Raw genomic sequence first — 72,089 nt, 5'->3', positions numbered from 1 at the left:
AAAGAGCACAGGGTACAGAAGCTGCCTTTTGTTACCAAGACTGTATAAAGGAAGTGCTTTGTGGGGCTTGGCCCTGAGAGAGGAGCAGTGGCCTCCAATAAAGGTACAGAGGAGACCTCCCAGGATAGCAGCCTGGGAGATCCATGTCCTTGCTCTCATTCTGTCTTTGTCTTCACTGGTTTCCTCATACAGCTTCCCTTTGGCCTTAGTGCTCAGGAGCTGGATTGATGCTGTCCCTAAGGGTATGAGGATGTCCTAGAGAGGGTAACCCAAAGGTCAGCGGCATATCTCACACTAGCCCAGCTCACCTGGCAAGAACACAGTCAATCGAGTTAACCAAATAACCTCTTGCTTCTTTTATAATATTCTGCTGAGACTGACTGGGTTATAGGAATGAGCATTATAGGAATGAGGAAAGGACATTTCTAGAAGGTCAGGCTGGTTTTTGAGGATCAGGTGCAGTGAGAGTGCAGAGTAAGAAGTCAGAAGGACCTGAAATCCAGAGGGGGAGAATCTTTGTTTGGACAAGGAAAGGTTCAGTGGCAATGGAGGGCTCAGTGGTGATGTTCTGCACAGTGTAGCCAGGCAAAACACCAGGGCTTGTGCTCCAAACATCTGCATGCTAAAGACCAAGGCTCACAGTGGCCAAGGCTCACAGTGGCGACTGCTTAGCTTGCATACATGGCAAAGCTCAGATCTAATCCCTTTACCTTGTTGTCCTCTCTGTTTTTCTCTGTTTTTCAGCCAACATTGCTTACATTTTCCTATGGCCGCCCTTGACAGCAACCATTGTATACATCGGCCTCATTCTGAGTGTTATTTCCTATGCTCTGGGTAGAAAAATATGTGAAAGTCCACTTGGAAGCTGCTTAATGCTTGGATACTCTACCTCGCTGCCTAGCTAACTGCCCATCTATCCAGCTCTATGTGAAATATTTGTGTAGCTAATGACTGTTAGTGTCTGCTCTAGAGTGGTTTTAGCCAGTCGTACACTGTCTAATGTGTGGCATCGGTCTCTAACTTATCTGGGTTCTGTGGGGTCTCCCTTGGCTTAGTGTCTTAGTCAGGGTTCTATTGTTGCAAAGAGGCATCATGACCACAGCAACACTTATAAAGGAAAACAGTTTTAAATGTTTAGTTCATCGTCATCATGGTGGGGAGCATTGTGGCATGAAGGCTGCTATGGTGCTAGAGAAGGAACTAAGAGTTCTACATCTGGATTCCTGGGCAACAGGCCAAGAGAGACTCTCAGCTTGTAATGGACTTTTTGAAACCTCCAAGCCCATCCCCAGTGGCACACTTCCGCTAACATGGCCACACTTCCTAACCTTTTCAAATAATACCACTGCCTGGTAACCAAGTGTTCAAATCTACAAGCCTATGGGAGCTTTTACATATTTTAATTTAATTTTATTTTTCCTCATGGGAATACTTCCGTGACTCTTCCTTTTGCTTTTGTGGTTCTTCCTTCTCCTCCTTCTATTTCTCCTCTTCCCAACTTTCTTGCCCTTGTGATAAAAACCCAGGACTTGTCACATGCTAGGCAACAGGTGACACCATCTTCTTTATGCCCTGTGTTGCTCACCATTCTTCATTCTCTTTGTAATTTTGAATGTTGTTGTTTCTGTTCTATGGGTTCTTTAGAGGAGCATGGCATATAATCTCCAGTGTGTTGAGCTTACCTGCACAGATAAGGAAGGACCTGGAATGTTGGAGAACAGCCAATCCTCTGGGTGTCTGCTGTTCTTAGATGGCCACGGAAGCCCTAGGAACACTTGAAAGCAAAGGTCATGCTGGAAGGTCCTCTAATTGGCTGATTACTCATTGTGTACATTTTGTCGCTAAAGTCTTCCTTTGGAGCTGAAACGCCCCTTTAAAACTCGTCATGGCCACAGAGGGTCAGAAATCATGAACATTTATAAACAGAAACCAGAGGTGTTGGTAGGCATAGTCACAGAGAACCAAGACCCTCAGACAGAATTGTTGCATCAATTTGGTGAGGATGAAGTGGAAGTTCTGGGGTGTTCCATGCCCTAATAAGGTCTGGAAAAAAAACGAGGCAGTGTCTGGCATCCAGGCACCGAGTCACTCCTCATACAGAAGTTACTGAAAGAGTTATGAAGGCAGAGGTCGGGCCACGGGAGCATTATTTGAAAGCAAAGGTCATGCTGGAAGGTCCTCTAATTGGCTGATTACTCATTGTGTACACTTTCACTCCTCCATATTCCATTGCTTCTATTCCGTTGAAAAAACCTCCTGCTTGGTCCTCCATTCCGGCATTTCAGGACACACAGCAGCGACGTGGATTTTGAGATAGCTGATTGCAGTTTGCCCTGCGTTTTGCGAAAAGAATCGAGCTTCGTGAGGCTGAAATTTTTGCTGCACCTTTCCCCATCAAACCCCGCATCATTTTCTTTCAACATCGACAGAGTTTCAGCATACAACCTGAGTGGAGGCTGAAACGTACAGAGGGGTGCAGGGAATGGAAACAGCAGGACCAGCAGTACCCGCAGTACCCGCGGGGCCGCTGCCCTGAGTCAGTCAAGCTGGTACCTCATTCCCTTACCCTCTTCTCTGCTGCCAGATTCTCCAGGGGGTTTTCTTCCAGGAAGGAGGCTGTACTTGCCAAGCCATGAGCTGGCAAAGAAGATTATGAAGCTTCGCTGCTGTTTTAAGATGCAAGGCATGCTCCCTGTGCTCTAGTACCTGGTGGAGGAGCAGACTTTTTGTGCCCATAAAGTACAACTGGCATTAAAACTAATGGGCAGTGGAGGAGTTTGGGCTGTGTACTTGGATCATGCAGGTCAGCCGCCACACCTTTAGGCTGTGCCTTTGTTGATGGAGAGGCAGTGACCAGCTAAACGCTCCCTTGGGAAGGGACCATGATTACTACCCACTGGCTTCATCTAGGAGTCAAGGTATAAAGTGGGTGCTTAGGAGAGTCAGCAGGTCTGATTAATACCCTCTAGGCAGTAGTTAGGAGGCATTTTTTGGCCCATCAAATGGCTAATAATAAAAGTACAGTGGTGCAATTTGTATTTTTACTGCAGGCCAATTAAGAAGGGGGGAGGGAGTGGGCACTTAAAGTGACATGTCCTTGCGAAGCAGAGACAACAGTCACAGCAGCAGGAGGGGAGAGAAGATGCAGAAAGGAAATAGGCAGCCACTTAAAGCAGTTAAAAGGGTCAGGCATCTCGGGTCTTACAGCCCACCTCCTGCCAGCAGTTTCTCTTCTCCCGCTGGTTTGTAGGGCAGTGGAGAATTTGAAAACGGAATAATCTGTGTGGCAACATATGCTCTTCCAAACAGAGATTGGAGAACTGAAAACCAAAAGTCTTTTGCAAAAGTCGTGAGAAGAAGTGGAGTTGTTTGGTTACGTTCTCATCATGGGGTTTGATGCATCCCTCTGTTGGGCTTTTAGTCTTCCTTCCTTACTCTATTTAAAGACAGTGGCTGGGTGCCGGCTGGGTACTTTGGGGAAGCCCGGTACGATTATTATTATTTTCTCTCAGTCTTGGCTGAAAGCCAATGGGGCCTTATAAAAACTTGCTGGGTTTTTAATGTCGGGGCTTACTAATTATGCCATGAAATTCTCTTGGGAAGTCTAGTCTATATACTCTTCAGACTGTTTCTCAGCACGCTATGGTTCTCTCAGAGCACCCTGGATTGCTGGAGAACCGGGATAAAAAGGAAGCTGGAAAGGGGAGGGGCGAACAGCAGACAGGAAGTGATGGGGCGGGGAGGTGGGGCATCTAGGGAAATCAGTCAGGGCCTACTTTATGCGAACAGGGAAAGAACAGAAAGGGAAGGGAAAGGCAGATCCGGGAACCATAAAACACTTGAACAATCCAAAAGAACATCTCAGCACTCAAAACAAAGATGGGAAATAAACTCAATGGCGCTGTCTGCCTTAGGGGAAGAAGAAAACAACGTAATGTAGATATTTCAAAGTTTGTGCGTATCCACATGTTCAGCCTCCTGGATATGATGACGGATCCTCAGAGGACGGAGAAAAAAAGCAGGGCTCTAGGTATTTAGGTCTCAAATCGGATTAGAAAAGAAAACGTTTAAACAAAGGATGGAAACAGGAACAGGGATGGAATATCATTTTTAATTTCTGACTGTTTGGGAGGGGACACTCTAGATATTTTCTCACATAACACATCTGCCTCTCCACATTCGTTGTTCCCTCCACTTTCTGTAGTTTTGTTTTTGGTTTTTAAGAGACAGTTTTCTTAAGCTTTATGTTTTCTTCTTCTCGGTATAAAAATCCACCAATACCAGCCATTTCTTTTCCCACTTGTAGTATCCTTAACCTCAGCATACTTGGGGAAGTCTGGCTTCTCTCACTTCTACTTCTGACCCTCCCGCCCCGCCACTGTGCAGATGTTTGCCTGAATCTGGCACATACCTTAGGCTTGTCTGGAGACCATGCATCTTGGTCACTTTTCCTCCTGCTGTGATAAAATACTCTTGACAAAAGCAACGTAAGGGAGAAAGGGCTTGTTCTGGCTGGCAGTCCCCTCCATCCCAGCAGAGGCTCTGAAGCAGTTGATTCGTTTACAGTCAACAATGAGAGTTCGTTTACAGAGAACAATGAACCCTGTTGCTCAGCTCACCTCCCCCTTTCCTACAGTCTAGGATCAAGGTGCTTCCACCAGCTAGTGGGTGAACCTTCCCACCTCAATGAATCTTAGCAACTTAATACCCTGGAGCCATGCCCAGAGGCTTCAAAGCTGACAATAGCGATTTATCTCCCGGACACTAGAGAGATTTGAATGTTAGCTAAATCTTAGGATCTTCTTGATCTCCGGTACAAGGAAGACAGATCCATGGAACCGTTCTACAACCTGTGCACATGTTCAGCAGATGAACGGTCGGTCACCTAAGGAACAATCTGCTTTGCCTGTCTACATGTTCACCAGAGTCAGGTAATACTTTCTCCAAGACAAGGTTCAGTCCTTGCACTGTAGGCAAATCTTCCAGGTCAAAAATTTACCCCTTTACCTTGCACAGCCAGAAATAGGTAAATGGATTCAAACTGTGGCCAGATGGTAAGAATGGAGGTTTCTGGAAAAACCCTCACATTACAGGCCTCAGGCCCCTCCAAATGGTTTCTGCTGTGATCATGTGAGAGAACAAAGTGTCCCTAGAACATTTTAGTGGATTCTCTGCTCTTGAATGTCACAAATTTCACCAACAACTGCCCATTTTGAATATCCACTATGCTCATTAGCACCCCATTAGTTTCCCCTATGAAAACCCATTTCTGAAATTCAGTATGCTAATTAGCAGAACCTTTCTTGTTGATTAGAGATGTGAATTACAGAAGGGCTTTTAGTAATTGCCTCTGGAGTACAGCCTTCATAATAAAATGCTAGCTGACCACCCCAGGGAGCAGCCTCATCATTACTGCAATTGTCCCCTCCTGGGGCACAGCCTAAACTTAAGGACAACAACACAAATGCAGGGTACACATTAGGCTGTTTTTACTGGGCCATTGGGTAGATTATAGATTCCACAGCTCATGTGCATACAAATCTTTATACTGCAAATTTTACGGCTGTATAATAGTAACTCTACACATGTCATTGTAATTCCCTTTCACATTTAGTTCACATGTAGCTTTTCAGTATAATAATCGGCTACTCTTATTGAACTATTGGATTCTGTTATTAAGACAAATTCCTAGGCATGGAATTGCTGGCTCCCAGGCACACATCTTTACATTTGATGTCCAGAGTTAACCGTTTTCCATAGGGCTTCTTATCCTTAGAGGGAGGCATATAAACATGTGCACCAATTAATACTTGGTATTGTCAATGTTCTTAATCCTTGTCAGGCTCTAAGCAATCTCAGAACCTCAGATCCCAGCCCTGTGCTCTTTCCCAGAAGTATGCCTCCAGCTCAGAGTCGAAAGAGAGCTGAGGACCTTATTTGACAGCCTGGCTTGGATTTCTAGGATGGACCAACATGCCTGACACTAAAGCCTTCAATCTTTCTCTCACTGCTGACTCCCTCACTCCAACTCTGCTTTACTTGATGGTTGATCTTCCCAGTCAATGGCTACTCCATCCTTTTGTGTGGCTAGGTTCAAGACTTCGGTCTTAACTCTCTCAGCTGTTACTCCCAATGCCTGGCTACTTCGTGGCTCAAGTCACTATTGTTTCTTGCTGTCCTATTTCTAGAAGTCCATTTCAGCAGGGAAAACAGAAACTAGTATCATTAAAAATAGCACCATTCTATGCTGAAACATTCTCTCAAGCTGCCTGTGCCGGTCTGTCTCCTGACATCTCTCAGGAGCTATCCGAGACAGCCAACCTTAAAGAGAAAAGGTTCCTTTAGTGTTGGAGGGCCTAGCGCATGATTAGTTGGCTCTGTTGCTGGGGAGCTTGTAGAGAGGCAGCACGGGGTAGACCATGTGGAAAGAATAAAGCTACTGCCCTCATGTCTAGGAAGAGCGAGAGAGAAGAGAGGAGAGAGAGAGAGAGAGAGAGAGAGAGAGAGAGAGAGAGAGAGAGAGAGAGAGAGAGGTGAAGAAGGAAGGATAGAGGGAGAGAGATGGAAGGAAGGATGCGTGGGAACATGGAGGGGAAGGAGAAGGGAGAAGCGTGGGGGGGGGGGAATAAACTCATGTTAGGCCCCAGGTCTTAAAGGTTCTACTACCTTGGGAACTAATCCTTTGACACATCCATGGGTGTTATTTTACTTAAGAATAAAAGCCTGTGTTCTTACAATAGACCACAAGGCCCATGGTGATAGGTCCTAAACCTCCCGTCTGCTCGTCTCACTACTTCCACTCTTATAGCCAAAAGCCCCGCCTGGACCACCTTTTCCTGGGTGCCAGCACAGCTCCCTGCAGTGCATTCCTTGGTCATGCCTTCGAATGGTCAGCTGCTCCTCTATCACACGTCCTGTCCCCCTTTCCAGCTCCCCCTTATCCCACGGTGCCTACTATTTTGCATAGTAAGCACTTTACTTACTCATCATATTTGTGCCTCTCTTGACTCAACACAATAGAGACGTTCCCCATGCAGCACTTTCATTTGTATTTTCCTGCCTTTTCTTCCCATGCTCATCACACAGAGGGCATTTGACGAGTTTGTTGAAGAAATGACCGAGTGGATCGGATAGGCGCAAAATTAAATATCCCCTTTATTTGCATTTTTAATTGCTAGCGGGTGGAATTCTAATGACCGGGGAGGGCAGGATCTTAAGAATGAATTCTCAAAGCATAAAGAAAAAAAAATGGATAGGTCTGATTAGACTCAAATTTAAAACTTCTACTCAGAAAAAATAAATGTCTAGCACCAGTAAAGCAAATATGGAGCTTGAGGGGGAGAGAGTTAATCGCCCTAAGACACAGACAGTGCTTACAAACCAACAGAAAAGACAGAAACTATTCAGGAAAACAAAAGCCACTGGGCCAATCCCCAAGCATCGCTTTTTAAAAGCATGCTTTAAAAATATATATATAAATCAGCGAGCGCTATTTATTTCCTTGTGCTTTCAATTTCATCTTCCCTGAATTTAATTTCCAAGAAACTTTCTTATTTTCTATAACATCCACAGTGAATTTCCAGCTGTTTCTCCTTCAGCAGGGAGAGCGAGCTGCCCATCCGGTCTCACCCTGTTGTGCATTTGTTCCTCCCTCTGCCTCTCTGATACTCTTATTATCGTGAGCAAAACTCCACGGAGTTATATTGCTGGGCTGGCTACCCCACCACTGTAGAGAGAGGATTGCGACGTGGGGTCTGATGTCACACTTACATATTTAGTAGCAGCTTTATTACAAATATCTGGAACTGCACAGAAACTGTAGATTTGCTGTCTCAACAACGGTAAAGACCCGCTTGACTTGCATAGCATCTAACGACGCAGGCGTGCCAGGAATGCTGATTGACAATACTTGGCGGCAGAGCTTTCCAAACTTGTTTTGCAAAAAAAGTTTGTAAACTCATGCTCTGAAATTATTTTTCTTCTTTGCTTGCCGAGGGCAGAGCGACTCTTCTCCTTCAGAAGCGAACATTGAATCTTCTCCGGAACTGTGTGTCTGTGAAGACGAAGGAAAGATGAAATAGGAGAGGACCATTAGTCAGGAAACGTGGAGTAGAAAAAAGAAGCAGGAAGGAAGAGCAAGAAGGCTGAAGCCAAAGATGTTTCTGAGGCTCCAGTTAGAGAGAGAGAGTCCTCTGGCTGACACATGCCCTCTGATTGGGTCCCTCAACATTCCTAGAAGAGTCAGGTGAGCAGATAAGTGCACCACATTCCCCAGATGTGTCTGCACCGAGTCCGGAGAGCTGGAGGATGTGTTTTTCTATGCGGCAAAAAGAATTTTGCAGATGAGATTACAGTCAAGATCTTCAGATGGGAGAGGTTATCCCGGGTTATCCTGGTGAGCCCAACACAGTTTAATTACAATGGATCTAATGAATGTAAGATGGTCATAAGAGAGCTGGGACCCTAGGAGCAGAGGGCCAACAATACCATTGCTGGTTGGGACTCCAGGCTACAAGGGGGCTTCCAGAAGCGGAAGCTAGAAAAAGACAAGGAGATGCATGGTGGGGAAGAGCCTTTTAGACCCCTGAAAAGGGACACATCTCACTAACCACCTTGGTTTTAATTCCCTGAAATGATTTCAGGTTCTGACCTCCAGAGAAACAAGATCACGAATCAGAGTTCTTTGTTAGTAACTGGGTTTGTGGCAGCGTGTACTGCAGAAGGAGAAAATTGCTACAAGAATGAGTTAGCTCAGTGCTATTGCTCATGTCACTCATGGGCTTGATTCTCTGACACATAGGACAGGACGAATGGGGAGCTAGCCCCTCCCACATACACTCGGAATTCTTGGGGGTGGGAGTCTTGGGCCTGCCTAGCAGAAACAAACATGGAACTCAGCCTATACTCACTACATTCTGTCACCCAGAGTTAAGGGTGAATATTTTATTCTTACATTCCAGAGTGGAGTTAGGAAACAAGGTCCCCGGAAGGAAGCTGTAACTGCGGTGCCCCAAACTGTTAGACAGTTGTGGCAGGAACCTGCCTGCTGCCCCCCCCCCCCCATCTCTTTTGGGCTTCCTGTTTGTATTAACAGACACTTTGGACTAACTAGTGATGGGCCTTTACATGGAAGCAAGTCCAGAAAACATCCCAAGAGTAATCGGGTTCAAGACCTGGTCTCTGTTGCCATTGACAGATTCAAGGTCCCCTTTAGAGTTTATTTCTCTGCTATGGCATTCTGTTTCTGCTGTGTGTGGTTCATTTCTTCCCTCTGTCTAGTTACCTTTTCCCTTTCAAATGCAAAGCAACGAGCTAAAAGATAAAGTGTGTGTTTAAGAATATCACTTTGAGAGCGAATCCCAATTACTGGTACTCTGAAGGAAGTCAGGGCCCTCCTCAGAGCTGTCAGCACTTAGGCACAGACCAGGAAAGGCATGCACAACACACAGAAAGGAATGATCACGCAGGCTGGCTGCACATGCAGCTTTCTGGAGAGTTCTAGTTAACAAATGAGTTACAAGAAGAAAAGGGGATGGGGTGGGGACTGAACTTAAGGCTGCTGATACTCAGCCCTCACTGGTAGGATGCTGAGCTCAGGGTGCACCTGGTGATGTCCTGTGACTTCCAGAAGCACACGAGAAGCCCCATTTTCTAGGGGAAATACAGACAGGCAGAGTTGAGCAGCACAAGTGATGGACAGGACTCCTGCAGCAGAAAGGGGGTGCGACTCAGGGTCATGGCTAGTTACAGTACTTGGAAGAAGCCACATAGGACTAATGGTGTTGTAAAGTTGACCCAGCCAGTAGATATCATTAAAAGAAGTTTGGAAGTCATGTGCTAGGAAGTTTACAGTGAAAACTCCCAACTTCAGAATCCTTGGATTCAGGAAAAGGCCAACCAAAACTCTTCTCTTACATATACACCCCACTTTGGCATCTTCTCCTAGGTCTGCACCCTTCTTTTGCCTTACGATGTGGTTTTTCAATTCATATTCAGTACTTAATTCCTGAACAGTTCTTTGAAGAATGGGGAAGATAGGATTCTTTTGGAAGCTCCCCAGACACATTACTCATCAAGGTGGATAAATGTGTCGTTAACATTTTCTTCTTGGAAGAAAACATTTTTTTTTTTAATTTGCAGGAGAGAAGGGCAAATTTGTTGGTTGATGACTCAGTTGCCATGGAAACACTGGAATTAAATATGAAAAGGATGTTTTAATACATTAATTCTTTAGATCTCCTCACCCTACCTGCCTTTTCCTTTCAGGTGTGACAAGACAGAATGAGAAATATCCTTGACCCTGGTCGTCCTTTGAACCAGCAAAATCACCAGAGGCAGGCTAGAACATTCCTTTTTCTCTCTCGGCTGTATAGATGGATGGGATACACATTTTATGTTTAGTTTCTTTTCAGGGTCTGGAGACAGAACTCAGGGTCTTCTGCGTGCTAGGCTAACATTGTAGCCCAGCTCCATTCCCAGGTCTAGCTGTGCACTTTAAATTTGTGCTTTAGGTGTGAATAGATTGCCTTAGGTACCTGTGGGAAAGTCTGCAGGCTCTGTGTGTGCTTTACAAGCATAGTGCATGGACCATGGGCTAGATAGAAGTGAGAAGATGGGTCATTTGGTATGGCCTTAGAGGCCTGACTATATTATAGTCTCTGTGTTTACTTAGTTTGGTAACTATAACAAAATGCCTTAGACCATGTAATCTATAATCGGGAAAAATTATTTTTTTTTTGTAATTCTGGAGCTCTGAAGTCCACAGTCAAGATCTTGGCATATTTGGTCTCTGGCAAGGTGCCAGGAGAGGCAAAGAAGTTCTTTTGGGGCATTTTACAAGGGCTCTATTCCCATTCATGAACTTTCCAAAGGCCCCACCTCATATTCCTACTGCCTCAATGGTAAATTTCAATATCTGAATCTTGTAGGGTGTAAAGGTTAAGTTTCATGAACTGGAGACAAACTAGAGACGACTTCTTCTCCTTCTCCTTCTCCTTCTCCTTGTTCTCTTCCTCTTCCTCCTCCTCTTCCTCCTCCTCCTCCTCATCTGGGAAGAGAAACTGTGACTTAAGAATTATTTCTATCCGATTGGCTTATGGTAAGACTATGGGAACATTCTTTGTTGTTGATTGATACAGGGGAGGGGGCACAGCCCATCATAGGTGGTACTACCTGTGGGCAAGTAGTCCTGGGTTGTAGGAAGGCAGGCTGAACAAGGCACGGAGAACAAGTCAATAAACAATTTCCCTTCATGGTCTCTGTTTCATTCTTGCTTCCAATTCCTGCTTTGAGCTCCTGGCTTGGCTTCTTTTGATGATGCACCATGATGTGGAAGTGGAAGTCACATTAGTTCTTTCCTCCCCATGTTGGTTTGGGTCAGGGTATTTATTTTTTCTTTCTGATCACAGCAACAGAGACACAAGGTAGGACACAGGGGTGCAAACACTGAAAACATGGCCGTTGAGATTTGTGAATGTACGCCTCATTCAGCCAGTGAGATATTATAACTACATTGCTTTTTCTTTTTGTGTGCTGTGTGTGAGCTGGGTTGGCAGTAAGCTATTTAAAAGCCTGCCTATAGTAACATTGACTTCGGATTGCTGTGCCCAAGTGTTGCATTAAATCTATGTGTTTCTGGGACCTCAGTCTGTTGGTAAGAGAATGCTCACCAGGGAGTTCAGTTTGAGCACAGTCATAACTTAAGCTGGGATAGGTGTTTGAGTTTCTTTGAGTCTTAATGCTATTATATGAAAAGTGGGCATAATTCTTACATTTTAGTCATTCCGTGGAGATTTAATGAAATGATTTTTTTTTTATTTCACATACCAAGCCCCTGTTGGACTCTGTGAGTCCTTGGTATAGTGTAGTCGCTTTGACTATAATCAGTAATGGCCACTCTGCATGTGTCAGTCACCTAACTCTTTGAAGGGAAGAGAGGACCCTTCTGCCGCTGAAGCAGTTCTCTCTCTCTCTCTCTCTCTCTCTCTCTCTCTCTATATATATATATATATATATATATATATATATATATATGTGTGTATATATATATGTGTGTGTGTGTGTGTGTGTGTATCGATCTATCTATATCTGTATTTATATGATAATATATATATGAATATGATAAGGAGGGCTCCTATACTCCTCCGAGATACCCCATTCCCACCCTTTCCTTTGAAGCTCCGTAGGATGCCTCCGAAACCCCTTGCACATTTCAACTTTACGCCGGTGCGGACTTGAACACAGTTCACAGGATTTTCTATTTTATTTATTCGGCACATTCTTATTTTCTTGAGCACTATGTGCTAGCCTGGGACTAGGTACTGGGAGATAAAACAATGAACCAGATAGAAATGGCTTCTGTTGCCACAGACCGTTACAGTGTGGTTTGAAAATACAAACAAACAAGCAAAAAACATCCAAAACTAACAGGTATTTATAAGATTTTTAGCTCAGTGCTGTGGTAGGGGTACACGTTAGAGGAACATCTTGCTGGGGTATCTGAACCAGTTTGAGGCAGTCTGTCTGTTGAGGATGAATAGTTCTTGGAGCCATCTCAAGACTTGAGGTCTGTTCAGAGAGTCTTCACATTGTTTTTGTGTTGCCCTGAGGTGCAAAACTTCATCAGTCCACCATTTATCTATCTATCTATCTATCTATCTATCTATCTATCTATCTATCTATCTATCTATCTATCATCTATCTATCTAGTGTCTGCTGCTCCTCAGGCTCTGTGCTGTGCTCCAGGAGAACCTTGGAGAAAGGCAGAGAGCTATGAATGAGATCCACTAGCAGAAAGGTTTGGTTCATTCTGCTCGGCCTGGGGTCTAAGAAGCATTTCTGGTAAAGAGACATCTGGGTGCAGGTCTGCCGGAGAGTAGGAGCCGTGAAGCAGAAGGATGTCAGAGTGTTTGGGGGCAGAGAGGAGTATATGGCTGCAGTGTTGGGGGATGGTCAACAAAGCTTTGGATATAGAAGGAGCCTAGACTTGGCTATAGCTTGTAGCCCTGGTGTAGCCCTGGCTGGAGAATGGCAGATTTAGCCTGCCTTGCTCTCCCCATAATCAGCCTTTTTCTATTTTGTGATTTGGAAAGGATTAAGTTTGCTTCAAGAGGGCAGAAGTACATGGTGATGGAATCATAGATGCCTTGGAAGATTGTCATCTGCCCTCCAGAAGGGGATGACTCCTCTAGCTGCCTTTCCACGGAGACCCAGAGCCAGCAACATCTCAGTGGACAGAGACTGAAACAGTTCACCCACCTTGGGTGACAATTCTAGATGGCAGGACATCTAGTTCCTAAGCTCCTTAGTAGGCTGGCTAAGATTTGGTTGACCCTGCCTTGCTTCCCCTATTCCTTCCTCTCCATTCTCCGTGGCAGTTCTAAACTCATTCCTTACCAAATACCTATCTCAAAGCTTGTTTCCTCAGGAATCCTACCTGGAAGATTCCTAAACTTGAGACCCTTCACCATCAAAGCGCAGAGAGCTGTGGATCAGTAACAACATAGTGAGCTCTAGACAAGCAAGAACAACTTTTTTCTAACAAGGAGAAGTGTGGTTCAAACAAAGGCATAGAGAGTGAAGGGACTTAGAAATCTGCCCTCTAATAGTGTAGTTTAAGGGAGAGAAAGCCCCAGACAATTGGATTCAGGTCTAAGTCACAAGACCATCACTCTCGTGGAAGCAGATTTGTGGTTGTGCTGCCCCTAGGAGCCATTAACCCACATCACACATATATTCTGATTTGTCCCTCAACGTTGCCCTTCAGGTGCCATGCTGGCCTCTGTAAGACCAGCCTTGGGAAACACTGAGGAGGACAGTACTTTGCTATGGACCGTTTGGCAGACCTAATTTTCACGGGAGGTGAATACCTCAGGATTGTGGGTTTGTTCACCAATGTTATTTCTCTCCTGACCCTGAGATGAAGTTGGGTTCGTTTTGACATGGTGAAGAAATTAGATCTCTCGGCTGGAAGAATGTGTATGCATTCTTTGAAGACAGGATACAGACTGGTCTCGGTGGGGAAACACATTGACATCCTTGTGCTCTGAACAGACAATTAATTCTTCTTTCAAGAGCATGCAGCCATATTTCATGGATGTTTGGACAAATCCATCTTTTTGTGTTATAGGCTTAGAACTCACCTAGCTGGCTTTTTATTAAACCCATAAATTAAGGTATTTAAAGCATAGTTAATGTTCTGGGAATATGATTGTCATGATCTAATGGATCTCTCTCTCTCTCTCTCTCTCTCTCTCTCTCTCTCTCTCTCTCTCTCTCTTTCTCTCTCCCCTCCCTGCCTCCCTCTGTCCGTCTGTCTGTCTTAGATTATTAGTGTAAAGCAAGTAGCATATCAGATGGATCATGGCTGTAGGTCAGCCAGTGTCAGCCAGCTGTGTGCCTTGGGGCTCACTCTGCTCCAATCTGCTCATCAGGTGAAGTATGATGTTATATGCTCACAACAATGCTACACACATAGGAAACGCCTAGGAAGGAAACACTTATCCTAGGAAGGAGAAGGGGGAGGAGGAGGAGGAGGGGGAGGAGGAGGAGAAGAGGAAGAAGAAGAGGAAGAAGAAGAAGGAGGAGGAGGAGGAGGGGGAGGAGGAGGAGGAGGAGGAGGAGGAGGAGGAGGAGGAGGAGAAGAAGAAGAAGAAGAAGAAGAAGAAGAAGAAGAAGAAGAAGAAGAAGAAGAAGAAGAAGAAGAAGAAGAAGAAGAAGAAGAAGAAGAAGAAGAAGGCGGCGGCGGCACATAGTGATCATTAGCATGGTGGCCATTTCTACTGTGCCCCAAAATCTTCACATCAGGTGACTTATATGCTTTTTTAAGTGTTAAAATAAATAAAACCTTTATGCCCCCATTGTGGATAGATTTTCAATTTCTCCCATTACAGCAGGCAGTAAAACAGATTTCTTAATCTGTCTCCATGTCAGAAAGGTAGGTCTAACCAAGGAATGGACACATTAGCAGCCATAAGATTCGTCAGTCACAGCAGCTGGGTGAACTCTCTAGTGGATGTGTGAAAGTGATGAGATTTTATCACGTCACACTGCTTTCCCTCGCCATCTCGCTCCCTGGTTACATCTTTAAAAATAATGCAGTTAATTTTCATGAGCATCTCCAGCCGGAATTAGATATTGTATTATAAATACCTCAGAAGTTGAGGAGGATCTGGTTAACAAAAGCAGATTACTAACCTCCCACGAAACAAAATCCAAACTTAGATACCCATAAAAATCCATCCTGTTCTGTTTCCCTAGGATTAAAGCATGGTGTTGCTGGAGATTTTAGCCGCCTACAGATCTGTGGCTATGGTATCTAATTGCAGCTGGATTTAAACCTTGAGCAGGTCAATGGAAGCACGATGATCTCAGGATAATTTGTCTTTTATGTATTTCTATGGCATGATATATAATCCCTCGCTGGAAGGGTCCTTGTGGGTGTCAGCCTCTGCTCCTGCCTGTAATAGAATAAAGAGTGGCAAATAGGTGATCCTTTATATAAATCTCTTTTTTCCCTGCATAATGTGGGTCAAGGGATGGGTCCACCTTTGTTAAAGCAGGCACAAGGGCATTCAGCACAGAAGCCATTCTGGATTTGCTTCAGTAGTGTACGCACACGCTTTTGAAATCTCGCCTTGCTGTTGTGGCGGTCTGGAGAGCCAGAGAGGTGTGCTCCTCTTTGCATCTTAAGTCCTGCTTTCTCTGTTCCCTCTTCGGCAGCTGGAGCCCCTCAGATTGGGTGGGGGTAAAGAACTTTGAAGAGGTAATTGTGTTACACGGAGCCAGGGAGGAAGCAGAACTGAGTTTTATCTGTGTCTGAACCCATGAGACTCTCTCTGCTTAAGTGCTGCTGACCAGGCACCCGACAGGGGTTTATGGGAGAACATAGAGTGGGTTATAGAGTGAAAGCTTTTCTCTCAGCGTCCCAAGGCATGCCTAAGTAACGGACAGGTAGATAGCTCAGTTGGTAAAGTATAGGCCCAATTGGCAAAGTGCATGCAACCGTAGGACCCAAGTCCAACCCCCAGAACGTATGTTAAAAAAATGTCGGGTGTGTATAATCCTAGCTTCACTGGGGAGGTAGACAGGTTCATTCCTGGGTCTCCTGGGTCAGCCAGCATAGCCTAGTTAGTGTGCTCCAGGTCAGTGAGACCTCGACTTAAAGTTAGTGGAAGGTTCTTGGAACCCAAGGCTGTTCTGTAACTTCCATATGCACTGGCACATGTGCTTGTATGTACACACACACACACACACACACACACACACACACACACACATGCACACGCACTGACAGAGTCACACACACATATATTTAGTCACACACACATGGAGACACACACATATATATAGTCACATATACATACCACACACACACATACACACACACACACATGCACTCACAGAGTCACACACATATATATACAGTCACACACACAGAGTCACACACATATATATAGTCGCATATACATACCACACATACAACACACACATGCACACACATGCATACAGAGTCACACATATATATGTACAGACACACATACACCACACACAAGTACCACACACACACACATGCACTCACAGAGTCACACACATATATACAGTCACATATACATACCACACACACAACACACACATGCACACACACAGAGTCACACACACACAGAGTCACACACACATACACCACACACAAATATCACACACACACTTGTACATACACAGAGTCACACACATATATACAGTCACACACACACAGAGTTACACACATATATATAGTCACACACACAGAGTCACACATACACACACATAGACACACTTGCACACACACAGTCACACACATATGTATCGTTACACACACAGAGTCACACACATATATACGGTCACACACACACACACACACAGACACACACGCATGCACGCACACACGCACACTACTTTCTCTGAAGCAGACAGTCCTCATCTTGTAGCCCCTTCTTTCTCCAGCCGCTTTTGGATGGGCAGCACTGAAGGCTCAGGATGCTGTAAGGAGAACAGGTGGGAGTGCGTTTGGTCTGCTTCCCCCAGGCTTGATGCAGCACAGGGGATGGCTCTCCTGCAGCCAGGCATTTCTGCCAGCTTCTGCTCAGCATCCACAGCAGGGTCCCCATGGGGTGGTCTGCAGCAACATCCTAGGAGCAGCAGGACTGAGCCGGCTGAGCCTCTACTCCGGAGCCTGCACAACCACCTCCTTTCTCTCCAGAGGCAAGATGCATGCTCTCTCTGGACCTTGCTGGTTTGATTCCAGATTAGTCTGCTGCTCCTCTCTCAAGGTGGTGCTGCACACACATTCCTCTCTACCTCCTTTCAGCTGAATTTTCCTTCTGTATAAGGAAATGGAAGATTGTACGCATATAAACTATTGTGGAAGCCAGCCCAAGGACCCGTGGAAAAGGTCAGCAACAGTGAAGGAAATATCAAAGATAGGATAGACAACTTTTTAGATGAAGTAGAAGCAAGGATACTTAAGGGTAGCTGAGTCCAAGAGGTTTGAGCTCCTAGCTACACAGCTGCATGACCTTGGGAAACCATTACATCTCTCAGGGAAACTTAGGTTTCTCATCTATAAGACGGAATCATCACCCTTGACTACCGTGGTCTTCACAATGATTGCAGTCAATCAACTAGGTAATTAATTTGATGGAACATGGCTGAAGGGTTGGGCCCTGTGGTAGATGCTGGAATGAACCATGTCTGCTCCCTTGCAGGAGACAAAAGACAATGGAGTTTATGTAACACACGGCATGAGTGACTGGGATCTGAATGAGGGGCCAGAGAAGGGTCCCCAAGAACTGTGCATCTGTGATAATGTCCCAGGGCTGGTCCATGGTAAACAAGGTATTCAGGTTTCTCTCACTCCATGGGCACTTTGCCCAAGGTCAGATGAGAAGGCAATGTCTGTGGCCTCCTGTCTTTTTAATGCAGCAAGTTCATATTGAAGCACCAGGAGGAGGGATTTGCTTTGCAGTTTGCTGGCTTATTAGTTACCCTTGGCAGAGACACCCTGTCTACCCCCTTTGCCTCTGTCCATCATTGTGAGCAGGTGGCTAGGGGCTGGCAAAACACCTCAAGCCCTAGAAAGAATGCAGCCATCGGGTGGAAATCTTAATATCATGGCTGCTGGGTTTGAATTCACAGAGAATTTTCTCTGAAGTGCTCCGAGGATTGGCAGTAAATTGGGTTTGGCATGATTCCCCCTCAAGAATGAAGGAGAACACAAAACATTGGTGGCATTTGCTGGACGCACTGGGGATAGGGCAGGAAAGTGGAAACTCACCTCCTGGTCATGTCTGTGCTCCCAGGCCTCACAGTTTAGGGGATGCTTGGACCCTGTCCTTACCAGGCTCCTCCCCCCATCTTCTCCCCCTCAGCAAACCTGGAGCTAGCTTCTGTGGGGGCTTATGTAAGCTCCCCACTGCAGATTGTGGGCTGTGCCTGCTACAGTTAGAGGACTGGCCGAAGCAAAATGCAAATGTGCTTCTTTTTTTTTTTTTTGCAGATGCAGCATCTCTTTCACAAAATTAATTTCCTATGCGAAGATCAGAAGTCAAACATTTTAAAAGATTCCTATTAGACTCATCCCAGGCCATCTGTAAAGAGCAGAGGGGAAGGTGGTATCTTTGGGGAAAGTTTAGGGATCCCGGATAGGGAAGGTCCTGTGGAGTTTTGCTTGGACCATGAATGTGGTGGGTTAATTTTGGGGTCAACAGCGGACATGGGGAAATATGCACACACCAGTAGGAGTTTGCTTCCTGGTCTCAGGTGAAGGGTCAGCAGGTAGAGCGAAGGCTTCTTGAGAGATTATCATTATTTTTACATTCAGTTAAGAATTGACAAACTAATTGCCAAGCCCATTGTCAGGAAGCTGACAGCCCATTAGAGATGATTGCGAGCGATTTCTCCCTATTACTGCTGAGAGAGGGACTCAGCCTCATCTGCGCTCACTACTGGGGAGAATGCTGGACTCTTGGTTTCTGCAACTTGGAGCCACAGTTCTTGCTGCCCCAAAGGGCTCTGTGCTGTGTGGGATCCTGGTTTATTATCACTCCTAGCCCGGAAGGTGGAGGCCTTGTTTATCTGACTGCCTGGGTGAGGCTCTTCCTGTCTCTTCCTTTTCTACCTTCTTTCCCTTCCAAACACTCTTACTGCCTCTGGCTGGCTCTCAGGACACAGTCAATGGAAAACATAAGAAAACAAAACAAAGAGAGAGAGAGAGAGAGAGAGAGAGAGAGAGAGAGAGAGAGAGAGAGAGAGAGAGAGAGAGGAGAGAGGGAGAGAGAAACAACACCAACACCTGTAGTCTTTTGGGAGAGAGAGGAAATCTTTTTTTTTTTTTCCTTTTTTTTTTTTTATTAACTTGAGTATTTCTTATATACATTTCAAGTGTTATTCCCTTTCCCGGTTTCCGGACAAACATCACCCTCCCCCCTCCCCTTCCTTATGGGTGTTCCCCTCCCAAACCTCCCCCCATTGCCACCCTCCCCGCATAGTCTAGTTCACTGGGGGTTCAGTCTTAGCAGGACCCAGGGCTTCCCCTTCCACTGGTGCTCTTACTAGGATATTCATTGCTACCTATGGGGACAGAGTCCAGGGTCAGTCCATGTATAGTCTTTAGGTAGTGGCTTAGTCCCTGGAAGCTCTGGTTGCTTGACATTGTTGTACTTTTGGGGTCTCGAGCACCTTCAAGCTCTTCCAGTTCTTTCTCTGATTCCTTCAACGGGGGACCTATTCTCAGTTCAGTGGTTTGCTGCTGGCATTCGCCTCTGTATTTACTGTATTCTGGCTGTGTCTCTCAGGAGCGATCTACATCCGGCTCCTGTCTGCCTGCACTTCTTTGCTTCATCCATCTTGTCTAATTGGGTGGCTGTATATGTATGGGCCACCTGTGGGGCAGGCTCTGAATGGGTGTTCCTTCAGTCTCTGTTTTAATCTTTGCCTCTCCCTTCCCTGCCAAGGGTATTCTTTTTCCTCATTTAAAGAAGGAGTGAAGCATTCACATTTTGATCATCCGTCTTGAGTTTCCTTTGTTCTAGGGATCTAGGGTAATTCAAGCATTTGGGCTAATAGCCACTTATCAATGAGTGCATACCATGTATGTCTTTCTGTGAGTGGGTTAGCTCACTCAGGATGATATTTTCCAGTTCCAACCATTTGCCTACGAATTTCATAAACTCGTTGTTTTTGATAGCTGAGTAATATTCCATTGTGTAGATGTACCACATTTTCTGTATCCATTCCTCTGTTGAAGGGCATCTGGGTTCTTTCCAGTTTCTGGCTATTATAAATAAGGCTGCGATGAACATAGTGGAGCACGTGTCTCTTTTATATGTTGAGGCATCTTTTGGGTATATGCCCAAGAGAGGTATGGCTGGATCCTCAGGCAGTTCAATGTCCAATTTTCTGAGAAACCTCCAGACTGATTTCCAGAATGGTTTTACCAGTCTGCAATCCCACCAACAATGGAGGAGTGTTCCTCTTTCTCCACATCCTCGCCAGCATCTGCTGTCACCTGAGTTTTTGATCTTAGCCATTCTCACTGGTGTGAGGTGAAATCTCAGGGTTGTTTTGATTTGCATTTCCCTTATGACTAAAGATGTTGAACATTTCTTTAGGTGTTTCTCAGCCATTCGGCATTCCTCAGCTGTGAATTCTTTGTTTAGCTCTGAACCCCATTTTTTAATAGGGTTATTTGTTTCCCTGCGGTCTAACTTCTTGAGTTCTTTGTATATTTTGGATATAAGGCCTCTATCTGTTATAGGATTGGTAAAGATCTTTTCCCAATCTGTTGGTTGCCGTTTTGTCCTAACCACAGTGTCCTTTGCCTTACAGAAGCTTTGCAGTTTTATGAGATCCCATTTGTCGATTCTTGATCTTAGAGCATAAGCCATTGGTGTTTTGTTCAGGAAATTTTTTCCAGTGCCCATGTGTTCCAGATGCTTCCCTAGTTTTTCTTCTATTAGTTTGAGTGTGTCTGGTTTGATGTGGAGGTCCTTGATCCACTTGGACTTAAACTTTGTACAGGGTGAAAAGCATGGATTGATCTGCATTCTTCTACATGTTGCCCTCCAGTTGAACCAGCACCATTTGCTGAAAATGCTATCTTTTTTCCATTGGATGGTTTTGGCTCCTTTGTCAAAAATCAAGTGACCATAGGTGTGTGGCTTCATTTCTGGGTCTTCAATTCTATTCCATTGGTCTATCTGTCTGTCTCTGTACCAATACCATGCAGTTTTTATCACTATTGCTCTGTAATACTGCTTGAGTTCAGGGATAGTGATTCCCCCTGAAGTGAGAGGAAATCTTAAACAGAGAAAGAAAACCTCCGAGATTTTGGTTTTCAGTGGGGTTTAGAAAAAAAGCCAAAATTTTCTTTAAAAACAAAACAAAACAAAACAAAACAAAACGAAACAGAAAACCATTTACTGGAGGTGTCCCAGCAAGTGAGAGAGTTTGTACCACAAGCATAAGGACCTCAGTTTAAATCCCATGAACCCACATAAACAAATCAAGTATTTATGGGAGCTAGCGTGGGGGTTGGCAGGAGGCTCAGGGGCTTGCTAACTGCCACCCTTGCCCCAGGCTTAGTGAGAAACTCTGTCTCAAGTGATTAAAGGTGGTAAGTGACTGTCCTGATGCTTGTTCTGTTGTCAAGGCTGGCCCTGAACCCAGAGGTCAGCCACCTCTGCCTCCCAAGTGCCAGGACTAACGGCCTGACCCACTGCACCCAGCTTACTTTGCACTTATAAATATCAAAATAAAGACTGGACATCAGTGGAATGTCCAATGCCTTCATTCTAAAAGAGAACAATCCTCCATGCCCCTTCGGTTGCTGGGGTTCCACTGTAGTCTTTTGACAGAGCCAGCCCGGAAGAGACAGTGCTCAGAGGTCAGTTCAAAGGCACGATTTCCTGTTGCAAGTCGTACTCTGCTCGGCTTATCCTCTTAGGGGAGAGAAGTCGGGGTTATGAAGGCTTTTCCACTGCATTATATGGCCTTCTGTGTTAGACATCTCTCTCTATATGTGTATACACACATACCATATCTCCCATATATGTGTGTGTATGAACACACCATGTCCCCCATAGATAAGTGTGTATGCACACACCGTGTCCCCTTTATATTTGTGTACTCACACGTACATATATGCATATAAGCAAAGAGGTTCTGGTCCATCTGGAAGATATGCAGGTCACGAAGTCCATTTTAGTGGAGCAATCTCTCATTTTCAAGCCTATTTCTGTGCCAATTGTCTGTGATTTGTTAAATCACGATGATCCAAAGAAATTAGAAGCAATTAAAATCATTGCCAGTCACCTTCCACACTGTAGTTCATCATTCTGGGATCGTTTGTGATAAATCCTTAATAACATCTCCTCTAGGGAGACACATTCCGGGCCCTTTGTTCTTTTACTGGTGGTCAGCACTTGTAGCCATAAAGTTTGTTGCATTCTTTTCTTACCCCAAAACTTCACTGACTTGGTGTCTGGTCATTATATATTGTCACTTCTTCAACCCCAATTCTCTTCAGAAATGATGTGGAGACTGTATGCGTTTCTCATGGGCTGTTGGATCACATCCCCCTGCTCACCCCCGACCCCCACCTCAGTGACTTAGAAAGCTCCAATCCAGTGTAGTTCTCCTCTGCAGCCTGAGGTCCAAAGTGGCTCTTGGAGAGCTGGGAGGCTGGCTCAGGAGTTATGAGACCCTGTGCAGAGACCCGAGTTTGGTTCACAGCACCCACATGCCAGCACACAACAGCCCATCACTCCAGCTGCGGAGGACTGAGACTCCCCTGGCTTCTGAAGGCATTGCAGTCATGTGCACATGCCCCTCCATTCACAGAAACGTAATTAAAGACAAAACATTTAAGAAACCTGAAACCATCACTGTCGCCTTCTAGAAGACTATGAGCACACTAGAGGTTGGTCACGTCCAACCTTTCCCAGTTCCTAGAAGACGCCCATGTCCCTTGGATGGACATTCTCCCATCTTGCAGTCGGTTCCTCTTCAGAGTCTCCTGCCTCTGTCTTAGAAGCATCTGGCATTAACAGACCTCATGGCCTATCTCTTCAGGTTTTCCAGGACATGGTACCATATCAGTCTATAACAGTTGCAGAAGTCTCTTCACTGGGTTGCAGAGCCTATTCCCAGGTTCTAAGGATTAGGGCAGAGACATCCTGGGGTGGGTGGGTGGGGAGCAGGAACAATTATTTTGCTCACCATAGGAATAAAAGGGAAAGACTTCTTGTAAATAAGCAATACCAACACACATTGGGTGCTCCCTTCCTTGCAGATTTTTTTTTTTGTCCCATGTAGGCTTAAAAATGAATGTCCGTTCAGCTGTAATCCTTACGATTTATCTCGTGTGTATTGGAAATACACGGACGAGGTTGGATAGGATGAAGTGTTTACCCTTTAACCACCCTTTAAAGGTCACGTGGAGAACAGAACTGATTTTAAATGAGTTTCCCACACAGAGCAATGAAGATGAGAGAGAAAGTGGGTTTCAAGATGACAGGAGCCAGACACAACTGGAAGAGAGCTGGCCAAGATATTAGCTGATTCAGGAAAGTTCTAATCCTACCTTTGAGAGGACACTTGGTTTGATTTATATTTATGTAGTTCACTAATACAAAACAAAACACAACAAAACAAAAGTCCCCCAAACCCACCAGTCTTCCAAACCATTTTGTCACTAAGTTTGCAATTTGTGTCTCTTTGCGGTAGGCAGGTCCTCAAAGCCAAGAGCCGGTGTCTCCCAGGTAAATTCCCTTTCCCGGACTCTTTGCTGTCAGTGGGTGGTGGTGACTAAGAGCCCACTTTCAGAGATATATTGAAATTCTATATCAAGCTAAAGGATGCCCTGTGATATTCAATTTCTCTTCCAGAACAAACAGACTTGACATGGTTCAAGTATCTGTCCCCTGAATAAAACAAAAAGCCCTTCAGCTAGAGTCACCCATGCTTCTAGGCCTTCCCTGCAGTGGTTCTTAGATTTTCTTGATGGCTGGGCAGGTTTTCATTTCCATGGTAGTCTGTTATTAAGTCAAGGATGCGGGGTGGGGAGGTTCCAGGGATCCCAGCTTGGAGAAGCAGGGCACCACCTTTCTGTGTACAGGTATGAAACTTTTCCACGGCTGTTTCTCTCTTTCGCTTTTTGGCACATCCCGCTGGTGAGTGCTGGCAGAGTGGATGGGTAGCACAGAAACAGACCCTCTGTCAACATTGTGCAGTTTCCTTCAGGCAAAACACAACCTTTTCCATCTCCTGCAAAGGAAGTAGAACCTGCTGGGCCTGGCACGGCTTAACCATGCTAGCCCGGGTACGGACAGTCGCACTGCAGCTGGGCTTGGCAAGGCCAGAGGACACTCCATATCCACCATGGCCTGGAACAGGACCCAGCGACAAGTGGTTGTAGATGAACGGTAGAGGCAGACAATGGCTGCCTAAGAAAGGGAGGGAGCAGGAGGAGTGGCTGAGACCAGCAGGTAGTTCTGGGAACAACAAAAGGGAGTATCAGTCAGTTTGAATTTTCTCCTCTCCTTCCCCCTTCTCTTCCCTGGTTCCCTTTTCTTCATTCATCTCCCCTCCCCTTCCCTTCCTCCTCCCCTTTCCCTTCCCCTCCCCTCCCCCTCTGCCTTTTTTATTTCTCAGTCTCCCATCCTGGTTCTCTTTGGTTAGGTCCCTTTCTTTCAAGGGAAAAAGAATGCTCTGCAGGTATCTGCAGGCTCTCCTCAGATCCGGCGAATGTCACCACAGAATGAGTTGGTTGATATTTTGTACTTATGGACTTTCAGAAGTATTATCATTGGGGCTGCAAATTCATTAATAATTATCACCAGCAATTACCAAGAGGTGGTGAGGACTTTTGTTGATGGTTATCAGTGTTTACTGGTTGGACCCTTGGGCTGCCAGGCAATATCTTTTTAATTTGATAGAATCAGAGGAAAGTAATGATTGTGTACACGAGTATGCGTGCATGTGTGCATGTGCGAATGCATGTATATGTGTGTGTGTAGTTATTCTGCAGCCTTGTGATATTTGAAAAATCTCAGAATAACAGTATCTTCTTAATGGAGATTAAGAATCTTATTAAACATTACTCAGTGGTTTTTAAAGTTTTGGGTGCAGTAAGTCATGGCGACCTTGGTAAAAGCACAGAACTTCTAAGTCCTATATTCAGAGCTTAGCACTCGGTAGCTCTCTGGATGACCCCCCTCAAAAGTGCACTTCCACATGTTCTCATGTTGTTAATACATCAGGGATGGGTTGGTGGCTGGACCCAGATTGGTGGTGAAGCAAACTGCCCTGTGAGCTCTCCACTTGTCCTGCAGCACAGTGCTTCCCGTTCAGTGCTTGTCTCTAGCCCGGGAGTTTTGTTTTCACGTAACCCGGGAAGGAGCCGTTCCACATCTCAGTGTTTCACCTGCATTGCTATTTTCAGAGCGTTGGGTTTCAGTTTATTCCCCGGTACGAGAATCGAAGGATGAACTGAAATCAAATACATTTGTCTGGGAGTGGGATGTCTGTCAGGCATTGATCTCCTTGAGCTGGCGCTCTCAGTGAACGCCTCCCCAGTGAGAATCCCAGTCAGGATTCGAAAGGTTACACGGAATAGGCCTGATTTCTGAGCTTCTCTGGGGAGATCACTTAATTCATAAAGCAAAAAGTGGAGAAAGCCGCCACATACCCACCACTCACCCTCGTTAAATAACCAGCGCACGGTTCCTGTTAGAGAAGAAAATAACGTGTTGATTAGCGTGTAAGCCAGAAAATACCCCCGAGCGGTGAATCTTTAAAGATGAAATAGTTGCACTTTGGAAGATGGAAAAATGGCAAAATGAAATCCGGGCTTTGCGATGGCTGGGTTTCTGCGTGCGCGCTTATGGCATTCAGCCACGAGGGGGCAGCATTGCACTTTGGTTGAAAAACGGTCTGCCAGAAAGGCAGCCCTTTAAAGGAACATAACATCTACGTGAGCAAAGCTAAAAACCAGAACATTAGCAAGCACCAGAAAACCAACAACACAGAACCCAACTGTCTTTGTTATAATGTGCCGTCTTCGCTTCTCCTGTGTACGGAATTTAATATTGTAGTATTAAGACTTTCTGGGCCATATCACGTCAGTTCATAAATACATGCTTAGGGGTGATGGTGGGTACGCAGTGAGATTATTTTTTCTACCTTCCGCTTTTGTTTGCCTTGCCTTTCTCAGCTTACCATCCTTGCTGCCAAAGACCTGCTCTCCTACACTCCTTCCTCCAAGGCAGAGCTCAGACCTTCGGTGGACGGCCCCTTGGTGTGGCCAGTGATTTTGTGGAGTTGAGTGGAAGCTGGCTGAGCTTGGCTAGAAAGTTACTCTTTTCCTTTTTGTACAAAACTAGGTTTTTAATTTTCATGGTTCTGGCCCTTCCCTAGGGGTTGTAGTTAGGGATACACTTTCAGAGGAGTCAAACCATCGCTTTGCAGGGAGTATTTGCGTCTTTGAAATGGACCTTTAAGTCACACTGAGGACAAATCCAGTTTAGGGGTGAAGTCCCTTGCTCAGATAGATTCAGGACAGTGAGTGCCTGGTGTTGAAGGTGCATTTGTTGAGTGAATGAGCCCCATTTCAACACTCACACCATGATCCCATGATCGATTGACACACCCTTCGCCCACCTTGGATTTTCTTGGATTAGTGACAAATGTGAGACCGCACACTTGCCCTTCTTCCTGTCTCTACCATTGTTCACTTTCTTTCTGGGTTTGCAGAGTCACCGTGACCAAGAGTTTCTTAGGGGAAAAAAAGTTATTTTTGTTCCTCTGATAACTGCATACAAATTTCCATACAATTACAGTGTTGATCCTGCCTTTGTGCCGGGATTTCACAAAGACCACGTTAAAGTTTCCCCTCTGCCTGGTGGTTTTACTACTTAGCTTCTTCCTCCCCACCCTTTTCTTCTCTTCTTGTTGGGAAACTTGACTTTGAGCAGGGGCAGAATCATGAACAGGGCAGGGAATAACAGGCAGCAGGAAGATTAATTACCCTCCTTGGAATCTAACTTGACTGGGCAAGGTGAGACAGTTCAATTATGTAATCATGTTGGCAGTCTTGGCTTCCCAGGCCCTGGGTGTTAGGACTACCCTTTTCCTGCATTTTAATTTGTATGAGGAACTCGCTCTGCTCCTTCTAACTCTCCAGTGAACCCTCAGGCCATGGGAAAAGAGCTGTCAGTTCTGGCAGGAGGTGCTCCAATCTCTGGCATCTCTGCACTCCGAGAGGGTTTCTGGGTAGAGTCTCAGAGTCTTGTTGGAAGCCATGGTCGGGCTGCCTGGCTGCGTCCCTTGGGTCATGTGGATTCTCTTTCTCTAACACCCAGCTTTTTAAGGCTTTCTCCTTTGCCTGGAGAAAGGCTCCCCATTGATGCTACAGGTCAGGGAGCCTCATTAGACGGGAATACATTAGAGGTGAGATGTGTAGCAGATCCTTCTATGATGATTGAGATGTTATCATCTGCTGTGTCCAACACGGTGGGCAGTGACCAAATGTGGCCATTAGCACCTGAACCGTGGCCAGTGCAATTAAGGAACAGAATTTTTAATTAGAATTAATGTAAAGTTCAACAGTTATCTATGGCCAATGGATGCTCTATTGGCCAGTGAAAGACTGGGCTGTAACCATAAAGTCCATGGGAGATGCCGTTCTCTCTCTCTCTCTCTCTCTCTCTCTCTCTCTCTCTCTCTCTCTCTCTCTCTGGCTTGATTGTTGTACTATCGTATAAAAGACTGCCCCATCACAATCTCAATTTTGCTAGTGTTAGCTTTTTTTTGACCACACCCTCTTGTTTTTCACTGCCTCTACCTACCCCCATATCAAAGATACACCTTAGTCATGAATTACCTTACAAGAAGGGACAGCAGAATGGAGTTTTCACATTCTGCTATGAGTCCTTATCTCTTGGGTTGGTCAATGACTGGAATCCTAGTGAAAGGCACACTGTCCCCAAATGCAATGTTAGGTAGACCAGTTATCTTGGGGAAGGACTGGGTCATCTGCTGTGGTGTTGCCACTAACGCAGCACCCCATTGCCTGGCTGTCCTTGGCACAGGGTTTCAAAGTTGTTTGGAGACTTGTGGCACAGATTAGACCAGGTGAGAGTTTTCCTTTGACAACAAGCTCTTGCAAAAAATGACCTTATAAAACAAATTATGCCCTAAACTATGCACAAGTAAAAATAAACATAGGTGCTAGGAGCATAGTTAATTGGGTAAGCACTCAAGTTTGATTCCCAGAACTCAGGAGAAGGAGAAAGTGGGTGATGGCGGCACATCCTTGTAACCCCAATTCTGGAGAGTCCGAGCAGCTCCCTGACCCACATATGTACGTGTGCACGCACACATACTCACATGCATACACACACATGTGCACACACATTCACATGCATATAACACACTCACATGCACACACATTCACATGCACACACATATGCACACATACTCATATGCACACACATGCATACAACACACTCACATGCACACACATTCACATGCACACACATGCACATACATACACTCACATGCTCACACACATGTACATACATACGCACACTCACATGCACATACATGCACACACACATGCACACACACACGCACACACACTCACATGCACGCACACACTCAAATGTACACACACACACACACATGCACACATGCACGCACGCACACAGCAGGTATAGGACATGAAAGACAACAGGACTTAGGATGAAAGACGGAACTATCACATTCTCCCATTCTAACGAGGGAGAAATGCTAACTACCCCTCATTTCCCATACTCAAGCTTTCTTCATTCTCTGACTGCTGCCATCACTCACACTCCTGGCCCTGGGCTCTGCAGATCTCAGTTGCTAAAATTCCACAAACAAGAGGCGAGAACAGCAGCAGAAACCTCAAGTCTGTAAAAATCTCTCTCTGGCTCCTGTGGTTTACCGTGCTAGTTAATTTGAGCTGTCCCAGTGAGCGCCCAGAGTGACAGAAACAACAGCCAATCTGCTGTTGTACAAGCCAGTGCATACAGCCTGTTTGCTAACGCCTTGGAAAATGTCTGCAGAAATGCAGCTCACAGGGACGCTTCTTTAAATTAAGCCGGGTTTGTAAAGAGCCCGTTTACTGTCTGATGCAGCACTGACTCCCGTGGCAGAGCGGAATTTGAGGCTAGATGCCAGTGAGTAGAAAACAGCTTGGGTACCAAACGGTGAGCCTGAGTGGCAGGAAAAAGACTGTTAGAACACAAGGCTTCTTCCTGGGATCTAAGGGACAGGAAAAATCCAGAAGGATGAGTCTTGAGACAGTGCACAGATTGGTTGTCCAGGAAGGCTGGTATGCCGAGGATGAAGGATGAGAGAGACCAGAAACAAGAAGGGAGGGGAATCCTATTTTACTGTTTGATTTCCTGAAGGTTGAAAGCAAGTCACTGAACCAGATGACCAGACAGTACTGAGTCCTACCTACTACTTCCCTGCTCCATGCTGAGCTTCAATTCTATAAATAAAACATTAGCAAGCAAACAAGCAAAGCCTACACTCACATGTTCCTCCCATTAGGAGAAGTGTTTGCCAGTCACGAGAGGAACGGTTTAGACTCACTAGTACAATCGCCTTCACGTTTCTTGCAGAAAAATTAAAATGCAACAACAAGGTGGTTCTCTTCATATCCTTGCCTCTGACCTGGCCTCCCATCCCAAGGCAACCTCTTCCCATTTTCTCTGGAGACAGAGAGATCATGGCTGGCTGACATCTAATTGCAAAGCTTGTTATACATGTCAGGGACCGTTTTAGGCACGCTTTTCTAGAGGAACGGAGCTAAAAGAACGTAGCTTTGTTATTACAGTAGATTTGTTAGATTGGCTCATGGTGTACGGTTCGGCGAGAAGTCCAACGATGGCCGTCGGCCATCCTTGGCTGCCTGCTGGGAGGTGCCTGCGTGGAGGGCAGGTGTGCCTGCTTCAGTTAATATCCTTCTGGAAACTTCCTCACAGCCCCACAGGCATGCTTTAGCTTCAGGTTGGTAACCAGAACGAACGCTCACAGAGACTCTCCCTTTGATGGACTCTAGAATCAACTTAAGAGCACAGCCCTTAGGGACAGAGCACTGCTTCGGATTCTTAAGGGAGGGCAATAAGAAGCCCAGGGAGAGGCACAAAAACGTTAAAATGTTAGGGTTCAGACCAAGTCATCCAGTAGACTGGGATCTGCTAGTTAAAAACTTCCCCCAAACACAGTTTATAGACTATCTTCTATCTACTCAGTTGGAAATTAAAAGTTAAAGAGTTACAGGGTGCTTGTGTCTTGCCATGAGTGATTAGGTAGTAAAACTTTCATATATATATATACTTCCAAAATATGAATATGCCTGAGAATTGGTTCAGTTGGGAAGTATATTTAAGCCCCAAGTCCCTCTATGCTGGAGTCTACTTGTGCATTCTATCCTTTCTCCTAAGCGGGAGGCTATTGTAGGAGTCAGAGGGAGGAATTAAAGCGTAAGCCACCAGACAGAGGCTTACTCACGTATGAGTGTGATGTGGGGGAATTCCTCTCCAAACCTCAATTTCTCTCACATGGGAAGTAGCTACAAATATTGCTCCTCACGGAGTTGTAACTATTAAACGAAACAAGGCATAAAATGTGCTCAGCAGAATTGCGCTCAGTGCGCATGACCGTCCTTCCGAAGGCTTTCTCTTGTCGCGGAGCAGAGAACCATCCGCCCTCCGCAACGCTCACGTGTTTTCTGTGTCTGCTGCTATGTGTCGTAGTAATAGTTCTTAGTAATGTACAGGTTTGTAAGCTCTAGCCATCTTGTATATTTTCTGGTGTTGCGGGCACAATTTGTAGGAGGGTCAGCAGTGCCGTATTTCAGGGCTGAGGTGGATGTCTGTGGGTCAGCACGGCTCTTGGAACCTGCCAATGACAGAATGGTAAGTTACTGTAATTTTTGAATGGTATTTCAACCCTGAGCAATCCTGGGAAGAAAACACTTACTTTGATTCAGCATTTCAGAGAGGTAGGTTCCAGGAAGGTGTGAGCATGAGTCCAGCTTGTCACATGGTATCATTAGTCCGAGAGTGAACAGGAAGCAGGACAGGCTATTTTTTTTTTTCGGAGCTGGGAACCGAACCCAGGGCTTTGCACTTGCTAGGCAAGCACTCTACCACTGACCCAACCTCCAGGGAAGGCTATTAAACCTCAAGGTCCACCCCCAGTGACGTATCTCTTTCGTCAAGACTCCACCTGCAAAAGGTTCCATAACCTTCGCAAACACGCAAACCTATTGGGGACATTTCACAAATAAACCCTAACAGTATATAAACCAGCATTTCTGGATTGTGCCCACAGTTTACTGAGCCTTATTCTTGATCCCTGCCGGGCAGTACAGGATGGAGAAGGGACCCTGTGGGAGTTGGAACACATCGCAATCAAGGACAGGCAATCACGACCCTAATGAGGGGAGAAGAATTTAATCCAATAAAAACCTATTAGAATTGACAGTACAAATGTAAACAAGTCCCTGGTGAGAAATCCAATGATGTCGTCTGCACTGCCACATCCGTTGACACACGATGTAACCGATCATGGAAGGCAGATGCTCACAAGGTCTCCACAGAGCTGAGGTGGCACTTTGTACTGTCCCTAGCCTCATTTTGTATCAAACCATGGACCTGGTAGTTTGGGATAACCTCATAGGGATACCTTTCTTTCTTCTTTTCAGATTTAGCAGAAAGGGCTTGAGACAGCCATTGCTGGGCATTGGATTTGTTGCTAATTTCCAATGGAAATGGATCTTCACTCAGAATTGTTTTTTTCTGAGGTTTTTAGTATATCATGATAAATACGTGTGTGTGTGTGTGTGTGTGTGTAGGTGTGTGTACTCACTCTTGCCATGGTGTGTGTTTATGTGTATGTGTGCATTCACTGTGGCCATGGTGTGTGTGTGTGTGTGTGTGTGTGTATGTTTATGTGTGTGTGTATGTGTGTATTCACTCATGCCATGGGGTGTCTGTGTGTGTGTGTGTGTGTGTGTGTGTGTGTGTGTGTGTGTCTGTATGATGACTTGAAGGAGTTGGTTCTTGTCCCACATGTGGGTCCCGGGTATGGAACTTTGGTCATCTGTTTTGACATCAAGCACATGGACTTGTTGAGCATCTAATGGGCCAGAATCTACCGTTTTATGTACCTCCTGTGGAATCACAGTAGGTCTTCAAATGTTCTTGGCAAGTGCTTTACTGGCTGACCTATCTCCCAGGCCGAACATGCTTCTGAAAGTGGAAATTTCCTTTCTGTGAGAGCAACACAATTTTCAAGACTTTTTCATCGGGTTAAGCTGTAAGTGACTGGTTGTTTTGGCACACTTAGGCTTCCCCCAACAGCACCAAGTCTGCATTTCTCAAGTATTATTACCAAAAGGAATTAGGCAGTGTTGCTCTTTAAGGTCATATCACAGTAACAATTCCTGGAAAAAAACCACCTACTTCGTTTTCTTTTAGTGCTTTAGATTAACATCCTATTTTTCTTTCCTCAAAAAAAGAGAATAAATCTGAATATTGGTCTTACACGTTAACAATCTTTAGTTAACTAGTAGTGCTGCAGATTGGTTTCCCGCTAGCATTTAGATGTTAACTGTTTACCTAGTTTATCATCTTTCTTCAAAATTTACCACATTTTTATTCATTTTTATCTTATGCACACACACATGCACAGGCATGTGACATGTGACATATGCATTTGGTATATGTAGTGTACGCTCATGTGTGTGTGCAGAGGTATATGCCGCCACATTTGCCCAGGCCAGAGGAGGACATTGGATGACGTATGTGATCACTTTGGAATAGGGTCTCACATCGAAACTAAGTTGGCCGGTCAGCCAGGCCCACATGATCCCTAACCCTGCCACAGTTCTGGGGTTACAGGAGCATGTGTCCTCTCTTGGCTTTTAAGGGGGGCCTGGGCCAGCATGAATGTACTACACAGATGAACATGACCTTGAACTTCTGATCCTCTGTCTCTCTCGTGCTGGGATAATAGGTCAGGGTCCCAGCACCCCTGGTGGTCAGCGTTGTGGAAGGAAGTGAAGGCCGGGCACACACTAGACCAGCTCTCTACCGTCTCTCCTGCACAGGAGTTCGTATACAAAAGCAAGGGTCTCATTGCTTCAGCACAGGGGCTTTTCAGCTGTAGGTTTTATGCTCGGGGAATCTGCACGAAGGTTGTAATAGGCCCAGAATGCTGTGTTCTGGTCCTGGTCATAAATAAGATCTTAAGTACAAACACCATAATCACTTTTGCCAACATGTTTAGATTAAGGGTTAGGAATAATGTAAATTCAAGGTCACTTAAAAATATTAATTATTATTGCCACATGCATGTGATGTGTGTGTAGCACATGCCTGCCATAGAGTGCACGTGACGGTCAGAAGGCAATTTTGTGGGATCTGTTATTTTGTTCCACCCTGATGCGGGCTCCAGGGTAGAATCTGCACCATCAGGCTTACGTGGTTATTGGTGTTTTTCTGAGGTGGGATTTAGTTTATAGCTCAGGCTGGCCTTGAACTTCTGGTTCTCCTGTCTCCGCCTCTCAAGTGCTGGGACTTCAGATATACGCTATCACAGCTGGATTACACACATGTAGTAAGTATTAGGGTTCTAGCCTAGACTATTAGGGTTCTCACATAGTCCTGAACTATATCCCCTACCTAGGCCCAGATATTTTCATGTTTATATCTTGGAGACCCGACAAGCAGTTCCAAGTGTATTAGAAAGTCAAATTTTTTCCTTTGTGTACCTGGAGACAAGAGTGCTGATTTAAATAACACAGAGTCTAAATATAATTTCTTAACCAAGAGGGAACCTCTTGCTGACTGTGCTCATCGGAGCTTTGTTGCCTTTGTCCCCCATGATTAAAGCACTCCGATGTGCTCACCTTGGTGTCTCTCCTGTGTTCTGTGCCCCTTGTCTTCTGCAGCCCGTTGGATGGAAAGAATAAACACATTTATGCCCAATCCCAGCCTGAACCGCTTCCCTTTTCATCTCTCTCCTGTTTCATCATTAATTCTGTAATTTCCCCCTTTTCCTGTCAAGTCTTTGCGCCAGGAGCAGTCGTGGGCAGCTCGCAGCCACGACCTTTCTGCCTCATCTTCTTTTGCAGAAGCACTTAAAATAGTAAACAGCCGAGCTGAGAATTCCCAGCAGTGCCCACTGCCGGCCTCCTTCCACATGCCTGCAGGCCTGCTCACTGGCAACTCAGGCACGCGTCAGCGCGCAGGCCCCTGGCGCACGGTGCGGTGAAGTCGGTGGCCTTCGTGTTTTTAGTGTGGGGCATACCTGGGCGTTTCTGTGCGTGTTGGGATTTCCTGTGACCTTACCTTCTCAGACGCTGCAGAGAAGGGGGCAGCTTTATGTGCTTCATAGGACAAAATCCAATGACTTCTGAAGAACAAAAGTGAGCCAAGGAAGAGGAAGAGGGTAGCACACAGGGGTCAAAGTGGCAGCGTGAAAGTTTTTGGGTTTCTTTGTGAGAGAGGAGCCTCTGAGGAGCAACAGCTTTGTGCTGAATGAACACTCAGAAGTGGAAGGCTCCCGACCTCGGGCTCTGGACGGCCTCTGGCCTAGAAGCTTCTACAGGCCTGCCATTTTCTCTCTGACTTCTGAGGATGCCCAGAGCCTCCCCGTCATGGAGTGCTTGTTGCCTTCAGCCTCTTTGGAATAATCAGCCTGCCATAAGGGTGAAACTCAGGAGCAAGTGGGAGGCCATCCTCCTGGCCTATTGTCCCACTGTGGCCATGGGTGTGACTCAAGGCAGCTTGGAGGCTTACATGTGAGACCCCATATGAGCTCTAAGATTTCTTATACTAATTAGCCAACCAGCCCTCCCTACCCTGTTTTTTATGAAGATCAGCACCACGCTCTCAGGACTGAGGGTAGGAGGTCTTCTCTCTATGGTTAGTATCTTCTCCAGCTTCTGAAGACTTTGTAAAAAAGTAAGTATAAGAAAGAAGCACAACATGACGGGATGCAACCTGCTAGGAAGAATACGAACCAGAGACCACGTTGAAACAAGAACCTACTCCTTTACTCGTTGCTTAATCATTCAATCAGTCTCTCACCAAACGTTTTCAGTACATGTTCGATGTGCCCAGAATGGCACTAATTGCTAAACCGATAAATGATACTCGAAGATATAAAAAGTCTTTAGGGACTGTGGTGTATCCTCAGGGCTAGAGCACTTGCCTATCATGTCCAAAGCCTGAGTTTGATCCCTAGAACCACTGAGATCGACACAGTGCCCAGTCTTCTGGGGCAAGGTCCTTACTGAACAAATAAAGTGGGGCATGCTTCTGGGCCATGAATGACAGGAAATTCGGTTTCCCTAAGGACGCTGGCAGCATGGATTCGCCCTGCCAACGTCGCCTTCCTTTGCCACAGCTCAGGCCTGAGCTCCTTCCTCACGTCTTCTCTGCGAATGTGCTGTGGCTCCGTGTGGTCTGGTTCACCCCAAAGCATAATGTACCTTCTTTCTTCAGTGTTCGCAGTGGCTCTTGTGAGGTGGGGTGGAGGACAGACAGGTCACAGTCACATTTTAGAAGTAACTGTGAGAGACCGCTGGGCCCAAGTGAACGGTGGCTATCGCTGTCCCAGTCCTGGCCAGTGACCATCTATGCCTGGGGTGCATTCTCCTTTGTCCTTACCCTTCATCTGTGCTTTCGTCCACAGCCTCAGGCTCCTGCATCCCTGGGGAAGAACAAAGAAGACTTTTTAAGTGAGATGGCGAGGCTGTCTCTCTAGGGGTGCGTTGGGCCACCTAAGGGCTTAATGTTCACACTGGCTTCACGGTGTTCTCTCTTTTTTCATATCAGGCTTCGGGCATTTTCTTTGCAGATTAAAAAGTATACTACAGTGTTTTCCCAAATTGAGAGAGAGAGAGAGAGAGAGAGAGAGAGAGAGAGAGAGAGAGAGAGGAGAGAATGAATCCTCCCCCGAAGATAAATTTTGCTATACAACCCAGAATGCAGAAATAGCCGCGGGCAGCTTTTAAAGGAGCAGCCTGCTTCATAATTAAGACAACAGGGTCCTCATTCACTCTCTGAGCATCCTAGAAGACAGTGAGCAGACCAACTCTGCAGGAGAATGTCTTGAGTGTCGTGATGGGGACAGGCATGTGCTTGGTGGATCTATACAAGAAGGAGCACAGAAGTCTATCTCCTGATCCATGCATTAGGCACTACAGAATTTCTTCCTTTTTAAAACTTACTATTATCAGTGGTGGGTGTGTGCGTGTGTGTGTGTGTGTGTGTGTGTGTGTGTGTGTGAGAGAGAGAGAGAGAGAGAGAGAGAGAGAGAGAGAGAGAGAGAGGTGGGGAAGGGTTTGTGCATGCCACATTGCTCAAATGGAAGTCAAAGTTAGTTCATCATGGAGTTAGTTCTCTCCTTTCCCCTTTATGTGAGTTCCAGGGCTGTCCCTGAGGCATTCCTTCACTAGTGTTGGAACCTACTTTGTCAAGATTTCAACTCAGGTTGTATGGTGTATTAGTCAGGTTCTCTAAAGGAACAGAACAGACAGAATCGTGTATTAGAAGGTGATATCTTAGAGGGATTTGCAGGCTGTGGCCTGGGTAGTCTAATAACAGTTGCCTCTCGCTGCTATAGTCCATGAGACTGCATATCCCAGTAGTCTCAGTCAGGTACTGGAATACAAGGGAGGGCCTAGAGGAATGCTAATTTTTAGTCTGGGTTGAGACCTTGACCCAGTGAAGTAGCTTCAAACAGCAGTGAAGGATAGCTTCAGTGACAAAGTAGATGAACTTACCAGCAAGAGAGAGGGCAGGCAGGAAAAAAGCAAGAACTTCCTTCTTTCACATCCTTTTATGGGTGTAGTCGGCCAACAAAAGGTGTGGCCCAGATTTAGGGTAGTTCTTCCATTTCAAATGACAGTGACTGAAATCCCTCACGGGAGTGTCCAGATACTTAGGTTTTAGTCCCAGATGTAATCAAGTTGACAACCAAGATCAGCCAATCCACGCTGCCACGCACTTTTGCCAACTAAGATACCTTGCCAGTGTCATCTTAGACTTCCTTGAGTTAAAAAGAGCAATAGACAGCCAGCCAAGGGACCTCACCTTTAAAGTAGGAGGGGCTGGGTGGCACAGCTAATTTCCTGTACTTACCAGGGTCCTAGAACACTGCCAGTCGACTGATGTCAACCAACAAAATCACTAGCTGAAAGAATGAATGGTGGAGATGGATACTGGGGTCCAATGTGCATAGTAGCCTCCATCCCATGCATCCAAGTCTGGCCAAGGAGGCTGCGTCACTCTCATAGGCTCAACATGAGGTCTTGAACTGAACCTCTTCTTTGCTATCTGACAGTGCGAGGCTGGTTTTAAAATGAGGCAGATTACAGAAACATGGTGAGGTATGAGCGAATGTGGAGCTAGGATGAGGTGCCTGGGGTGCTTCTCTCGGCCTCAAGAGACAAGGGTACTCTTACAGTCTGGGAGGGAAAGGTTTACAGAAGGGGTCGTCTCAACGTGAGCTGTCCCTCCGACATGGGGGAAGCTGAAGGAGAGTCTCCCCCTCTAAAACACTGGGGCAAAAAGGAGCTCTAAGGACTTGGACCAGCTTCTTCTGCTTCAACCTTGTGTAGCCTCTAATACTAGGTTCCATTCTTTCTTAAGCAAATGCATTTCTCTTCTTTCCATATACGCTTCTCTTCCTCCTCCTCCTCCTTCTCCTCCTCCTCCTCTCCTTCTTCCTCTTCTTCTTTTTAAAGTACAAATAAATATTCTTGCTAGGTATACTGATACACGAGGCAAAGAGATCTCTCAGAGTTTGTGACCAGACTGGTCTAGTTAGTGAGTTTCAGGTCATCCAGGGGTACAAAGTGAGACTCTGTCTCAAAAACAAAACATAATGCAAAACAAAACAGTCAAATAGAGCAATCTCCAACTATTCTTTTTTTTTTTTTTTTTTTTTTCCGGAGCTGGGGACCGAACCCAGGGCCTTGCGCTTCCTAGGTAAGCACTCTACCACTGAGCTAAATCCCCAGGCCCTACTTTTTTTTTTTTTTGAGATTAAAAAAATACATTTCCTATGGGCATGGATGTGCATGCATAAATTGTAGAGAGGACAACTTGTGGACATTGGTTCCTTCTTTTCACCATGTGAGTCCTGGGGATTAAACTTAGGTCATCCATCAGGTTTGGTGGCAGGGTCCTTTACCTATTGGCCCATCTCACAGGCTCAGGTCCTGATATTCTGAGCCCTGTATAACTTCTGGGCAACCACTAGACTGACCACTTGGCTTAGAGTGAGAATTCAGTTGGGTGTAGGGTATCTCCTTACAGCCTTGACGTGGGTCCTGAAAACGCAGGCTCTCAGGTATAATTAAGGATATCATTTGAAAATGAGGGCCTTGCCTGGCTAAAAGGCAACAGCTGTGGTCATAGTGGATGTGAGTGACAGTAATACTTGCTGAGTACCTTTCCTACCCAGGTATTTGACTCTCTACACCGAGCATCACCAGGGAGTCACATCTCTATTAAGAACAACCTTGATTAAGTTCGCCACCTCTGTGTATCACTTCTGTTAAACTAGAAAAAATTTTGCAAAGCTTTGAAAATTAAGCTAAGGTGAAACCTCTGTGGGGAACAGTTGTCACAGCTGGTGGATATGTCAACTATTAAATAACAACCCTCCAGAAGGCAGTGAAGCATAGAGCGTGGTGTCCCACCTAGGCTGGATAGGAATCTAATAGACAGAGTACAGACGCTCAGTCGGAATGTGAACAGACTAATACCTTTTCAAGGGTTTATGAACTTGTAATTTAGCCTCTGGATTTCTGCCGTCATCCTTCTCCTCTTGGTTTTCTCATGCTTGCTCCAACAATGAAAATAAGATTATCAAGAACCTTCCACCTTGGTTGACAGATTCATTGCAAGGGGCCCAGGCTTTTACTACAGAGCACAATTAGGAGTCAATGGGACTCAGTGGAACTATAGGATTTGATGCAGTTGAGCCTGGCAGCTGTTTGGTTGTCTGGCCGTCTTGTACCTCCTCTTCTGGGAATTTCATTTGTACAGACAAAGCTAACCAAAGAGGCTCTGGCTTTGATCGCTCTTCCTTCGTGAAGTCATAATAGCCCAGGTGAGTGAAATAGGGCTTCTCTTTGTGGCTCTGCAAACACTCCATTCCATTGCCGAAATGAAAATGACAACCCTCAATTGTTCAAAGGGGCTGAAGTCTGCCTCCTCTTACATGGTGTTTGTGGAGGGAATGTACTGACAAGAGCTAATTAAATTATGACCTTTCTGAGCTGGGGAGATGTCTCAGTCAGTAGAGTGCTCGTCATGTAAGCATGGAGAGTGAGATAGATCTCCAGAACCCAGGTGACAAAGCCGGGCATGGTGGTGTGTGCTTGTAATCTCAGCGCTGGGGAGGAGGAGACAGAAGGCGCCATTGGATAGTTAGCTCAGCCAAGTCAGCTCCGGGCCAATGAGAGATCCTATCTCAAAATATAGGATGGACGTCTCCTGAAGAATGACATTAGAGATTGCCCTGACCTCCACACATGTGCACTTACAGTCTAGGGACATCTTTAAAGGTACATACACCCACACCCCTAAAAGTATACACTTATAGCTTAGACAAAGCCAAGTCGAAATCATTGTTGATATCAATCAGAAGCATTCCTTTCTCAAACTTTAGAATTGTGGAAATCCTCTTTTTAATGGTGACCTTCATAGTCTTACTTGTCTAGTTAGTAACAAATCCATTTGTATTTAAAGGTGACACACATTTGCTAGTTATTATGTTGATTAGATATAAATACTCTAGTGCTTCACACTTCCACTGTTACCTCTGAGCATCTCTATGATGTATCTTATGCATGCCCGTGAACTCAGGTGGTCATCTGCTCTGTGACATCAGTTGGAACCCATATTACCTGCTCCAGCTTTTGCCAGGTGTTTCTGATTCCACCAGACACGTCTATTTATGTCCCAGGTAGCAGATTACCAGAACCCTGGAACGACCAACCCCCTGTGCTTCATCTTCATAAAATATAAGACGAAATGAATTCTTTCAGTTTCAGCTGAGGTTTCATTTTTTTCCCCCTAAGAAGTAAGAATGTGCAGTTAATGGACACTCTACTCTTTTCACTTGTCACGGGCTGGTTAGGCTTCTTCTTACATTGATTTCCTCCCAGAGTTGCCCCAGTCTCTCATGTAGAAGAGGGGGGTCTTTGTGCTGGGAACTTATGTGACACACTTGTGTCTGAGACCTGGCAATGGACTGGAGGAAGAACAGCATCTGTAAGGAGCTGAATGTGTCCTCTCCGGTTCATATGCTCAGGTCTTCTTGGCTTGTGCACCTCAGAGTATATATAACTGTATTTGGAGACAGGGTCTTTTCAGAGGTAGTTAAACCAAACCTAAGCTGTTAGGGTGTGCACTAATTCAACTAGACTTTAGAATAAGAGTGACAGAGACAGGCTCGTAGAGTGAACATGTCTACACAAGAAGAAGACAGACTGAATCCTGAAAGCCAAGGAGAGCATCTGGACACTTACGGCCCTCAGGAATGAACACTATTGCCATCCTGATTTAGGTTTTGAGCTTCTAGCCCTAGAACCCTGAGATAGCAGTTTCTGTTGTTTTTGTTCAAAGAACTCCAAAACAGAAACAAACGATATCCCAGAATGACACTTGTATTGGGACAGTCCACTGAGAGTCTGACCCTGCTTGAAGGAGTGGGGACTGCCCCCTCTGGATTGTGTGACATCTGAAAAGTGCAGGCAGGTTGGAGGATTCCCAATGTCAAGGTATGCCTTCAAGAGCCGACAGGTGGTGCTTCTTCAGGGAAGTGAAGCACAGACAAGAATGTCAGGGAGAAAGATCTGGAACACAGGAAGATGCTGTGACTCAGGAAGGTAGGAGCCTGAGGCTGAATGAGAAGAAAGATTCTAGGGCTGTGGGCTCGAAGAAACTGAGGATGATGCTGTTTATGGAGGTGGGGAGAAAGGCTGGAGCTGTGTGCTTACCACTGAGGAGGTACATAGGCACCTGTCATGGGAGGAAAGTCATGTCTACTCATAAGGAAGTCCAGAACAACCAAGGTCATTGGTAAGCCCAAACACTTGCATTTCTGACCCATGGATCTGTAAATCACCCCTGACTGAGAATATATGGGATTTTAGTGTCTAAAGCAAGCGTCGACCTATAAGAAATAATGTTAAATGGCTCCAGAAGTCAGTGGTAGTGGCCCAGGGAGACAGGTAGGTCATTATGCTGACAATACAATTCTGCTGAATGAACAAGAGGATACAGCTTCCACAGGAGCCATTTACTTGGTACGCTTATTAATTTCCAACGTGCCATTCTGGGATCTTTCCCAGAAATGTCATCCATGACCCCTGGGAGGAATTTTTCCAAGCAGGTGTCACCACTTTGTTGCTTAGAGAGGAAGCTTCCGAAAGCTTCAGGAGTTACATTTGCTGTACCAGGCATCCCAGGCAGAGGCAAGAACGCCCAGCATCTGAGAGATGGTAGAAAACGTTATGCCTGAAATGTGGAAACAATTGAAGCAGTTGCTCCACTGGTTCGTGAATGCAATCAGACCTCCTCGCAGAAAACATAGCCTTAGGTTTCCTGGGCTTAATACAGTAGAGCCATGCCTTTCAAACATTTTCAGCTGCAAAATCCTTTTGAATGAATTCTCAGGGACGACTCAGGATGTCAAAACTGATGGCAGGCCAGCACCTTTGGTGGAAGCACAAGGCCAGGGCTCAGTGCCTACTCAGCCTTATCCCCGTCCAGAGGTTTTGGTGGGATGTCATTTGAACACAGTGTACAGCTTAAAGTTCACTTGGAGTGGATGATGTGTTAGTCAATGCTCTGCTGCTATAGCAAATAATGCAGACAAATCATCATAAAAAAGGTAAAGGTTTATTTTGGCTCATGGTTTAGGGGGTTTTGGTCTAAGGCAGGATGTCACAGCAGGAACAAGTGGTAGAGGAAACTGCTCAGCTCATGGGATCTGGGAAGCACAGTCAAAGGAAGACAGAGGGACTGAGGGCCCATAATCCTTGTCAAGGTCATGTCTTCAATGACCTGACCTCTTCCAAACTAGGCCCTGGGTCGCCAGGTTTCTACTATCTCTATTTTACTAGAGACAAACAGAGGCCAAAACTTGAGCACATGGACTTTGAAGAGTATTTTAAGATTCAAACTGTAGCCGGGTGGCTTGCTTTTTAATTGGCCACGTTGAAACGTTGAGTATATCGAAAATACTGAGAACAATTGTAGATATTTGAGGTTGGACTAACTTAGTTGCTCCATTATTTAGGGTCCTCTCTTATGGTACCAAGGATCGAACTTAGGAACTTGACCATGTGAGGCAGGTGCTTTACTATTGAATGGCAGTGATTTCTCTGGCCCTATTTAAACCATTATAACAAACCAGCTTACTATTTAACAGCTACCAACAGCATCTCATAACTTTCCATTTAGTCAGAGGTCATCGGAAGACTGTTTGTCTCTGATCTAGTTGTAAGAGGCTGAGGTGGTTCCCTGGGCCTGGAGGATTTGCTTCCTAAGATGGCTTAACTCCTGACTAACAACTTGGTGTTCGCTGTCGATGGGGATCTAGCGTTGGATTTGATCCCTGGTTTGTTTTCAAGTAGTCTCTCCTCGGGTGGCGGGAGCTTCTACTTGCCTCGAAAATGGATTCCAGGAATGAGTGTTCCAAATGACAGACAGTGGGAGCTGCCAGCTTGGCAAGATCTTGACTTGTAAACCGGCACAGTGTCTGGCCTGTAGAGCTCATTTCACCGACCAAAGCAGTGTGACGGGGGAGATAGAGTCCAGTTCTTCTGAGACAGCTCTTACATAATTTCTGACCACCAGACTCCCCAGCCCCCTTCAGTCTTGTAATCGACCGAGTCCAATTAGTGTATGGGGCTGGGATGCTGAGCAGTCTTGATGGCTTGGCCTTGTGCAGGCCTCACATAGATAACCAGAGCCACAGAGAGGTCATCTTCAAGCATGACAAGGTATGCTCTCATTTAGTTGTTCTGGGTTTTCACCCCGCCACTCTCTTTATCTCCTTCAAGAATGCCAAGTTTCTGTGCTGTCATCACTGTGTGCCAAGCATGACACCACCACTTTCTAACACATACACATCATTTCTTCTACACTCTGTCACTTAAGAGACATTTAAATGGTGCCTACTTCATGTGCTAGACTACCAGGATCAGAAAGCCTGGGAATCCACCTTATTTTTTCCTTTATTGGATATTATTTTATTTACACTGTAAATGTTGTCCCCTTTCCTGGCTCCCCCTTCAGAAACCTGCTATCCCATCCCCCCTGCTTCTATCAGGGTGCTCCCTCATCTAGTCACCCACTCTCTCCCACCACCCCACCCTGACATTCTCCTACACTGGGGCATTGAGGCAGAGCATGAACAGATGCTCGCAGAGACTGGACAGCACTGGGTTTGCCTAGGAAAGTTGCTTTTGGGGCTTGGTGGGAATGTGATGCAGATAAAAGGAAACTGTGGGAGAATGATGAGAGACGAAAAGGACGGCCTTGGCTTGTCTGCTTCTGAGTGCTCTCCACTCTCAGCCCTCATCCCATGCTGCTCCTCCAGTGCATTATCTCCATGCCCATCGAAGATCCTGGTTCCCTTCTTTATGCTGTCTGAGCCCTCTACTTGTAGGTCTGCCATTCTCTCTTACACACAGCAGTTGATTATAAACTCATTGAAAGTGAATTCCAAATCTTCATTATCCCATTTTCCTCTCCAGGGTCTGGAGCACTCGCAGGCAATAAATAATTTATTATCTGCTCAGTGTAAGTATGATATGTGGTGACGCTCTTAGGTGATTGGTGGTAGAGGGAACGAAGTTTCGCTTGTTAACTGGTAACTAGATCCTCTCTCTGTGTGTTGCTGAGCAGTGTGTCTAACACATACATACATCCCACCCTTTAGTGCGTGTGTGTGTGTGTGTGTGTGTGTGTATGTGTGTGTGTGTGTGTGTGTGTGTGTGTGTGTGTGTGTGTGTGTGTGTATTTAGAGGCAGCGTCTCTCACTATTGTGGAGCTCACCAAAGAGCCAAGTAGGTTAGGCCGGCTGGCCAGCAAGCTCTAGGGATCCTCTTGTCTCCAAGATTATAGACATGGAGCACCATACTTGCCGTTTTCACATGAATTCTGGGAACTGAACTGAGGTCCTCATACTTGGTGGCAAGCACTATATTGAGACATCTTCCCAGCCTGATTCCATATATTTTTAAAGCTCTGGATTATGGAATATATCCCCATACTTGGCATTTTTACATGAATTCTGGGGATGGACCTCAGCTCCTCATACCTTGTGGCAAGCACTTTACTGACTAAAATATCTCCCTAGCCTGATTCCATATAGTTCCAAAACTCTGGTGCAAAAATATTGAAAACTTTTGCTTAACTGAAAATCAAGAGTTAGTCTGTATTCACAAAGCTAAAATGTCTCTCACCCAACAGTGGTGGATGGCTAGAGACATGGGGACAATTCTCCTGGCTACCTTTCTTTGTCTAGTGACAGCTCGGCTGGAGTTTGGAGAGTTGCCAGTTCCTGTGGTAACTTTGGGTGAATACTGCCTCCTTCTTACCCTTTCCCTCTGGAGTCTCAAGGTCAGCCTGCTGGGCTGCAAATGCTTTCCAGAGCAGGAATTGCTCACTCTGGGTTGGAAAACCCACAGGCAGCTGGGGAAAACAGAACAGGATGTGGGACAGAGGGTCTGCAGGAACAGCCTCTTTCTGGGGCAGCTGCCAAGGACAGCGGGTCCTGAAGAAGAACAAAGGAGCAGACATAACTGATGACCAGGGCTTAGGACACCTGGGCACCCTTTGAGGGTTAGGGGCCGAAGGAAAAGGACGTGTCAGCAGTTAATCCAAGTGAGAAGGTAATGTCATAACCCTTGGAATCTCCAGGACACTACGGGATATCACTTTCAAGGTAAACAAAGGGGTCCCAGTTAGGTTTTTAGAGGTTGATAGCAAAGCCCTCAAACATTTTGAAGGAAAAGATGAAACGCCTTGAAAGCTACAAAGACACAGAAAACGACGGAACAAAGAAAACACCCCTTCAAAAACCGTGGTCTTCTCAAAGTCGGCTAGAAAAGTTGCAAAGGAATCATGGAAGTGGGGAAGTCATGCATTTTTAATCTTACTGCTCTCTCTGCTTCTCCACTTACACCGGGTGAACGAAAATAGAGTAAGAATGAAAAATAGGACATCACCCAACTCCTCCCCCCTCTTTTTTTTGGAATTTTAGATAGCAAAGTCACTTCATTTGCAAGGTCTGGTACAGGACTACATCCTTGTACCCATTAAATAGGAACCCACCTAAAGACACCTTTTGAAAAGTGGAGTAGCAGGAGTTTGGTGAGTGTGTACATTGCTGCTGGATCCTCCTTAGAGTTTGGGCTGTGGTAAAATGGTGCTTAAAGTACTCATCACAAAGTGCCACCATTTTGCCTGTTTTGGCTTCTTTTAATCTTCTTAATCTCCTTTCTCTTATCCATTGAACAAGCATGTGAAATACACGAGAGCAGAGACGCCATCAAAATTGTTTCCTGCTGAATCTCAAGGGCATAAAGGCCCCATGGCTGGGTCAGGGAACCCACTCCATAAAGAGTGGCTTAGCATATGCAAATAACTATCGACTGTTAGTGAAAATTATACGCCCATACTTGTCCCTCAATGGAATGTTCCAGAAACTGCCTATCTGCAGGAATGTCGCAGAGGCCAGACAATAAAGAACAAGAGACATATAATTTTGGATGGAGGAGCACCTCAGGTATCCGGGAGCATACGCTCTCTGGCTCTAGGATGAGAGGTATCATCTTTGAAAGAGGACACACCTGAGTGGACATGGTGCACTGCCCAATACCTCGCACCTTCCAAGTGAAAAAAATCTCTGATGTTTGCTCATCTGACACCTCTAAGAAAGAGGAGCCATGTGTACGGCTATTCACCACAGAAATGCCCACTGTGTGTGTGTGTGTGTGTGTGAGTGTGTGTGTATGTGTGTGTGTGTGTGTGCATGCATGCCTGTGTGTGTATGTGTGTGTGTGAGTGTGTGTGTATGTGTGTGTGTGTGCATGCATGCCTGTGTGTGTATGTGTGTGTGTGAGTGTGTGTGTATGTGTGTGTGGTGTGTGTGTGCATGTGTGTGTATGTGTGCATGCATGCCTGTGTGTGTATGTGTGTGTATTTGTGTGTGTGTGTATTTGTGTGTGTGTGTGTGTGTGTATGTGTGCATGCATGCCTGTGTGTGTATGTGTGTGTGTATGTATGTGTGTGTGTGAGTGTGTGTGTATGTGTGTGTGAGTGTGTATGTGTGTATGTGTGTGTGTGAGTGTGTGTATGTGTGTGTGAGTATGTGTATGTGTGTGTGAGTGTGTGTATGTGTGTATGTGTGTGTGTGAGTGTGTGTGTGTGTGTAACTATCAGGAAGGGCTATTTGTGGACTCACATCAGAACCCAGGTCCCCTTGTGCTCTTTAGTTCAAACTCTTCTCCCTGATTGCCGGGGGATGCTGGAAGTAGACATTTCTCTCTGATGTATGACAACCTCATGGTGGTAAGATGAGAGTGAGAATTTGAAAGAATAGCTTCATGGAAGATGGGGAGCATTTTGTCTGTCTGTGTGATGGGACCAGGATCAGTCATGGTGAACAACTAGAAGTTGAAAGGCAATCTGACTTGAGCTCAATTTAGACAGGTGACCAGAGATTCTGAAAACAGGAATCTGGTTCTGTGTTTTTCCCTCCTTTCTCTTTTCCTTTAAAGAATGTGTCCAAGGAGCTGAGCAACTGAGACACATGAGGCCATTTAAGGACATTTTCTTTACAAATATGAGAGACCAGTCATGAAGAGCTGGTGGGGGCAGGGCAGGTTGGGTGCATGTAAGAATCCCAGAAACCTTCCCTCGGCTGCACAGCAGGCACAGACTGCAGATACACAGAGACACCCTCTGTGCCACAAGGCACAGGAGGGAAGATGTCTACACACTCACCCAGTACCATGCCACAGGGGCAGGCTGTAGACACTTAAGAGGTTTACTTGCCATCACCCCTGTCTCCCCTCAGCCCCCCACAAACAGAGGAGTTCACCTAGAGTCCTGCAAGCCACATGGCTGCCTGTGGTGGGAGCTACAATGTGCAAGTATAGGGTGGAGACATGGAGGAGAAAGAAAGAACAGTTTGAACGTTATAAAAGAGATAGAGCTGGAGTTTTGATGGTAGAGAGAAATAACCTACTATGAATAGCTAGCCCCTGTTGCCTGAGGCCAAGGTAAAGTCCCAGCTGTGCTGCCTCAGAGGGACACATCTGGGTCCATGGCTATCCAGCGGCTCATATTATCACTGGAGACCATAGGGAAGTCCCTGGTCTGGGCACTACATAGATGTCCAAGGGCTGTGCAGAACTGGCCCCACCCCTCACTGGTTGATGGACACTGAAGAGCTGGCACACAATGGCGCTGGCTCTGCGGGTGTAGGTGAGACACCTGGCGGGGAACATGAGCACTATCCTATTTCCTGCCAATGGCAACATTGGGTGGCCTAGCCAGAGCAGGGCTGGAGTGGTAGACCTGGTGCTGCAGATGTGGGATAGCCAGCAGGCAGATCAGCTCAGCTGCCACTGAGGCCCAGATCCAGGGCTTTGAGTTGGCCCACCCCAAGGTCTACATCACCTGTGAACTTTTGGAGCACATGATAGGGCCTAGCCTGTTGATTCAAAGGTGCAGGGTCTCCACGACACAAGGCAACAGCAGGAGAGCTGGGAGGAATCCCAGTGAGGATCCAGTATTGATGGTGTCACAGAAGTCAGAGATCAGTGACTCACTGCAGTGAAGATTAGCAAGTGAAGATGTGTGGACAGAGGGATATCCTGTGGGACACGCCGTGACACACTATAACTTGCACAACAAAATGTTCTCTCTGCTGTTTCTGTTTGTTTTGTTTTGTTTATCTATTTTTGTTTGTGTGCTTTTGTGTTCTTTGGGAGAGAGGTTGAAAGGGTGGGGGCTGGGTATGAGGGGGTGGGGAGATGAGTGGGACTGGGGTGCATGATATGAAACTCACAAAGAATCGATAGAAAGTTAAAAAAAATATATGAGAGCCCAAGGCAGGTTGCACATCTATCATGGTTTTCTTCTGAGGCTGTCATTGTTTTCCTGTGATAGAGAGCCAAGGTTTATTCTGTATTACTTTTATGTGATAGAAGAGTCGTGGCTTCAGGTCCTCAATGTGACTCTACTTGGTACACGATATGGTGTGGCTTTCTGTGTCTCTGGAAGGCTTGATTTTTAACAGAGTCCACTTATAGACAGTGGCATACATATACACATGATAGAACACTGAAATGGTGTTTTGACCAATGGCAGGCAGTATATTCCACATAGCTTAGGTGTATTGTAGGGTCTACCATTTGAATACATGTAGTTTGTGTCAATACCCTATGAATATTTGCATGGTACTAATAACATTGGACAATGAATTACCTCTCAGAACATGACCTGTCACTAAGTAATATCTGCTTTTAGTTCTATGACAAGGCAATTTACAATTTTCTCTGTAAACAAATGGCCATGGTGTTTGGGGAGGTGGAGAAAATGTGTCTCCATTTTCATCCGAGCAAAAACCTAGGAACAATGAGAGTGAGTTATGATTTCTTTTCCCTATACTTTTTCCTAGATGAATTCCTAGCAGGAACATGTAGGTGTCTCATGTGTCCAAGGGTGGGTAGTACAGTGCTTAGGCAAGAACAAGTTTGATTTAAAAACTATCTATCTATCTATCTATCTATCTATCTATCTATCTATCTATCTACCTACCTACCTATCTATCTATCTATCTATCTATCTATCTATCTATCTATCTATCTATCTATCTATCTATCTATCTACCTATGGTGTTGTTGGACGTGATAACAAGGTATTTACATGTCTGGTAATGCCTCTTGAGAGTTATATGTCATTTTAACCTATTAATAAATCGACTTCAGTTAAGATGACTTCTTCTGAATTACTGCTGATCTACATGGTTCACTTTTCCCCCTTGCCTTATCCTCATATTTTCTGTTCCACGTTTTAATTAATTTTCAACTCTGTTTATCTGCTTGAGAACAGAGAGTCTTAATTGCCTTAGGAGAGGCAGTGTTAAACCCAGAGTTGGTTGGAAGAGCCCAAGTTAACTGTATCCTTTTGAATCAGATGATGGTAAATTTGGAACTCTGCAACTTCTTGGCAACTAATGTGTTTTGAAGATGAATTGTGGCCATGTCAGTGTTTACTGGCAGTCTTCAGCTGTCTTCGGATATTGGGAATCCACAGAGAAGAACACTCAGATTCCACAGAGAACAGTATCTACTCATCAATTTAAACCTCTCCCTCATCCCTCCCTCCAGTTAATACTGCTTCTTTGTAGGAATCAAAGTGTTCGCTTTTCCTAATCAGGTTTCTGTTTTCATGTGAAATGAAGGGACAGAGGAGTTAGGGAAGGGAGGGGAGGAAGGAGAGGTGATAGAATATAAGGTTGGATAGTCTGTGTTCCTCAGACAGTGATTGATCCTGATTGGCACTTCGTAGACTCTTGATTTTTCTCCTGTGAGCTTATGAGCCAAGAGGAACTGTTCGCTGAGGCAGCCAGGCAATCCTAGGGTGCCTCAGCTTGGCTAGCCTGCTGGATGGACAGATTCAAGTGCAAATAGTACTTGCTGTTTGGTACGCGGGAGGCTTTCAGTAGAAGCCTCAGAAGTTTGGACCCTTTGTGGAATCTGAAGAATCAATCTACTCTCTCTTTGGTACCCACCGAGCAAACCTCTCTACTGCTTCTTTCTCTGGTACAGAAGATAAACGAAAAATCCCATTATTCAGCTCGTGCTATTGTGATGGCAGTTTCCTTTGAGCCTCTTGGCAAAACCCTGCTTGCTTTAGAACTGTACATCATACCGGATCCATTGAGAGCCGTTATTTATCTGACAGGATATTTATAAAAGCCGGCATTAGCTGTGGCTCCCAGTCAATATGTTTCTCTCTCGCTGACACACATCACACCAACAGGCTTGAAATATTTAAATACAATAGTCCCTTCAAGAAATCATTAATTTTTCTATCACTGCCACCAGTGATAACTTGATGGAAATGGATTTTGTTGGAATAGCTGAGCTGTCTAGAGTGGATACTTTCAAGTTCCGCACACTTCACAGGCATTCCCACACTTCAGTGGACGGCACAGTAAGGGTCCAGGGACACCAGAACCCCGAGGTCCAGAGGCAGTGGCCCAGCAGCAGCCAGCTCACCCCAGCACCGCCCCACCCACTTCGGTTAAATATCAAGGAGAGGAAATGAAATAGAGCCCCAGCCACCTCATTAAGGTCCGCTCTGTCTCTCTGTCCCCTCCCACCTGCCCCCTGCTTCTTAGCTCCTTCCTTCTCCTTTGCCCTCCCCTCTCTTTTATCCATCTCTCCACTCTCTCTGCCTCCTCCCTTGGTTTTAGCTTTTGCTCTTTGCTCTTTCTCTTCCCTTATTCACATCCCCTGTGGGGTGTGTGACTACGTAGAAATCGAGGACAGTCCTAAGCGTCTCCCTCAGGGTCTCTGCTCCCCTAGAGGGTCAGGGTCTGGGACAGTGTCTCTCTGTGTCTGGCTATTGGCTTACCCCTCACTGGGAATCCTTATCCATAATTAATGGGAACATTTCTGTGAGTGACCTCTCACAGTGGAGGCCAGGACTCAAACTGTGAGGCTTTCTGGAGGCAGGAACGCCTTGGAACCTGTCCAGAATATGATACCTTGTGTTCCAGACATGTGTTCTTGACAGAGGAAAGAGATCCCGCAAATGTGCCACCATCAGGCAGCACCGAAAGCTCTGTAGCTGCAGCAGTGGCCTTTCCATAGCGGAAATGGGATGTCAGCTCCTGTGGTGAACAGATAAGAGGTGGGTTTTTTTTTTTTGTTTTTTTGTGCATATTAGACATGACAATGCTTGGTTAAATCATGACAAAACAAAAGAAAACAAAACAACCAGCAAACGAAACAACTGCAACAGCTGGTCATTTTGAGCTGCATCTTAGAATCTCCGTGATTTCCCTGTCAGATTTGCGGTTCTGTGGAAATTATAACGCAGGACAATGGAGAAGGCACTAGATTGTCTCCCTGAAGTGATGTGAATCTGTCTGTCCAGATGTGAATGCTAGGACCCAGACTTGTTTTCTCTCGTTCCACCACTCCAACAAGGTCACACCTGTCCTATTCCTTTCTCTTCTGACACAGTGGCCATTAACTCTAAGCAGCTCTGGGCTATAAGGAGAGAAACGAACAGAGAGGATAATGCCTCTGAGTTCAAGAATGTTACATGATGTTTGGAATTTAGCTGTGGAGAGGGATCAGACTTAGCCACAAGTGTGTCTCATGGGGATCATAAAGGTAGGTCTCAGGCTGGAGGAGAGGTTTCCAAGAAGGGGTGGTATGAGAGGACATCCTAGACTGTAAGTAGAAATGTGAAGGTAGGATACTAGGGGAAATGTGGAGAGGAAGTGAGCTTATATAGGAAGGCATTGTAATAGCCAAGACTAAACCCTCTCCAGATCACAAGAGAGGAGAGGAGATAACATCTTCAGCCTGTGAACCCCAGACTCTAGGACAGGTTAGGAGAGCCACTACAGAATGGCAGGCTTCTCTCATGGCCCTGGGTGTCTCTCCATCAGTGTCATAGCGAGTTCTGCAGAGATGCCAACTGCCCAACCATTTACGGTAGCAGCCTGAGTGAAGTCTTGCAGATGTAAAGTTCCTCTCTGCTCAGTGCCTTGGAGAAATCCTCCATCAAACTTCTCTGAGTTTATGGAGGGCTATTGTGAGAACTCGCAACAGTTATTCCTAAAGGGGTCACTGATTATCAGGACTTGACCCCAGTGTCAATGAAGAAAGAGGTGACAAGATTTAAGAGTGTCATAGATAGCATTCAGGTGTGGAATCATCGTTCTGGGCTGACTTACTTCAGTTTACCCAAGTGCTTAGGATGTTGTTGGGTTAACACAGGGTTCCTCAGAGTCTCTCGCATTGGCCATGTGTTCTCAGAGCATTACCTTCAAGAATTTCTAAGCTTGATATCAACACAACCTAACAACAACTGAGCTGTCTTCTGAAGTCACCAACTACTAAACTGACTGGGAGTATTATGTTTTCCTCTTTTAGATGCTGGCTGGGGAGGAGAGGGAGGCAGTCTTCATATGTAGAAACGAATGCATTTGGATCATTTGCAATCCAGATGGTACTATCAAGGCTTTTGTAAGGAAAGACTTAAGGAAGTTTGGATATAAATCTTTATAAATGTATGACTCCTCCCAATATACTAAGACAAATCTTGAAGATAGCTGTCTGGTATTACTCCTTGCCTTTTGTTATATGTGTATATATCTATATAGACACATAAATATGTAGACAAACATGCCGATAGAGATAGATTTATCTATCAATAGAAAGATACATAGATGGTAGATATAGATAGATGAGAGATATGATAAATAAATATAGATGATAGATGGATAGATAGAGTTCTAGTTTCATTTCTGTTGCTGTGATAAAATACCTTGACAATAAGCAACTTAGGGCAGACAGAGTTTATTTGGCTTACGATTCCAGGTTACAGTCTGTCCATTATTGTGGAGAAGTTAACACACAGTGATTATACTCAAGAGCAGAGAGAAAATAAATGAATGGATCCTTCCTTGCTTGCTTCACTCTTACACAGTTCAGAGTGCAGCCTAGAGAATGGTGCCTCACACAGTGAGCTGGCTCTTCCTATGTCAAGTAACAGTCAAGGCGATCTCTCATAGGCATGCCACAGGCTAACCCCATCTGGACAGTTCCTCCTTCAAGTCTCTCTTCCTAGGTGACTCCACACTCTGCTAAGTTGGCAGTTAAAATAACCACCACAGATAGATAGATAGATAGATAGATAGATAGATAGATAGATAGATGATAGATAGATAGATAGATAGATGATAGATAGTAGATAGATAGATGATAGATAGAGATAGATGATAGATAGATAGGTAGATAGATGATAGATAGATAGATAGGTAGATAGATGATAGATAGGGTTCAGCTGGGTGAAGTGAGGGAGGTTCTAAAATGGAGTATTTAAATTTTCTAAGATTGGTCACTCAGAAAAGAGAGGGTGCAAAAGGAACATAGTGGAAATGGGTCTCTGGGAGAGTGTGGGTAAGAAATTGATGGTGGAGAAGATTAAGAAGAAGAATTTGGCAAGTTTCCATATGAAAAATCTGGAGATGAGCGGGATAAAGAAAATGAAATGACAAAGGACATTTGCTCACAGTTCTGAGCTGTATCTCTGTGTTAGCTAGGATGTTAGAAGTCATACTGTCAGGCTGAGGGGATGGCTCTGTGGTTATGAGTGCTGAGTGCTTGCTGCCCTTGTATAAGACTAAGGCGCTGATCCCAGCCCCCTTGTCAGGTGGCTCCCCATTGCTTATAACTCCACTTTTAGGGAAACTGATGACCTTTTTTAGCCTCCACCCTCACTTACACACATGTGACTCACAGACACACAGACAGGCACAGACACACAGACAGACACAGACGCGCACACATAGACACACAGACATACACACACAGACACACACACAGACACAGACACACATAGACACAGACACACACACAGACACACACACACAGACACACACACAGACACACACACAGACACACACACACAGACACACACACACACACTCTCAAATAATGAAATCAAACTCTCAGCGCATGCTCAGATTCCCAAGATTTCAGGAGGGACAGAGGAAGCTTTGTGATATCCGACCTCTGTCACTCACTATTTGTGGGAAACTTTCTTGAAGGGGGGTTATGTAGGAAGTGGATAAGTAAGGGTGAGATAGTGTTGTGCACTGTGAATGACTTGGGGGACAAAACTCCAGAACATTTGTCCAAAGAAAGATTAACACATGATTGGAATAGAAAGAAGAGTCTTGCTGGCTTGGGGAGATTTTGAACATAGGTTGGGGATCATTAAGTAGATGGCCTTTGGTTGAAAAACTCTGCCATTACAAGTTCATTTTGAAACCCAAGACGCGTTGTGCTTCTGCTGCTGGTGGCAAGTTCTTTCTATAACAGCATCTTTCATTTTTAGGGGCTTTAAATAGAAAAGCAATGCTCAAATCCACTGAGGCTGCTCCAAGAAGCTACGGAACATTCAAAGAATTGCTTTCTTCAGAGTAAGAGAATAAAGTGAAGCCGTTCTGGAGGTTTTAAGTTAGACATGTTATTCTTTTGGAGACCCCATAACTGTTCATTGTTACATGATTGTTTAGTAGCCCAGGCAGGATAACAGAGCAAGCTTGAGTCCCTGGATATCATGGTCTCAGTGATAAACACTTGGCACAGGCCCCTGTGCCCGTCTGTTTATCATTGAGTGGAAAGATGCTTTGAGACCAGCCAAGAGCTCAGCAGGCTTCACAGTGCCACCCTTCTTCGAATTTGGGATGGAAGCTCATCAAATTTCTCAGCTGGTTCCACAGTGACTTTAACATCACGATTTTTAAAAATTACTTTGGTTGATAGTTTCAGTGACCACTAGACTATTGCAAAATGCTGCAGAAGCTAGCTTTTGCTGGTCCCAATAATGCAAATCAAATGGCTGCTGGTTTTCCTTTCTTTTTATATAGCTGCTGGGTTTTCAAGATGCTCCTTGTTTCAATGGTGACATGCACTTTTGTTAACAAAATAGCTAAATTATCCAGCTAGAGTCTGAGTTATGTTGATATGTCAGTTGTATGACTGCCTCACATGCATGGAGCCCTAGGCTCCATGCCCAGCACCACATAAACTGGGCATGGTGACACAGGGGAAGCAGAGGCAGGGGGATCAGAAATTTAAAATTCAAAGATTTGGGTACTAAGCAAGTTCAAAGCCAACCTGGGTTGTAGGAACTTTTGTTGCAAACCAACCAACCAACCAACCAACCAACCAACCAACCAACCAACCAACCAACTAACCAGCCAAATGAATTTAAACCAGAGAGCTAAAGCTTCTCGACGGGCTCTGTGAACTGCTTTGACTCCTACTATCTCAGATGCTTCTTTCTTATTGTCTGGAAGCAAGTGTCTTAGGAGGTGGCCAGAGATATGACCTTGTCTGATGAGTTCATTAGTTTCTCTGCTTTCCTCAACAGTGTGGAGTATAGTTTGGTCTTTTTCTGTTTGTCCCCGAAGGTTCTTTATGCACTGTCGCCCATTGCCAGCTCTTTTCGCCCTTTCTCATTAGTCTGTGACAATGAAAATAGTATTCACTGGCATCAGTTCATCACAATTAGAGATGTAGGGAGAGGCAAAGAAAATGGCAAGTTGATTCAGACTCCCCTGATGAGATGGGCATCTAGTTCTGCATTTGAATTTCATTCCTAAGTTATAACCAGTGTAGAAATTAAAAATGTAATGTTTTAAAGGGCTTGGAAAATAGGTCAGTCATTAAAGGACTCTGGTTTAATGCTAGGAACTCATGAGAAAGGCCACATATGATGTTCCACACATGCAACCACAGGCTTGGGGAGACAGAGTCAGGAGAAACCTTGAGGTTCAAGGCCAGACAGTCTGCCCTTCTTGGACACCTCCAAACCAGTGACAGATCTGGTCAAAATCAAACCAAACCAAACCAAACCAAACCAAACCAGACCAAACCACACCATACCAAACTACATCATACCACACCACACCACACCACACCACACCACACCACACCACACCACACCACACCAGACCAAACCAACCAACCAACCAAACAAACAAATAAACAAAAGGTGGATCATGCATGATGAATATCAATAGATGATATTCTTTGGCTTCCATGTGCAGGTTTCCCACCTATGTGTGCACATACAGGCTAGAGAAAAATCTATGAGCTATTAAGGAAGTATTCATAATTGTAACTCTAATTGTCTACCAGTATTCATTCTAACCTTCTAACCTTGAAGCCTTTGTTTTTGTTTTCTTCCAAATTTAACATCCTAGATTGATTTACATCAATGGGGTAAACACTTGATGGTTTTGGTCAAATAGATTTCAAGAAAATATTCACATTTTTCTTCATTCATTTCTTCTTTATATTTTCTGGTCTGGGAAATTAGGGAACTTCCTTAGGGAAGTTAGTTGTGATGCCTGTGGAGGTCGAGGCTATCTTGTAGACATGAGGCAATTATCACAAGAACTGAGACCTACGTTCTAGGATAGTGGAATAGAAACACAGGAGAACTTATCCCTTGGTGACGTCAATGAGGCTCTGTGTCTGCCTGTGGATTCTGCACTCCTGGACTCTCTGGTCATAGAAGTTTCCAGCTAAGTCATCAGGATAAAGCTTTTGGTTAAACTGTTGAGAAATGTAATCCTGAGTCCCGAGAGATGTTCCCAGATTGCTTGACTTCTATGTTCAGTAAAGCCAGGAGATGATTGATGGGTACTTTGTCATGTAACTTTTCCATACTGGTACATCCGTGTCTATCGTTAGCTCCATGTCTCTTCATCCTAGTGTCATTCAGACTTTCTCTGTGTAGTCCTGCCCTATCTGAAATCTTTACAACAACAGCAAGAGAGTTAGGGCTCCAGTGAGGGGCTGTGAGCAGATGGGAATGGGTTAACTAGATTCATGGATGGTGTGGGAATCGTTTAACTAGATGCATGGAATCAGTGCGATTTCATGGAGAGCAATGGGACGGACTGTGTACAGCTAGCTGAGTATTCCGATTTGTTTTTGATGAAGTCTCATGTGTTGCAAGCTGGGCTCAACCTAACCTAACCTGACAAAGGCAGAGGATGCTCTTGAACTTCTAGTTTCACTGCCTCTCCCTCCTCAGGGCTAGGATAATCACGTGATTTACTTCCGTGTCCAGTTTGCCTGGTGCTTAGGTTCAGACCCAGGGTTGTGAATGCTAGGCAAGTATTCGACCTACTGAGCTACTCCCCAGCCCCAGTTATTTTTTAAAAAAATATTTTAAATATAAAAATTACATTCATTTACTTTGTGTGCGTGCGTGCATGCGTGTGTGTGTGTGTGTGTGTGTGTGTGTGTGTGTGTGTGTCTGTTTGTAGGCATGAGTGTGTAGGCCAGGCAATAATTTTGGGGGTTGTTTTTACCTTTCTACCACGTGAGTCCTAGGAATTGAACTCAAGCTGCATCTGCCTTGGTGGCAAGGCCCTGTACTCACTGAACCATCATACTGGTTTTTAAACTTCAACATCTGTAAAGTGTGATTCATTTGATATGTATATATTTTTCTCTTTGATTATATTATTTATCATTATATGGCTTTGGAATAAAAGGGCAGGACTTGCACAATTGAGATGTAATCACACAGATATAACACTGTAATTGGTCCTCTTTGAATGAATGATCACCGTGCTTGCTCGGTATTATTTATTTTGATAATTATTAGAGAATCTTTGGAGCTATTATGTGATTATTCTTGCATCTTTCCAGTTTGAGAGTTTTGAAAAACAGTTGAGATAATTTTGTCAGGGGTGCATACTTTGAAAATATAGCATATATTTAATGGAGAATTTTGTTGTGTCAAAAATCTTACAATTTAAAAGTCTATCTGACAGAGGCACTTGTTTTTGAGGTGTGTGTGTGTGTGTGTGTGTGTGTGTGTGTGTGTGTGTGGTGTTATTGTTGTTGTTGTTGACATGTAAGGGAGGGTGAGGCCTGACCGAGAATGAGGTAGAGCAATAATTAGTGGAAATGAATTTTCTATGTATAATTAAATGAGAGCAATCTCTTCACTATGGGAGAAAATAGTGAAAAAAAGAGTAAGGATTGAGAAGATTAGTGTGTCTAGAATCTCGCTTGTAAAAAGGGATGATTTTGAAAACCATGAAAGCTGCCCCTTTGAAGCATGCAGTCCTGTGCTTCTAGTGTATTTCTATCCCTGGGCCACTGTCCCCATCACTGACCAATTCTACTGCGCTCTCATCAGTCTCAAAAGAAGCTGCATACTCATTATCACCCAGTCCCCATTCCTCCTCCCTTCCTCCGGTACCCACCAATTTAGTTTCTGGCTCCAAGGACTTGCCTCGTCTTCAGACCTCAAATAAACCAAAGCATGCACTCTGTGCGTATATCTGACTGGCTTCTTTCACTTAGCATTGTGTTTAGAAGTTTTTCCTACTCAGCCTGCATCCTTTGTCTTTTGTAGGTACAAAGATAGACCAGCCTTCATTTTTTGCTTATTCTCTGGTGGAGGGGCACTTACTACTTATCTCTTTTGGTGGTTATAGGGAATTCTGCTAGACACCTGCATGTACAAGATTTTGGGAGGACAGATGACTCTTACTGACCAGACCAGATTTAGTAAAATTCTTCCAAACCTTCCCAAGGAAGCCTTGACCATTGCTTTATCCTTGCTAGGCTGGAAGAGCCCAGTTTCAGAAAAGTTGGTTTAGCAAACCTGTTTCCACTCTGCATGGTCGCTGAGTCCCCTCCTTCCTGGATTTTGATATGTAAGGGTTGGGGCGTGGCTTTAGTGAGCCCCTGTTAGCTGTGCAGTGAGAACCCCACTGATATCTGTTCATGTGCTCTCCGTTACACAGTGGCTGCACATCTCCAATGTCCTTGCTGTGTGGAAACCTGAGACATCCCTCTCTTGTCTTTTGACACCTTTCATAACAGTCTTGAATGAAGTCTGTCTTACTACTTTAACAACTGTCTGAACAATTTTTTCTTTAACAGGACATATGCTTTTATTTCTCACTAGTGTATTCCTGGGAGAGGAATTGCCAGGTTACAGGTAAGTCTGTATTTCTTGTCTTGAGCTACAATGCTGTTTTTCATGCTGGTTTCACTGTAGATTTTGCAATCCAGCCTTGATTGATAAACGTTCTAGCTTCTCCATCACCTAGGCAACATTTGTATTTTGGGGTAAGAAATGTGTTAACAATACAATCAAAGGGAATATATTAGTTTTTGAAGTTTTTTTCTGTTTGTATGACTTCTTTTGACTGCCCCAATTTTCAGTAGTCTTCTACCTGATAGACTCCATTTGTGACTTTTGTTGTGTCTGTGATTGAAATATCTGAAAGGATAAGTTAGAGGCAGAAAACAGAGCTATTGGGCTCATAACTTGAATGGGCCCTTAGTCCACAGCTTGTTTGGCCTCATGGGCTTGAATCATGGAGAGAGGGTATGATACAAAGGCTGGACACACACACACACACACACACACACACACACACACACACACACACACACACACACAAGGCTGGGAGAATAGTCAATGGATGGGAGAGCAATGGGACGAGGACAGGATGGTCCCAATGATCTACTTTCTCCATCTGGTATCTCCCAAGTTTCCAAATTTCCCCCAATAGAGCCACCTGGGCTTGGGAAGAAATGAACCTTTAGTGAGCAGTTCATACTCAAGCCTTAAGACATGGTGTTCTGAGTAGATCCCATCTCCACAGTGGCCTGATCCTGTGGGAAGGAAGAAGGGGCTGCAGATGGACAAAGCTCAAATTAGCCCCAGTCACTTTGAGTTCAGAATCCCCAGTGAATGGTGACACCATAGATGAAGGGATGATGGGCTCTGTGACACGGTCAACATGTGTGTAACTTACATAGAAGTCATTGTTGACTTATTTCTCTTAACTTAAAAATTAAATTTTCCATGATTTATTTGTGAAAAATATCTGTTTGTTAACTGTGCTTGAAACAAGAACCTTCTTTCTGGTAAAGATAAATGACATCACACATTGAAAATAAAATGATGTGGCTAAGTGATGGCTCAGTGGCTAGGAGTTCTTACAGCTCTTGCAGGCATTTGGAGTTCAGCTCTCAGTACCCAATTAGAGTGGGTGGCTTAGAGCCTTCCGTAGCTTCAGCTCGTGGGAACGTGATGCTCTTTTGGAACTTGCACTTATGAGCTTATAACCAGACTTCACACACATAGAATCAAAAACAAAATACATCTTAAGAATGATGTCAAATGACTTAAATCTTGCTCTGATAAATCTTGGGGCACATCTTGCTATTTTAGACATGAGTGCATTGATCCTGGGAGGCAGCACAACCAAGATTAGCTAAGAAGGAAGGGTCTACACACCCCCCAGGTACAAGCTGCCTTCATCACTGCTCACTTTGTACTCTTGAATAGCCAGTCTTATTCTCAGAGAGCAACGAAGGAGATGAGAAAGAAGGATGTCCGTGTAGGTAGGAGGTGTGTCTCCTCCACACACCTTAGAGCATTATAGAACATAATTATACACAAATGCACGTTACACATATGAACTGCACATGCAGACACCCGAGTCTCTAAGCCCTGTGTGGTCGAGACTATGAGAAGTCCATTCTGATACTCTGACCTCTGTGCTCCAATTCCATGAGGCTGGGCACCCTGCAAACATGGTTGGTTTTTCTCTACTTTAGCTCACTCTCATTAAAAAGCCTCAATCACTAACTGGCTTTATTTCTGAGATATTGTTTTCTCCCAGTCAAATATGGCACATTTATTTTCTTTTGAAATAGGTTCTTTTACAGGCAAAATGTGGTAGATCAATGACTTCATTTAAAAAATGTTTGTCTTTCCAGAAATTGAAGAACAACAACAAAAGAACCTATAATCTTATTGATTGGAATGTACTGAACATTTTAACTGAGTGATTTTTTTTATAGTGCTGCAATGCAATGTCTTTGAAGAAGGAGGTAGATGCTTTTCCATGAAGACACAAAGCTTTTAATTAATATTCACAACAATTGATATGGATAATTTTGGTCACTAGAGGACTGCTATAGTTTCCCATTGATGCAATAGAAAAATATTGAGGACAAGGAAAGAAAAAGTAATTAACAACTGAATATGAGGGTCATAAAGTGGAATTATTCCCCAGTTCATAGTAAGCTCTACATGCATACAAAATTATTTTCTGAAACTAAGACGATATTCAACGACATGTTTTTCTCCTTTAGAAACCATGCATTTAATATTTTTCTTGAACATGGTTTTTTTGAGCTACAGTAAGCATCATTAAATGCTGACCAGACAAGCTGGAGAGAGAAGAGTTTAGAGTAAAACTGAGAGATGTAGTAATAGATAAAGAAAGGAGTGCTCAATTTACGTTTTCTTTTTCTTTTCTTTTTTCTTTCCTTTCCTTTCCTTTCTTTTTCTTTTTTTCTTTTCTTTTCTTTTTTTTTTGGAATGGATAGGGCTAGTATAGTATAGTGGTAGAAATGTTCACTTTACCACAGACTTAATTGGTATAAATCAATCAGATATTCTAAAAAATAAATACCTGTTTAACTGAGTTCAGCTCAAGGTGGGTCTGGAGCAGGGGGTTAGTGACGACACAGCTACCTGAGTACCTTTCCTGAGGAAGCTTGAAAAGGAGTGGTTTTTCTACACCACGTTTCGTTCCCAGCTATTTGCAGGCCTCGGGAGGATGCACTGGAGGGTTGCAAGTCTGTAATCAGTCTGGGTTCACACTGAGGGTCCACCGCAGAAGACACAATGAAATAATTAGAAGAAACAGTGGTATCTTATCCCAGAAAGTTGTGATGGCATAGCCAACAAGCATTCGGCATGGTCTCCCCTTTGCTTTTCATTATCTTACAATCGGGGCAAAGTAAGGGAGAAATGGTGGAAGCCATGTGCATAGCCAATTCTACTTACAGATGCAGGTCAGGTAGCTGGTCCCAGAGTCACCTGAGGGAGCTCTGCATTTCCAGATATTCCAAGGGTCCCCATGATGTAACCCCTTCCCCCTTTCACAAGTAATGACTAGTCAGGCAAACCCGGCTGTGGACATGCATCTATGCCCTGACTGGGCTGACTTTGCCTGAAAGAATTCAAAATCACGTGGTCTATATCATGACGATTTTCACTGTGTTCCCCATTCGTTGAATTTAATATGATCCAGTAGGTAAAATCAAAAGTGGAGACCAGATCAACTTCCCTTTGTGCATAATGATTTCTTTGAAAAGTTTTTTTTCAATCAAAACAATATACATCAGTAATTGGTTAGTATTCTATGGCCTTTGACTGCTGAATCTTCACTTACCTAGCTCTTAGCTGCTCCCCAGATAGTTCCCTATGTGTTTCTTTTGCTTTGGTGAGCTCATAGGTAGGGCTTGTCTCTTAGCTGTCTTCATGGTAGATGCCTGACCTGGGTGGTAGCAACCTAATTGCAAGAGTAAAAAGTACTTTAAATCAAGCAGTTGTCTCCCCAGCCCCAGAAATTCCTATGAGGGAGACCAAATGGGGCTAGGATGTGTGTGTCATGGACAAGGGAACATATAAAGAGGCAAAGCAGCCTGATCAATTGCACAGACTCTGTTAGGGAAAAGAATTAGGTCACATTCCAGTTCCAATTCTGAGCCAACGCTCAATCCTAGGAGATTTTCTAGCGGTTAATATTTTGAATAAAACACTTTTATTTCTTTTTGACGTGAAAACTGCAGATAATTTAAAAAAGAAATAGGTCAATTCTCCTTGGTGATGATTGCAGCTTTACGTCACTGCATTTTTCTAAAGATAAGCATCTTTTTGGCCTTTGCAATAAGCTGCTTGCTGAATAGATACTAAAAGCATGAATTCCCCCGAAGGACTTATGATCTAACAAGACAAAAAAGACCATAAAGGAGAAAATGAAGATGGAGAAACTTGGTTGTTCCCTTGGGGTAGACATATTTGGCATCCGACTGAATTCTCAGGGGCATCTTTCTTTCTTGATCCCTGTCTCCCATACTCCTCCTGACACTGATGTATGGTGGTGGAGTTATTTTAGAGGAAGGAGGGAGAGGTTTGAAGAAGAAACTTAAAGGAAAGGGAGAAATTAATCGCCATTGATTGGGAGAAAGCTCACAGTTCAAAGAGAAACAAAATGAACTGGTTTTTGTTTTTATGTCACGAATTAGTCCTGGTAGAGTTGGTAATCCATGATGGTTAACAGGAGATAAATATCTCTATGTATAAACACTCATCTCCAGACATTTCTTCTTTTCAGTCCTAACTTAATGCATTTTATTTTGTTTTAAATTTGAAGGTTAATGCCATTTTAAGTGTATCCCAGTAAGGGATGGACTGGGCACAGGGATGGGGGAAAATGACACTTAGTAGGTTGGGTTAGGTTTTAGTATCCTGAGTATTCCAAACCATGGATCTTTCAGTCACAAAGATTCTTTTGTATTACTAAACTCCTGGCTATCTGACGCCTGGTCTGCGAGTCTTCCTCTGCTTTTCTCTACAATTCCAATGAATAGACAACATCCTCTCAGGACATTCTGACACAGCCTACAGTCTCTACCTGATTTAGTCTTGTGAAGCTGTGATGTGGTCTTTGTAGTTCTCCATACCAGGCAGTGAGGAAGGCCATGGTGAGACAGGCTGGGCAGAATACAGCTTCTCTAACACCACATGAAGTTCTTTTTGATGACCGGCAGTTCCGCTTTGCTGTTTGGCCTGGGGATGACCACTTCTCTGAGACTCAGTTTCTCTTTATGTGAAAAAGGCATAAGCCAGTATTTACTGCACAGATTTCCTCAGAAGAGTAAATGATGCAGTGAATAGAAAACTGTGAGTCAGTGACTGAATATAGGAGATACCTAACCAATGGCTATTGCTATGATTTATGGAAAAATGCCTCTTTGTTCCATCTGTCTTCACATTTACAACAAAACTCAAAACTATGCTTCCTCGTGATTGGAATCCTTCCATATACATCGAAAGAGATCAACACAAAATGTGATACTGTTAACTGCTGGGTTGATACAGATTACATTAGCTATGTTTTCATTGTCATGAAAAACACTTGACCAAAGAAACTTAGAGCAGGAAGGACTTACTTTTGGCTCATAGTTCAAGGGCACAGTCCATGACAGCAGGACAGACATGGTGACAGGTGATTGAGGGAGTTGGTCATATGTCATCCACAGTCAGCACGCAGAGAGAGAAATAAATGTTGCTTTCTACTTTTTCTACAGGATCCTCACGTATGGGAAGTCATAGCTGGGATATGTCTCCCCATCACAATTACTCTAATGTAGAAACTCCCTCACAGGTGTTTGGCTGCAGACTATGTCTCAAAGAATACCATATTCCCAAATGGACATTGTCATATTCCCATCCCATGAGATACATTTTGCTTATCAATTTTATTGCTATCCAGAGAACTGAAAAACACTGTAACATAATGAAAAACAGAGGGTGAGACCATGTTAAGCACTAGGTCTTGTCACGTTGACCATATTAACCATCTCATGGGAAAGTGCATTATACGTACTCCCAAGAACAATTATTTATTCAGTAAAAGTTATGTACCATATGTTATGCATTAGGAGAGAAGTGCAACATGAGTAGAAATAATCCACATCTTCAAAATGCTCATGATCTGGAGGAAGGTACCACTGTATGAGTACCTATGTCACACAGTAGGGTGACGTCCGTGTTGGTGACAGATGGCAGCATTGGTGTAAAAAGGAATATCCAATTCCCTGAGTGGTCTGAACGGAGCTTCATAAAGCAGTGGGTGTAGGTACTGTGAGTAGGACTGGGATGGAGTCACTGATGAGAAGTTATTCTATCTCTAAGTCTAGGAAGAACCAGAAAAGGCTGGGAGGGCTCATGCTCAAAGGGAAGGTGCAAGTGATCAACAAACACCCAGATGTCTTCAGCAGCCTTAGTCCTGAGGAAAATGCAGATACAAGTTATACTGAGTCCATCCCACACCAGTAACAATGGCCATCATTGGGAAAAACAAGCGACAGCGGGCAAGAAAGCAGGAACCAACAGACCTTGTCAGTGGCAATGTAAATTAGTCTGGTGACTAGGGAAATTGGTATGGAGTTTTCCAAAAAACTTGAAGAAGAATTACCATGTAACTATCAGGCCACTCATGGGACCTAAGTAAGCACAACTCACAGATATGTTCACATGTATGTTTATTGTTATCTTCTTCAAAATGGCCAAGGTATGGAGCCAGCTTAGGAGTTCATCAATGATAATGGATAAGGGAAATGTGCAACACAAATACAATGGGGTACCATTCAACCGTGAAGACAATGCAATTATGTCAATTGTATGAACATGCATGTAACCAGAAATCATCATGGTACACAACATGGTCCATACTAAAGAAGCCCAATGGCACCGTTCCCTTGAACTTAAAAACTCTACATTGAAAAAAGGCATTAAAGTAAAAGAAGGACCATTTTAGAAGAGAAAAAAGACCAATAGGAGACAGATGGGATAAGAAAAAGATGTGTGTGTGTGTGTGTGTGTGTGTATGTGTGTGTGTGTATGTGTGTGTGTGTGTGTGTGTGTGTGTGTGTGTGTATGTGTGAGACGGTGATCCAAGTTCATTATATACATGCATGAACACATCAAATTTGAAAATCATTATATTATACAATTAATATGTATTGATCTGTGAGAGCCCTGTTCAGGTACAGAGGAATTTTTGTGTGCTCCTGGAGACAGGTAGAGATGAGAAGTTGTCAAAACGGCATTGGAGTCATATCTGTGAGGTTTTTACGTACTGTTAGGAGATTTGTAGTTTAGCTGTTAGGTGATAAGAAGTCACCAAAGGTGTCTGAGCTTGACAATGACGTGATCCAATTAGAGTTGTGGAAGAGATAGCTCCGAGAAAAGAGAATTGAAAAGTGCTGAAACAGAGCCAAGGAGTTCAATACGGATCCTGAGATGAATCTGTTAATATCCAAGGAAGCACTGAAGACTGACTGAATGTGGATCACCTTAAGGAAAGGTAAGGTTTGAACTTCATTTCAGAAGTAGGCCCCATGGCATTCGGTGAGTAATTGGAAAAAGATAAAAAACTGTTAGCATTAAAAAAAAATCCTTACATAAGAGTGAGATACTGAGAGGCCTAGAAAATGGGAACAAGGGAAAGAGGAGGCTAGAGCAGAGATAGGGCGTGTGATCAGCCCTCCACCACTGTGAAGACACACTTGAGGTAACTCACAAGGAGGAGATGGCTTTTGTGGCTCATTGTTTCAATGCATGGATAGCTCATCCTGCCACTTTGGGCCTGTGGTAAGGCAAGACCAGTCAGTTAAGAGAAACTACTGTTTTCATGTATGCCAAAGGCAAAAAGAGGTAAACAAGAGGCTGACTCCCCCAGTGTCTCTGAGGGTATGCTCCCATAACCTAACTTCCTCCCTCTAGGCTCTACCTCATATTGTTTCACCATCTTCCCATAGGACTACACTGGGGCTCAAGACTTGAACACACGAGCCTTCAGGGGATTTCTACCACATAAACTATAGAAAATGCAGATGTTAATAATAATGGTATCCATGATGCATAGATTGTTGGTATGTTCTCCTTAGTAAGGCAACGAAAGCAATAAGCCTAGCTGGAGAAGGAGTAGGCCTATGGTCTTCTTCAGTCTCACAGAAGGGAGAGCAGATGATGAAACTGGAGTGTGTGAAAGGGAAGAGGGAGGAGTGTGAGTGACTGGGTTATTGGGTTACTATCTTAATGACTTAGTGAGCAAGGGCCTTGGCTAGGAACCGTGGTTAGGAACGTGATAAAAAAGAAAATCGTGAACAAACCGTTCTTTCAGATAGAGAGGAGAATCCACGATATGTTTTGAAGCAACTGATGGTAGTTGTCCAACTGAGGCTGTAACGTACACATTTACGACTACATTTGCATGTAAAATCCCAATAAAAGCAGCCATTATTCTCAACTCCATCCCGAGAGACTTTGGGAAGTGGTTCAGGTTTATCTTGAAGGTGTATTAAGAAGGTGAGAGGAAGAAATTATGTTGTACACCACATAACAAAAACTACTATTCCAGGGGTTGGGATTTAGCTCAATGGTTAGAGCACTGGCCTAGGAAGCACAAGGCCCTGGGTTCGGTCCCCAGCTCCAAAAAAAGAACCAAAAAAAAAAACCTACTATTCCTAGAATTTCCTAAAAATGCCTTTTGCTTTCCCGCTTTGATGGCAGTACACCGGCAGTGGTACTGAACCGGATCATCACTTCCTGTCTTATGGAGCTCCGCCTCATCTCCATCCACCCTCACTCTGCCACTTCCCCTCCTCCTTGAACTCAGGGGAGGACTGCCTTTTACCATTGTTTCTTTTTGTCTGATTCAAGGTTTCACTGGGTAGCCCAGGCTATCCTCAAACTTGTAGCAATCTTCTGTCCCTTCTCATTCTCCCGAAGGCCGGGGTTACAGCTGTGACCTTTGTGCTCCATGTTAAAGGTTTTTCTTAAGGATGCACTCTACTTTTACTTATGCGTAAGCGTGTGCTTCTCTGTGTACATATGTGTGCATGTGCCCACAGAGGCCAGTAGAGCCTGGACCTAGAGTTACAGGTAGTTGTGAGCCACCGGACATGGGTGCTGGGAACCAAATTCTGGTCCTCTTCAAGCATTCCTACCTGTCGAGTCATCATGTCATCTCTCCACCCATGTGACTTGAGCTTTTACTTTAAGAGGGGAATTCTATGGCCTATTTAATGTCATTTTGTCTTTATGAACTTGTTCCAGTTCCCTTCTCTGCACACTGCCTTGGGAATCCCAAGAAACTCCAAGTTCTGAGCACCACAAAGGACAAGGGGGAAGGGGACTTCTAAGGAGAAGTGGGGGTCCTGAGAAGGGAAGACCCTGAAAGAGGCTTGGGGTTTAATGTGTTTGAACTCTGACGAATCTCTGTAGCTGTGGACCAGCAGTGAAATGGGGCATGCCTGAGCAAGTTAGCACTAAATACACAACCGTTAGAGACAAGTCAGAAGGTCTGCAGTACCCTCGCTCTGGGGCTCTGTGAGAGGGGACCCAGAAGGGGCACAGCGATTAGGATGTAAAGAAAACCTAAATAAATAATAAAAAAAGAGGCGTGGAGTCATGAATGAGCTGGCTTGTTGGCATGGATGTAGGTGAAATGTTTTCATAGGCCAGCGATTGGTCAGTTTTCTGAGAATAATTAGTTACTCGCTATTATGTGCATTTTGCTTATATGTATTTATGTGCACCATGTGCATGTTGTACAGTGGAGGCCAGAAAAGGGGGTTGCATCATCAAGGACTGGAGTTACAGATGGCTATAAGCCATCATGTGCATGGTGGGAATTGAACCCCCCGTCCTCTGGAAGGGCGGCTGCTCTTCTTAATTGCTGTGCGATCTTTCCCACCACTCTGAGATTAAAGTGGAAAAAAGTGTCTGTGAACTTCTTTGATGTGGTGTCATCCTCCAACCTTTCGAACATTGTGTTTTTGTCATCTAGAATGTTCTTATGTGTTTCCTTAGCCTTAGTACAGACATTCATAATACTTAGGATCCCTGTACTATTATTCTTTTCTCGACACAGATGTCCTGTGATTGACAGTTTCCTCTCCGTTTGATCCCTGGGATATTGCCCTCTTTCTGAACTTCTCTTCTCAGTGTTTACATAGCGAGGCACTTCTTATCTGTCAGTCAGTTTCTAACTCATTCCATGTTCTCAGAGAGCTTTCCCTGACCAACTTACTTAAAAGAGTGCTTTTCCCACTCCTTCTTGTCTGGTATTTTAATGCTTTTATTTATTTACTTGCTGTTGTACAATTTTTCCTGTCAGGTTGGACTTTCCTAGAGCAAAGATGCTTTTCTTATCTCATTTGCCATTGCCTACCAAAGTGATGGACAATATTGTGAATGACATATACTTACACCTCACCTAGAATGCCATTGAGTTTGAGCTTCTCCATGCGCTGTTTATTTGAATACCATGATTTTCTTGAGGTGACTTCGTACACTAATGTGTTCACATATTTACTTTCCTTCTTAACTGAGACTGGTACATAGATTTACAAGTATACAATTAGTAATAACTTACAATAGTATTAGGAACTACTTTTTTGTTCTTCCTATTTTTAAAATGTTCGCACCATCCAATTCTACAATGATATTACCTACCAAGGCAAATAGCTCTAGCATGTTACCAAACAGGTAATTTTGTAACAAGAGAAAGGTAATTTTCAAAGATTAATTCAAGAGGGAGAGGAGGTTTGGGGAATGGAGTTGGGAATGTTAATGATGGAAACGATAATGGTATTGAGAGTCTATGCTAAAGAACAATTGCAAATAGGTGTGTGTATGACACTATATCTGGGAAGATGTGGACAGACATCTACTCATCACAGACAGGAGGCCTGTAACAGACCAACAATACCACTGAAGTCTAACATATTCAACTACTGAATTTTGGGGATTATTTAAAGGAATGTGGATGAGTAGTTACTGATAGAAGCATGACAACTCAAAGGCACCTCCATTACTAAAAGCATATCTCAACCTGACTGATAAGTTATGAGAACTGGAACCAAGTATATCTCTGCATGATATACAGGCATCTGGGTTGGCCAGAGAGTCTCCTTTCCATAGCAACTATTACTGAGAGGAAGGAGTCTCGTGAATGTTAAGTCTCCCTAAGTTTTAGGGACTTATTGAGACTTGTGAGTTGTATACTTCCTGAGTCTTTAAGGGTTCTCTCTTCAGAACATCCCCAGTCCTAACAAGCCTTCCTCCAGGATAGCATGTTTCAATTCAGAGGAAACTGCTATATAACAGGAGAGGGGAGAAAAGGGTGAACATGAATCATAGAACCTCTGAAGGCCATGAGAAATGTGAATCTCAGAGTTGCAGTCAGTGTTACAGTAATCAAATAAACTAGCAAGAAGTCCCCTGCTTGTTTCAGATAGTGCAATACAACAGAGAGGAAGGACCTGAGGCCACTCATAATGTTTGGATTCTGCTTTCTCTTGCCAGAAAAACAGTTATTAAAGTGGAAAAAATTTAGCAGGTAGTTGAAAACTGAGGAGCACAAGAGGTCATTCTATGGTTTTCAATGTGCTGTCTTAGGCAGTGTGTGGTAGTGGATGTTTTGGGCAACTATTTTAAAATAATGACGAAATGAAAAGACTCCAAAAGGCCAAATAGGAGAAAATGATGTCTTGATTAACAATACAGGGTAGTATGCCAAGAATGTGAATGGTTATGAATACAGCAGGGAAATTGATACAGCCACCTGATATTTATCCTCAAAGAATTTTGTCTGCGTAACTCACTCATTCACCTAGAAAGCAGTATTTAGAAATTTTCTGACAAGACTCTGTTTAATGACATTATTCCTGGGGAGATGAGAACAGATATTTACTCATCACAGATAGTAGGCTGATAATAGACGAATAATACCACTGAAGTCCAACATATTCAACCACTAAATTTTGGGGGATTACTTAAGGGAGTGTGGATAAGGGGTTACTTATAGGAACATGACAACTCAAAGGCACCTCCATTATTGAAAGCTTATCTCAGCTTGCCTTGTAAGTTTTTTAAAACTTTGCATTATGTAAAGACAGATAGGTTTGCTTATCACATTTGTGGATGACAGAACCTGGGAAAGAGATAATATGATAAGGCGAATCATCATTCAAACTGATTTCATAAATTTGGAAATGTAGGTAGAACTCAATGTATAATATTTCGGGAGGATAAAAGCAACCATTTGGATTAGCAAAGGAACACCTCCCAGAGTTCTGTTGGATGCAAATACCTGGGACACTGGCTTGCACCTAGGTTCAGTTGGCATTGTTCTGTAGTGAGTCAACTAGATTAAAGCTGGCATTGGTATTTTTGGTAATCTGATGATATCTGTAATATAGTGTTCTTTCAGAAGGAGTACTGAAAGAGAGAATAAAATGACAAGGATATAAATGCTTATAGCTTATCAGGAATAATTGTGTACACCTGACACATTAGAGCGTGAGACAAGACTTAGCAGAATATGAAGACTCCTTCTGAATTAATGAAAGGCCACCACATCAAAGGGGAGAAGTAGATATGACCCCAGAGCAATAGCTTATGTATCATAAGCTATAATAAATTATTAATGTAATATTTTGCCAAGTAACTTGATTTTGAGAGGTGGTAAACTACACATTAATATAAATGTTACACAACACGTATTTCCCAGACAAGTCCCATTATAATTACTTATGACTCTCTTGCTATATGTTAATTCCATTTTTGCTTTTTGCATATTTCTAGTACATCATTGTCTTACTACATTATGTAGGGTTTGTCACATTTATGTCTACTCCATCTTTATAGCAAATATGGGAGGTATTAGACATGAGCAGCGGAGCTGGGAGAGGCAGACCTGGAAGACAGTGTCTGCATAGCTTGACACGCTGTGGTAAAAGCCTGGCCCCAGCTTTTGTGATCAAACCTCGATTAAAAACAAACCAGGATGGCTTATTGATAAGCACTCATAAGATCAATCAAGGGGTCTTGAACAGTTTCAAAAAGGAGTTGGGTAGGAAGTAACCACAAACAAACAAACAAACAAACAAATAATGAAGACCTGTGTCTTAGTAACAGTCAATGTCTCTGGTAGTCAGAATGTCCTTAAACATTCTTAAGGAAACAGAAGATTGATTTAGCTATATTACAAACTGTCTTACTTTCATTTTTTTTGCTGCAATAAAATACCCCAACAAAGACCACCATGGAACACAGCACAGTTTGGAGGAGGGAGATAGACAGAAACCTGCCAAGCGCCAAGTAGCATGGGTAGAGAAAGATGCCCACAGACCAGACTCATCCCCCTTCATGCAAGGGTAGACCATAGACACAGACCCCTGCCTACCACCATGCAATGCAGTGTCTGGAGGGTGAAGATGTTCATAGACACCCATGCTGCCATGCTACATGGGTAGGCTGTATACACCTAGAGGTCTGTAAACACCTAGGCCTGCTAGCTCCACTCTCCATAGTGCAGACAGAGGAGATCAGCCAGATAGATTCCTGTGCTGCTACTGAGGGCCAAGTCTGGGTCCATGACTGTGCAGCACAGGGGTCAGCGTAGATGTCTAGACAGAGAACGTCTTATGTATTGTATGATGCATCCCTGTCAATTAAAAAGCCTATAGTCTATGGCTTAGGCAGGAAATAGAAGGTTGAGTTATAGGG

The 72,089-nt window shown here is 44.3% G+C and overlaps 1 long non-coding RNA gene across 2 annotated transcripts; it reads right to left on the bottom strand.

The window, feature by feature from the left end:
* Nucleotides 1-35,112: 35,112 nt before the first annotated feature.
* On the bottom strand, nucleotides 35,113-59,656 carry LOC134485733 (uncharacterized). 2 transcript variants are annotated; one of them, XR_010063994.1, is made up of 3 exons: nucleotides 59,522-59,636; nucleotides 50,899-51,024; nucleotides 35,113-35,793 (listed from the first exon to the last, which is right to left on the bottom strand). It is a non-coding gene; the product is annotated as an uncharacterized LOC134485733 (long non-coding RNA). The 2 variants fall into 2 exon arrangements; XR_010063995.1 differs by lacking the exons at nucleotides 35,113-35,793; nucleotides 50,899-51,024 and adding an exon at nucleotides 58,841-59,021 and having other exon boundaries at nucleotides 59,522-59,656.
* Nucleotides 59,657-72,089: the final 12,433 nt, after the last annotated feature.

Source organism: Rattus norvegicus, chromosome 2, assembly GCF_036323735.1.
Source record: "Rattus norvegicus strain BN/NHsdMcwi chromosome 2, GRCr8, whole genome shotgun sequence".
Classification (NCBI taxonomy): Eukaryota; Metazoa; Chordata; class Mammalia; order Rodentia; family Muridae; genus Rattus; species Rattus norvegicus.
The sequence above is the reverse complement of the archived record's forward strand: the minus strand, read 5'-3'. Positions and strand labels throughout refer to the sequence as shown.